We start from the raw sequence: 61,707 nt of genomic DNA on the forward strand, positions 1-61,707 counted from the left end.
CTTTTTCTGAACTATCATTTCTTCAAGAGGAAAATTGGGGTTCTAATAACTGTCTTTGTGGAATTTGCCGAGAAGAGTAAATGAAATAAGGCATACTATGTGTCCATCTTCTCTGTGGCCAAAAGTAGGCACCTGATCATTTTGGCCATGGGGAAAGATCACCTGTTCAGCTGGTTGATATTTGCTGGAAGACACCTTGATATGTTAATCTCTGTTAAAGGAAATTGGGAGCAGTGTCAATCTCGAATTTTTTGTCAATTTGGTTTATCGGGCATGTATTTACAGTGTCTTATATGCCAGGCACTGAGGACTCAGAAATGAATAAAGCAGAGCTCTGCCTTTGGTAGAAGTACCTTTAGGCATAGCAGGTTTTCACTATGACCCATGGTAAGAAACACCACAACACAGTACACACTCATACACACAGTATTTACATGAAAACTAGAACAAAATTTCTTGAAACATTATTTGCCCTTGCATACAAAGCACTATGATATTTTTATGCTATTTTATTGCATTAAAAATGCTGATGGTGACTCACTGAATTGATTTTATGCCTACTTATGGATCACAACCTTCAATTTGAAAAACCTTCACAACCTTCAATTTGAAAAATACTGACTCTGACCTTCCATATGCCTAGGGCTGGTAGGAGCCCTTGGGAAAACTTTATGGGAGTGTAGGAAGGTGACCTCTCAGAGGGGGCAGGAGTGGGCTTGGATCTTGATTATTCTAAGCCAATCTTAAATTCCATCCCCTTTGATTGTTGATTTAGAGGTAGACATGTGACCCAATCCAGCCAATGAGATGAGAAGAGACCTCTTCAGTGGAGCTCTTGGGAATGGGCAGGACCAATTTTTCTGACCCTGAGCACTGTGTTGCCTGGACTTGGGGCCTGACCATAATTAAATATGGTAATGTAATACCTAAATCTAACTGATTCCCTTTCAGATTAAACCTCCATCTTGAGAGTGAACTAGGCCCGAACCTAGTCCCAGGTTCTGCCCTTAGTTACTTCCCTAGCTACAGCAACAGCCAATCAGTTTAAAACAGGTGCCTATATCCTAAGACGTTCAGGTTGGCAGTTTGCAGTCAGGCCAGATGGGCCAAACCAATTGGGTGCTGACAAGACAGCCTGTACCTATCAGGAGGCTGCCGGGAGGCTGCCGAGGTGGAATGCCCCAAATTCCACTGTAAGCACAGTAAAAAGCCCTGCGATCACAAGTTCGGGGCTCCATATCATCACCACTGCGTCGGGGTGCATTGGAGTCCCTGCTCGAACTTGTAATAAAGACCCTTTTGTATTTGCATTGGTGTCGGCTCCTTGGGGGTTTCAGGGGACTCACGAATCGGGCATAACAGTAATATAATATGCAGGCCCCATCACAGAGGGTAACGGGAAGGAAGAGCCAGAGTTCCTGATGAATTCTGAACCACCGAATTAACCAACTTTGGAATTGCCCTAGTTCTGAACCAGTTATATAAAATAATGTATTTTTTCTTATTGTTTAAACTTCTTTTAGTTGGAGTCTCTGTTATTTATATCTCAAACAACAAACTAGTCTACCTCTCTCTTGCTTCTGGAGCATGTGCTATGAATTTTTAACTTTGACTCATCTGGGAACCACTAAAATTAAATTAAGGTCACTTACCTGTTTCTTCAGTATGGTGTTAGTCAGGGTCACACAATATAAAAAGACACCTTCTAATTATTTCAAACTGTGATATGACTGAATTGATCTTAAAATTTTAGTTAACCAATAAAACAAATAATTCAGCTCTGTGATCTTGGGCAAGTTACTTAATCTCCCTGTGCCTCAGTTTCTTNGTTATTTATATCTCAAACAACAAACTAGTCTACCTCTCTCTTGCTTCTGGAGCATGTGCTATGAATTTTTAACTTTGACTCATCTGGGAACCACTAAAATTAAATTAAGGTCACTTACCTGTTTCTTCAGTATGGTGTTAGTCAGGGTCACACCATATAAAAAGACACCTTCTAATTATTTCAAACTGTGATATGACTGAATTGATCTTAAAATTTTAGTTAACCAATAAAACAAATAATTCAGCTCTGTGATCTTGGGCAAGTTACTTAATCTCCCTGTGCCTCAGTTTCTTCATCTGTTTATAAAACAAGACCATTAGACTACAGATGATTCTCATGACTAAGATTTTGTGGCACCGTAGTGTCCGAGTGAAATTCTACGAAGAAAGGAGTTTCCCTTTAAATGGCTGTCATGACTATTAGTGGGGTCTTCATGTTTGAATAGGAAGTTTTATTTTGGAAGTTACTGGGTGGTGATAGTCATGATTCGAGATTTGATAGGATGAGGCTAGAAATCAGAGGATCTAGGTTTGGGAGCCAAAAAAACCCTCATAGGCTACATCATTCCTGTGTATAAAGCTGCCTTGGACCCTTTACTCTCTATGAGCATCTGTTTCCCCTTCCATAAAATGGAGAATCAAATGAAGGAATATAGTAAGAGCGCTTCGTCAGCCATTAGTGTGCTATGCAAAAGATTTAGCTGTTTTGGTGATGTTAAACCATACGTGTGTATTTAGCTTGTGAAGTTCTGGGCTGTGTTTGTAACACACTCTCAAACTATTTAGATCTGATTTTATGCTAGAAATAACTGTGCTTCTTGGCTGTACCCTCTGACTTTCTCTTTCCTCTATGCCCTGCTAGTGCTAACTGTGTGCAGATGAATAGTAGACACAGTCCACTGATCTTATTCCATAACTCACCTCACTTGATAATAAATAATTTCCATTGTTTCTATAACAAGGGAACTGAGCAAATAACTTATGGGGTGGAGAGGTGAGTTTGGGGTTAAGTATAGGCCTGCCTAGGGTTGACTTTCTCTTAGAAAAACCCAATCTTTCATTCAAATACAGTTTTGGCTCAGAAATCAGAACACCTGGTGATCCTCTGTAAGCAAGTCAATGAATTAGGCCTAAAAAAACAAACATGTTGATTTGGTGTCCTCTGACAACGCAGTCTGGTTTTAAAATAAAAGGGGAATAATCTAATTATTTCAAACTAAATGTGTAGAATTAGGCTCTTTCTGCTTTTTCTCCTCCAATATGAAATTCTACAGGTCTTACTCATTCTTATTGGTGATCTAATCTGAAAACCAAGAGATTAAATGATTTCCCTAGCTGGTGAGTGTCTCTTACAAAGCTCGTCATTTGAACTGAGTTCCAATGCCTGGACTCAGCTCCTAATGACCATCCCATATGTCTCTATAAATAGACCATTATTGAATGCTTTTTATCAGGCTTGAATTGGACAACAACCATGACTCTCAACTTTCCTTCCTTCCCTCTCATCTGATTTTACATTATCTTTGACAGTCAGGATATGATAAGTCTACTGTGTTCAGAGTTCTGAACACAATTTTCCAACATAAGGCAGGCTAGAAATACATATTTTAGACAAAACATGGAAATCCTACCAATTGGTGGTGAATTCCCTCTGAGTTTCTCTCTTCCCTTTCAGGAAATGTGGCTCAGGTCTCCTGTCCTTGTTAACACCAGCTTCTCCGGTCTGGCTCTAAATCATTGCCGTGGCAACGCCACTTCCCACGGTCCACAAAGCTTTGGACAGCCAGTCTCAATTTTGCCTTTGTCTCCTATTCATTGGCCAATAGGGTTCTAAAGCCTGTGACCTGGCTCATCCCAGCTTTGTTTTGTCCAAACTCTTTTGTACAAAGAGGAAAACCAGGATTTTGAAGCATGCTCTGGGCTGGGCTGGCACAGTGCACTGCAAAATAAATCACAACTTCTGTATTTTAGAACAGGTGAATATGAGCACTTTTAATGGATAGGAAAGTCTGGCCAAAACAAGACTGGGGTGGGACAGGGTCATCATTTTAGAATGGTGATTTTGGTGGGGGAGGATGCCTCTTTTCTGTTTGTAGTACGCCGGTGAGTTCCCTTCCCTTACAGGAAGCTGCTGAGATGAAGGTGTTCCTGCATCCTACTTACATCCACATGCTGACTGTACAGACCAGGAAAGCCTGTATCTTTCCAATCAGCATGCACACAAGGATGATTTGTTATCAACTCTGCAAAAGTCAGGAGAGGAGGTTGATTTAATGAAATGAATTAAAATGTAAACACAACATAAGTTTATAACCAACAGTTTCATCTTCATGGAACAAGGCTTTACAACTGGTTGCAAAGGGGGAGAAGAGCTAACCTTTACTGAAATCCCCCTATGTGCCAGGCTCATATGAAGCAGATGTTATTTTTGTTTCACCCTTACCCCTCTGGGAGCTGTGCCAAGAGGTGTTGTGGTAGGGATGCTGATGCTGGCAAGTATTAAGAAAGGAATTTCAAAAGCAGTATCTAAGCTGCAGGACACTTAATTGTCCTGAGAGTCATCCCTTGTTAGTGGTTATAACCAACAGGACACTGATGGCTGGGGGAACCAACATGACTTTCCATAAGCACCTGGAAAACACATTGTGTAATCCCATTAAAATTATGTTGACATAAACTGCATGCTTAAGTTGTAGGACATGGTTGGTTCAATCACCCATGTCATGTGATGACCCCATGAGTTTTTAAGACCTGTATCTTCATTTCTGCTGCTCTAATAGAATACTACAGACTGCTGGCTTAAACAACAAATATTTGTTTCTCATCGTTATGGAGGTTGGGAAGTCTAAGAATAAGGTGCTGACAGATCTAGTTTCTGGTGAGGGTACTCTTCTTGGTTTGCAGACAACATCTTCCTGTTGTAGCCTCACATGGCCAACAGAGAAATCATCTCTCATGTTTCTTTTTACAACGGTATACACCCATGCATGAGAGCTTCATTCTCATGACCTAATTACCTCTCAATGCCCCACCTCCTACCACCATCACACTTGGGGGTTAGAATTTCAACATATGAGTTTTGATGGGAACACAAATATTAAATCCATGACAATTTGGTTTCAATGTCTCTGAGTGTATTAGGTTATTTAAAGTACTTGAGTGTGGATACACCCATTTGACCTGACTTTCCTTTTTGTCTGGCTAGTAGCAGCTTAGGAGTTGGAGTAGGGGAAGGAATCTTCCTCTTTAGAAAAGTTCTACACCCAAGAGGCAATCAGCTATGGTGCTTACAAGCACAGAATTGGGGTCCATAATTTTGGATTCAGACTGAGGCTTTTCATCCAAATTCTCCTACTTGTTTCTTGTGTGACATTAGGCACATTGCTTAATCTCTTGATGTCTCGGACTCCTCATCTATGAAATGGGGATAACAAATATGATGCTTACCTTCTAAACGTGATGCAGCATTCAAAGCAGTGCCTGTCTCTAACAAGCTCTTGATAACTACTTGCTGTTGTTGCTATTATGGTGCCTGTAGTGGTTTTCCAGGGTGCCAAAGCAAAGCGCCACAGAATGGTTGGATTAAATAATAGAAATTTATTTTCTCACAAGCATGGAGGCTAGAAGTCTGAGATCAAGACTAGGTTTCTTCTGAGGGTCATGAGGGAAGAGTCTGTTCCAAAAGCCTTTCTCTTTGGCTTGTCGGTGACCATCTTCTCTCTGAGTTTGCATTTGGTCTACCTTCTGTGCTTGTGTCTGTGTCCACATTTCCTCTTCTTATAAGGATGTCCTCCATATTGGATTTGGACCCACTCTAATGGTCTTATTTTAACTTACCTCTTTAAAGACACTGTCTCTAAATAAGGTTATTTTCTGAGGAACTAGGGGTTTGGAATTCAACATACAATTTTTCAAGAGAGAGAATTCAGCCCATAACAGTATCTAAATAAGGTTCTTGGTAAAAGTCACTTTCAGAGTAAATTTTATTCTTACAAAGTTGTCCCCCCCCCATTTTTAGTAATCAATGTAAATTTTCTGCCTTTCTCAGGTTTTCTCCTACTTAGAGAATATATATTTTTCAACCCACATAGATATCTTGGTCAGAGTTCTATGGATACTGGACAGGATGGATTCAGTGGTACCTTCCCTCAATGAAAAATCTGTGGAACTGTAGGTCAAAGAATAACATAATACCTAAATTTAGGGCAGGATCATTGTAATACATCTAAGCCATTTTTGGTGGATTCAACTTTATTATTTTATGATTGATAATGAACCATGAGCAATCACTATGTCAATGGGTTGTTATTAGTTAGGAAATACCATGTCAGTCAAGTGCCCAAATGTTGATGGCTGACATGAAGAGGTACATCTGTGTGCGGGCTGGGACTGTCCAGGCATGGCTGGATAGCTGGTGCAATTTATCTGGGGTTTGACTCTATAGATCAGTCATTTTCACACAGGCTGGGCATGTTAGGTAAGATTCTTTGGATGGCAAGTAAAAGAATCCAATTCCAGCTGGCTTAAGCAGAAAAAGGACTCAGTTGGGAGGGTACTAGGAAAATTCACGAAGTCCCAGAAATCACTGAATTCTCAGGTTTCAGGGCTGGAGACCAAGGCAGGAGTTCTAGGCCTGTGCTTTTCCATATGCCCTTCCAGTACATTTTCCACCCTTCTTATCCTGCTTTGTGCCTCTGTGGACCACATCAATGGCCTCCTATTCCCTTGACTTTTGATTGGGTTTGGCTAATGGGGTATCCTGTCAAGAGATCAAAGGAAGAAAGGAGAGTGAGGTCAGGATGTTCCTCTCCCTAAATCCTACCTTGGGGAATGCCTTGGAATGGCCAAGTCTCTTGGCCAGCAGTCAGGTCATCTTAAAGTGCCCTTCTCAGCTGACTCTCTCCTTTTAAGTTCTATAACCTCTCTTTCCCTTCATTTCTTTGACTTTAGTTGTGGTAACAGCTTTGTTTTTTCCACCCCCAGGGAGTTGTACTACCACTTGTGGTTTCTCTACATCTTGATTAATGCTGTGCTGGGACACACTGGAACTTGAGACAGGGAAGATCATTACTATTGAGCCTTTTTTTTTATTTTATTTTAATGTTTATTTGTTTTTGAGAGAAAGAGAAGCAGTGCATGAACAGGGAGGAGCAGAGAGAGAGGGAGACAGAATCTAAAGCAGGCTTCAGCCTCTGAACTGTCAGCACAGAACCTGACATGGGGCTGGAACCCATGGACTGTGAGACCATGACCTGAGCCAAAGTCAGTTTGCTTAACCAACTGAGCCACTCAGGTACCCCATACTGAACCTGTCTTTACTTAAAGTGTTGACATTTTGTTTACCATAGGTGTTTTTGGTATTAATTTTGATTTTTTTAAACTACTGCATTAAAATATTATTTGTTTTACTTACTAAGATTTTTGGTGTCCCCTTAAATATTGCACCTGAGGCCAGTGACTCATTCACTTTACCCTAGTGCTAACCCTGCATTCCATTTTGGTAAAGTGTCTTGTTATAAAAGCCTCCTCTCTGAGCAAGCAATTTGTGTCCTGAAAGGACACTGACTGATTTAGATACCTTCTCAAAAGTATAGGGGCGCCTGGGTGGCTTAGTCGGTTGAGCGTCCGACTTTCGCTTAGGTCATGATCTCGCGGTTTGTGGGTTCGAGCCCCACGTCGGGCTCTGTGCTGACTGCCAGCTCAGAGCCTGGAGCCTATTTCAGAGTCTGTGTCTCCCTCTCTCTCTGACCCTCCCCTACTCACGCTGTCTCTCTCTCTCCTAGAAATTTAAAAAAAAAAAAAAGTATAGATTGTAAATTATTGGCTGTCCCACAGTATTTTACCAAAGACATGATTTATATGACCAGTACGGTGTAGTTTAAAAATTTTTTTACTGTTTATTTATTTATTTTGAGAGATAGAGGCAGAGTGTGAGCTGGGGAGGGGCAGAGAGAGATGGAGAATTTCAAGCAGGGCTCGAACTTATGAAACCATGAGATCGTGACCTGAGCGAAAATCAAGAGTTGGATGTTCAACCAACTGGTCCACCTGGACATCCCTATGACCAGTACAGTTTTGAAACTCAGTTGACAAGTTAAAAAAAATTGGGAGTCCTTCACATAAAAATAGAGATTTCTGGTTTCTCTTGAGAAACAAAAACAAACTAACAAAAAAATCAAATAATATGGCAACATGAGGCCCCTCTCCTACAGGGCAACAATTGGCCGGAGCTGAGTAGAAGCCTCCCCTTTACACTGGGCACGTGTCTCCTGTTGGACACCATCCCCACCACTTCTGTACTGAGTGTTAATTGCCATAATGAAAGCTGTTGCTTCTATTACATGTGTTCCACTTGCCCAACTAACCCCTGGAGGGTACTGATTTGGAGATACCTGCTCTAGCTTTGTGCTAAACTCTACTTCCACCTCCCTACCTCCTTAACTTCTGGTTCAAACATGACCTTCCCGGGAGAAAGAATCAGATTGTCTCAACCTGAGGCAAGTAGCCACCTCAGCACAAAGTAGCTATGACAGAGGATAGGATCTTGTGGTGAGCACCTGCTGGGGGGCCCACCCCTGGAGACAGAGAGTGGAAATTTCCAGAAAAGAGGAATTGCTTCTGGAAAGCACGACACTGCAGTGCTCGCTCTTGAATCAAAGTAATATTGTGAACATTTTATATTTGACGGAAACTTTAATTATTCAGAGTAAATAACCAATAATGTCCCATTCAGTGAATTCTGCAGATTAAATGCCTCCAAATACAAAAATGGCAAGAATGAGTGCAATTTGAATTTTATTCTTTATGTGAGTGGTGTCTTTGAGAAGGAATGGGGATGTGTTTATGAGCCACAGTCTGTTTCTCCAAAATCCCATGTAGGACACAGATCTGTAGTGATCTAGTTTGAGGCTGATGGTCTCACACATCTGAAATCCCAGGCAAAGGATGGCAAATGTGTGAGCCTATGATTCTGTCTCTCTCCTGGCCCGTGGCAGACATTGCTAATACGCTGCAGAATTCCTTGCTGCTAAGGACAGGATTCTTCTCCATCTAGGAATCCTGCATAGCTGTCTGAGAAGGCAGCACTAAAGAGGTAGCACAGGAAGAAAGCCATTTGCCACTCCTGCCCCCAAGCTCTCTGGGAGACTTAACCATTTAGCCTCCTTGAGCTGCTGGGGCCAGCATTTTACTGGCACGCGTGAGTGTGGATGGGGACTGCTGTTCTGAGCAGATTAGAGCAGGATGGTCTCTGCCATCTGTGGTCTTGCTACAAACCCAAGGATTCAGAGGCCTCAAACAGACACACATTGTGTCTTATTTAGTTTTTTTTTTATGTTTATTTTTGAGAGAGAGAGAGAGAGAGAGAGAGTAAGCGCAAGAGGGGGAGGGACAGAAAGAGAGGGAGACACAGAATCCGAAGCAGCCTCCAGGCTCCGAGCTGTCAACACAGAGCTCGATGTGAGGCTTGAACTTACAAACTGCAAGTTCATGACCTAAGCCAAAGTCGGTCACTCAACTGAGCCACCCAGGTGCCCCAGTCTCTTATTTAGTTTAAGGCAGATAAGTGATTCTGCCAGGTTGGGAAGATGAGGGGGTGAGCTGTCAGAGGCCTCTGGAGTTAGGCCAAAGGAGACTCTTCAGATGGTCCAGAAAGCACTACTTCCTGGGCCCTCGGTAGGGCCCAGCTGAGGAAAAGCCATCAGAGAAGCCTGCTTCTTTCACTCCCAGTGGTGGCTCTCTACCCACAGCAGTCAGGAACAAATAGTGCACAGTTGGCTGTAGACCCAAACTTGCCCTCCTAATTCATCCCTTCTGCCTCTTCCCTGTTTCCTGATACTAAGTAAACAATCAAACATCTTAAATGAAAGCCTTGGAATTAAATGGTTAGTTCCCCTCAGGACATTTGAGTGTCCTATTATCTAGAGGTCATCTCTGGACTTCACAGATCCTCTCCAGTGCCAGCTGTGCCGGCTCTCCCCCCTCAGCATTGAGAAGGGCTTTGGAACATGCGATATGAGGAGACGTGGACTGTTTCTATCAGGTTGGGTGCCTTGCTCAAGTGCCTTTGCCTCTCTGGGCCTCAGTCATCTCATTTATTTTTTTATTTTTATTTTTTTTAGTGTTTTATTTCTGAGAGAGAGAAAGAGAGACAGCGTGAGCAGGGGAGGGTCAGAGAGAGGGAGATACAGAATCTGAAACAGGCTCCAGGCTCTGAGCTGGCTGTCAGCACACAGTCTGACGCGAGGCTCGAACCCACGAACCGTGAGATCATGACCTGAGCCAAAGTCAGATGTTTAACCGAATGAGCCACTCAGGCACCCCTGAGTCATCTCATCTTTAAAATATGGGGCTCGGGATTGTTGAATAGTTCCTTTCAGCTCTCATAGCTAGCTATCAGTTAAGCTCTGAGCTATCATTCTATGCTCTGACTCTCTCAGTCACTTAATAATAAGGATGATGACGAGCAATTATTGAGACTTACTGTGTGGTTGGAGTGGCTCTAAGAGTTTTATACACATGCTCTCATTTAGTTCTCACAGAAACATGTTGAGGTAGTTAATAATTTATCTCATAAATCGGTTACTATTCAGTTCTACTGCTTATACAGACATGTCCTAAACAATATGGCTTAATTAAAAGAGAAGTTTATTTTCCTCCCGTGCACAAAATAAAACATCTGGAAGTAGGCCAGGCTACTTGATACGGTGGCTCTACGGCATCATCAAGATGTCACCTTTTTTTCCGCCAGTCTCAGCACATGGCTTCAAGGTCACGTCAAGGTCCAAGATAGCTGCAATGGCTCCATGTCTGTTTCAAGCAGCTGGAAGTAGGAAGAGAGGATAAATGGGCCACCTTTTTTTTGTTCCTAGACATCTTAACAATACTTGTGCTTACATTTCATTGGTCAGCACTTAGTTACATGTTGACACCTGGCTTCAAGGGAGGCTAGGATATACAGTCTTACTGTTTCCCGGCCAGCAGTGTAAATATTTGAGTTTTGTTATAAGGAAGAAGTTGAGAGAGGATACTGGAGTAAATTCTAACCTTCTTCACATCTTGTTTGAGCAGTGAGCAAGCAGAGCACGGGGCAATTAAAGCCCTAAGACACAAGAGTTGTTGGTGACTGAGGTGGGATTTGGAGGTAGTCCGTCTGCATCCAGAGCCTGTGGTCTCTGTGCTGTGCTATTAAGTCCTCCCTGGAATTCCCTTGCTGCTTCTTTCTCCTTGGCAGGGACTTCCTGCAGCCTTCAGCTCTAAGCTTTCATTCTCTTTCAGTGTCAGAAGAGCCCCTTATTGAGGCTTTATGTTCACACCTGCAACATGTGGGGAAGTAGGGTAAGGCTGTGAGCTCGAGGCCAGGCTGCCCTGTACCAGGGAATACTGTCACCAGGAAGGCACAGAACACCCATGGGGTCTCATCTGCCCTGCAGTTGTCCTTGGTCCCTCCCCATTTCTGCGTCCCTTAGCTCCTTCCGTGGTGTTCCCAAATATACCACAGTGTTCTCAAATGCTGTCCTCCCTTGCTAAATCCTGGAATAAATTGATATCTCTCTTCTTGGAGTATTCATATTTAAGAAAATGAAGGAGTAACTTTCTTACTATAAAAGTTGAGTTTTTTGCTTTTCCTTTTTGGAAGTGGTAGGTCCTTCCTACGCAAAGCCCTTAAAACCAGGCACGACCACTGTTGACTCTTATTCGGGCTGTCTTGTCACCAAAGCCACTTCTGGGAGCTGCCAGCCCTTCCTCTTCTCTTTTTGTCCATTTGGAGAAGTCTAAGTGCTAGACACTGAAGCTGTGTAGGGGACCAGCAGCATCAGGATGATATAGGAATTGTTAGAAATGCAGGACCTCAGACACCATCTCAGACTTCCTAAATTGGAATCAGATTTAACACAGCACATCACAGGCTGCCAAAGCTCTAACCTAGGTGAACAGAGACGCAGAGGTTTTAGTAAGTGATTATGAATTGAAGAAATTCACCTAAGTAAGAGTTTACTTATTAAATACATTGCTTGCTTTAAAAGAAACTAGACTAAGAAAAAGAAAGCAAGTAAAAATCAGGTACTGACATAAATAATTGCCATTTTTGGCATTGCCGTGGACCTCTATCTACCCAGTGCATCGTGCACATGTCAACAGTTCATCAGCTGGTTGATGTATTAGAAGGGAGAACAGACAAGAGTAGATAAAAACTTTTCATGCTTAGGTTGCTTCTTAAGATGCCCTAGAAAAATTATCCAAATCTGTGCACTTAAATCTTCAAATGGCCTTTGCAAACCAAATAAGCTTGGCGTTTGGGGTTCACATAATTGGCCAGTTTTGCTAAGAAACTGCCCAAAACACCGTTGTCTAAACAACTCTTTTAGTTTAAGAATACGATCTGGGTTTAAAAGCCAACACGTGATTCACTTCAAGATTGTTAAAAGCTCAGAGGAGAGAGAGAGCCATTGTACTTTCAATCTCTTTCTATCCTGTAGTTGTCCAGATACCTGGGAGAATAACAGAGCTATTTACTTCTAGGGGCCCAGGCTTAAATTGTGGAGAGCCTCAAAGATTGTCACATTTGGTACCGTTGAAATGCTCACCTCTGGGTTCTTCATGAACAGAGGCTCTGTAAGCTCTGTGAGGTGAGAAAAAAATAACCTACTGGCTGCCATGAGTACTGAGTTAATACAAGTAAATGCCAAGTACAGTGGCTGACAGGTAGTAAGTGCTCCGTAAGCATTTCGTTGTTACTATGTCTTCCTACAGTACCTAGACATCTGGCTCTTGCTTTTTATCTTACATGGAGACCTTGAGAGATCCAGGGTCTGTGTGCTTCGGGGCCTGGGTTAGGAGCCTTCCTAGACTCCTGGGGGCAGCTCTATGCGGAATCAGCACCCACCCAGCAGCTCTGTGGGGATTCTCTTCCTCCCACTCCATTTCACACACATGCCTCAGGGACCAAGGTGAGGGTCAATGGCAAGAACAAAATCTGAGACTGAGCCAGGTCCTGAGTTTTCTTTGCACATTGATACCACTCCTAACCCCCATTCAAAGTTCTTTTCACCTTTTTACCCCCTGCCAGGCAGGTATGGTCTTGGATGTTGCCGGAAACCAAGCCGGCTTGTGACACCTGAGATACTGGCACTGCTGTCTTGGCTGCTATTAAGAGCAGAACTGTGTTAAGTGACTACACTCAAAGCTACTCCTTCCCCAGGGTTTTGATAATTCCTCCTGCCAATTATAGCACTTTGCCGAGATTAACTAATTAATCCTCACCATACACCCAAGAGACGAAATTAAAGATAATGCTTTCACACGTGTAAAGCGCTTTCATCTAAGGATTACTAGCACTGATGCATTTGTCTCCCATGACAACACTGCAAGTTTCAGAGGTGACAAGGAAAATCGCTACCATTTCAGGAACCGGGAACAAAGAAAACTCCCTTCCAGGACACAGAGGAGGAGATGTTGGTCGCAGAAGGGGGGTACATGTTGGCAAGATTGGCACGGGAATGCTACATCTGTGTTCCTGGGGCCCGAAGGGAAACTTCCAGGTGGGGCTGTGACCCCGTCTGGCCACCTTTCTCCACACAGTTCACAATTGTCCAGGGAGCTGTGGAACATGGGGGCGTTCAAGCCTGTGTCTGGCTTCCTACTTTACCCTTGTCGCCAGGACATGGTTCCTTATCACCTGTTTGCCATGTTCTGTTTGTCAGTGAGAGGAAATGGAGCCAATAGCCAGATGCTGTGGGGAGAAAAGAACGGAAAAGGACATTGCAAACTGAGGACCTCAGAGGGGAGTGGAGGCAGGTGGGGTGGGAGAGAGAAGTCAGTCTGCCAAAGCTCTGGAAGCAGCATTTGAGGGAAAAGAGGGGAAAAGAGCAGTCTGTACTTCATGACCCAATGATAGGCTTGCTGTAATTTCTTTGTAATTCCTCTGGCAGCACAGACAGCTGCTACTGGACTGCAGCAGAGGCTGGGGACTGTGTCATCCCGTGTTACGGCATGGGGGTTCTGCTCCGGGGTTGGGGGAGGTCTCAGACCATGATGGAGACACACATGGTCATTTCAGAGATACTTCTGTTGATGCCGAGCAATTGCATTTCTTCTAAGCCTCTGACTATTGGCACAGACAACACTCCTGGAAACAACTGCCGGTTTCCCCTTCTGATGACAGCTGCATCTCTAGATCTCAGAGCCCTGGGCCTGTGGGGTCTGGTGTCCCCCCAAGGCCGCTGCAACCCCCTCCTGGCCTCTGAGCAGTAAGTGTGTCAGAAGGAGAGGCTCTTGCTTACCTCAGAATTCAAGAAGGAGAGGGGTGCTTGGTGGTTCAGTCTGTTGAGTGTCTGACTTTGGCTCAGGTCACGATCTCATGGTTCATGGGTTCAAGCCCCATGTTGGGCTCTGTGCAGACAGCTCAGAACCTGAAGCCTGCTTTGGATTCTGTGTCTACCACCCTCTCTGCCCTACCCCACTCACACTCTGTCTGTCTCTCTCTCAAAAATAAATAAACATTGGGGTGCCTGGGTGGCTCAGTCTTGGTTAAGCGTCCGACTTCGGCTCAGGTCATGATCTCACAGTTTGTGGGTTTGAGCCCCGCATCTGGCTCTGTGCTGACAGCTGGCTCAGAGCCTGGAGCCTGTTTCAAAATCTGTGTCTTTCTCTGACCCTCCCCTGTTCATGCTGTCTCTCTTTCTCAGAAATAAATTTTGAAAAAAAAAACACCATCAAAAAATTTTTAAAAAGAGAAAGTGAGTAAAACTGTACATTTACAGGGACTTAAAAGAAACTCTCATTGGGGCGCCTGGGTGGCTTAGTCGTTTGAGCGTCCGACTTTCGCTTAGGTCATGATTTCACGGTTCATGGTTTCGAGCCCCGCTTCGGGCTCTGTGCTGACTGCCAGCTCAGAGCCTGGAGCCTGTTTCAGAGTCTGTCACTCCCTCTCTCTCTGACCCTCCCCTGCTCACGCTGTCTCTCTCTCTCTCTCTCTCCTAGAAATAAATAAAAAACATTAAAAAAAAAAAAGAAACTCTCATTGGAGCTTGACCATATTTAAGCCTTATGACAAGCACGTAAGACTAGATGGTGAATGGACACCTTTTCTTTTCCCAGCCCATCATCACTTTCTCTGGGAAACTGGCTTTTCTCCAATCATTGCATTCCAGTGAGGCTGCCAATTACAGGACTGTCCCCCTTTACAGTCCCTTCCATCCACTCCCACCTCGAAGGCTGGGCATATGGCTCCGGCTAAACCTCTGGACTCTTTTTGCTGGGGACTCGAAACTTTGGGGAGATTCCCCCGGGGAGGAAAGAGGTTAAGTTGTGCAAAGAGAAAATTGCCTACGGACTCTTATTACCAAGATCCCCAGGATGGCCCAAAGCCAGACCTTTCAGTTCTTCCTTCCATCCTGTGAGTTCTTTTCATTTCCTTCCAATACAGTTGTCTTTAGTTTATGTTTGCTAGAGTCCACCAAGGAAGCCCACGTTGTAAACACCCCCCTGGCTACAAAGAGCTGGGAATCAAGCCCAGGGCTTCTCATTCCAAGTCAGCGAGTTCTCATCACACCAATTAGATGCAAAGATGCACCTCGTCGTGAAGGGGGGAGAACTGGGAAGTGGAGCGGTGCCAACTCTGAAGGTTTTCGGTAAGCCCGCAGGGCTGTGCACCTTTCCCAGCTGCCTCACATCAGGATCCATCCCCGGAAATGCTCCCCAAGTTTAATTGTGCTTATGTAGCTGGACACGCCTGCATTCACCCACAACCCACCTAGTTAGGCCAGGCCTCTTTTAAATTTTGTCCTTGGTATAGGGGGCGCCTGGGTGGCTCAGTCGGTTAAGCGTCCGACTTTGGCCCAGGTCATGATCTCACGGTTTGTGAGTTCGAGCCCTGAGTTAGGCTCTGTGCTGACAGCTCAGAGCCTGAAGCCTGCTTTGGATTCTGTGTCTCCCTCTCTCTCTTTGCCCCTCCTCTGCTCACACTCTGTCTCTCTCTCTCCGATAAAAAATAAATAAATATTAAAAAGTTGTTTAAAATAAATTTTTGTTCTTGTTTTCTTGTTGTGGGGTGTGCCTTCACTGGTAAGCTGATTTTTAAGTGTTTTTGCCTATGGGGCTATCTTCGCATTTTCTAGACCCTACTGATTTGGCAAACAACTAGAAGTAGCTGCTATAGTTCAGATGGTGAGGGTAGTGAGGTTGGTGGGTGTGGTTAGTAAAAATTCAGCAGCTGGTAAAATTTTGACAGGTAGGAGAAATCTTTTTGGTGTAGTATATGTGCTAAAACGTAGGATCCAGCTTTTTACTTCTTCATACCATACAAAACTCCAGCATTTTACCTCTGGAAACTCATAATCCCGTATTAAAGTGCAAGGCCCTCTCTCCCTCTTGAGGCTGTTCTTGTACTTTCTGCAATGGCATTAAATTAAGGATGGAGGATCTCTTTTGTGACCCGGATCTTTTCTAGAGCACACTAAGAAATACTGAACCCCTGAATGATTAACCTATTTAGAGTATTTCTAGCCCAGGACTGGATCCCAAAGGGAGTCAGAAGAGATCCTGAGACTTTTGAACTTTCTTATACATAGTAGTTGCATGACTGAGTGAATGGATGAATGGAGTGGAGAGAGAGCAATCCTGGGAGTCTAGAATGCTAGATGTGAAAGGGAACCTGGTGATCACTCAGTACAACCCTGCACTAGTTGTCTATGATGCATGATAGATCGCTCCAATTCTCAGTGGCCCAACACAGTAATCATTTTTTTCCCTCATAGTTTCTGTAGGTCAGGAGTTCAGACCCAACCAGGCTGGGTGCTCCTGGCTGGGAGTCTCTCATATAGTTGCAGTCAAATGTCACCTGGGCTGTGGTCATCCAGAGACTTGACTGGGGATGTAAGGGCTGATTCCCAGGTGGCTTGCTCACAAGGTTGGCGAATTGGTGTGGGCTCTTGGTGGAAAGGTTCAGGTCCTCCCACGTGGGTCTCTTTGCAGAGATGGATGAGTGCCTCTGGCACGGCAGATGGCTTCCCCTTGAGCAAATGATGCAAGAGAACATGGCAGAAACCACAGTGCCCTTTATGGCCTGGCATCAGAAGTCCTACGCCATCACTGCAGGGAAGAACTACATGAGGACATGAATACCGGGTGGCCAGGATCACGGGGGACTTCCTCGGATCCTGACTACCACAAACCCCTTCTCCTAAAACATGACCAAAACTTATCATGAAATATTTTCAGACACATAAAAAAAATTAAAGCAATTAAATGGATACTTACGTACTTACCACCTGGTTCAAGAAATAAAATATTATCAATTCAATTGACACACCCTGTGCATTCACCCTGAGTGCATATCTCCCTCCCTTGTCCTTCTGTCCTGAAAACACTCCTGTTCTGAAGTTCATGTTTATCCTTCCTCGCATTCTTTCATATTTCCACTACAAATTTATGTGTCCGTAAAACAACATTTGGAGTTGTTTGGTATATTTTCAAACATCATGTATGGCATCATCCCGTAGGATTCTTTTGCAGCCTGCTCTTTTGTTTTCAGAGTTGTATTTGTGAGATCCATCTATATTCGCCTGTAGAGCTCCAATTCATTGATTTTAGTCACTATGTAGCACTCCATCCTGTTAACACATCACAGTCTATTCATTCTCCAGTTGATGGGCATTCAGGTTGCTTTTTTTTTTTTGGCTATTGCACAATGCTTTTATGAGAGTTCTCGCAAACTCTCTTGTGCCCAGATGCAAAGGTTTTTCCAGGGTAAAAAAAAGCTTATCCAGGGTGTAAATCCAAAGGTAGAATGGACAGATCATATGTATGGTATGTGCATATCAAAATATTCCCTAGTGTCAAGTTCTGTAAAATAGATGCATTAATTTATATGGCTACTAACAATGATTGTGTTCCCTTTGCTCTTTATTCTATACTGTCAAATTAAAAATTTCAGGCCAAGCTGATGGATGTGAAATGATGTCCATTTATGGTTTTAATTTGTCTTTCCTGGACTGCCCATGGAGGTTTATCATTTTTTAGAAAGTATGTTAGGTTTTCTTCTTCCGAGCACTGCTTGTTTACATCTTTTGATAATTTTTTTAATTAATTTTTTTAAACATTTATTTATTTTTTGAGAGACAGAGAGAGACAGAGTGTGAGTAGGAAAGGGACAGAGAGAGAGTCACAGATTCCAAAGCAAGCTCCAGGCTCTGAGCTGTCAGCACGGAGCTCAACATGGGGCTCGAACTAATGAACCATGAGATCATGACCTGAGCTGAAGTCAGATGCTTAACTGACTGAGCCACCCTGACGCCCCTCTTTTGCTAATTTTTCTATGAAACTACTACTCTTTTTCTTATTGATTTGAAAGAGTTCCTTAGAGATTCTGGATATTACCTTTTGTTAATCATACATGTCACTAACATTTTTTTCCTACCTATTATAAGTCTTTTTTACCTTTCTGTTGTCTTTGTTGAAAAGGATTTTTTAAAGGTTATTTATTTATTTTGAGAGAGAGAGATGGAGAGAGAGAGAGATTTCTGAGCAGGCTCTACTCTCAGTGCAGAGCCTGAAAAGGGGCTTAATCCCACAACCATGAGATCATGACCTGTGCTGAAATCACAAATTGGCCGCTTAACTGACACCCCTCTTTGTTGAACAGAAATTTTTTTAATGTTTTTTTCTTTTTCTTGAGAGAGAGAGAGAGAGGGAGAGAGAGAACACAGAGGAAGGACAGAAACAGAGACACAGAGAGAATCCCAGCAGGATCCCCACTCAGAGCAAAGCCTGATGTGGGGCTCGATCCCACGACTGTGAGATCATAACCTGAGCTGAAATCAAGCATGGGACCTTTAATCAACTGAGCCACCCAGGCACCCCTGTTGAACAGAATTTTTAGGTTCATGTAATCAAATGGATCAGTCTTCTTTATGGTTCAATCTGGCGGAGACTGCCAGCTGTCCACCAACATCTGCATCTCCTTTCTTGTCTGTGGCTGGTGGTGCTGTGGAGTGCTTCTAGAAGTGATCTGTGCAGCATCTTCCTCACTTGCTTCTGAGAAAACCTTTGTTTCTAGATGTCCATTCGTCCCCCTGGAGCAGGCCAGCACGGTGACAACCAGAGAGCCCGGGAGCCTCACGATGAAGTCAGTGGAGTTGCTGCCAGGCTGGCTCCCCACCAGCCGCAGCTCTCCGGTTAGCAGCCTAGACTAACAAGGCCATGCAGATATTGTCTACACTTTCTTCCAAGAGTTTGTAAGGTTTCCTTTTCACATTTAGATATATAATCTGCTGAGCAGTGACTGTTAATGATGGTCACAAATCATACAGTCTTTTTTCGAATGGATAAACAACCGTTCTGATACCCCACATCTTTCTTTTTTTAATTCCCTATGTGAATGAATCCCAGAGAAATCGAGAGACTAGATCAAGTTCACACAGCTAATCAGTGAATTATAGGCTGTGTGAAGAGCTAGCATTTACAATATTCTTTCCGAAAGCCCCATGGAGTGGGAAGTATCATAATTATCCCAATTTCACCCACGAAAAAGTCAGTGCTACACTGCCAGGGTGAGCACCTCGTCTCCATGCCCTGGCTTCTACTGCTGTTCTCTTTTCCTCTAGTACCATGCTTTAAGAGAGAAAATTCAGCCTAATCAAATCCAACAAATATTTATCAAGCACCTCCCACACGCAAAGCTCTGTGCTGAGTACACACCAGGATGAGTAAGACAGAGGCACAGCCCCTGGTCTGAGGAACTTACAGTCTGGTCAGAGGACAAGGCAGAGTCCTATGTGTTGGTGTGTACATCCATTTAGGGTATCAGGAAAATCCCTATAATATTTGGGATTATCAGGCAGCCTGGTGGGGAGGGCTTTCCTGGAGCAAGGATGGCCTGAACAAAAGCACACAAGCTGGAAAGTACAGCCGTGTTTAGAACCCAGCTGGACAGACCTTGGGTTTGAACGGAGCAAGGTCAGGTATGAGGTTGTAGCAGATGACACTGCACCAGTCCAGGCTGGACTGTGAAAGAGCAGCAATGGAAACCAGAGGTGGGGGCGGGGAGGAAAAGTGCAGGGACACAGGGGGAACACTCGGGGGAGACTTCCTTAAAATCATTCTTGCTTTAACTATCTTTGAAAATGTTAACATGAAGTCTATATCCCTGTATTCTACCAGAGTTTCTGAACTTTGTAGAATCTCATATTAATGGCAATTTAGGAGGTTGCAAAAAAATGTATTAGCTTAGGATTTCTCTTCCAGAACCATCTTCGCCTCATGTGGAACTGTGTGTGCCTGTGCACAGACCCTGAGAGATGTGGCTGTTGGTCTCTAGCTTGACATCAACTACATTCAGCAGAATTTCTTAGCTCTCTAAATTTCTCCACCAGCTCATGCTTATGCACTTCTTAATGTGACTGGTCTTCTCCAAAAACCTTCAGGGATGGAGACCCTGTCTTATTCATGGTTATGTCCCCAAAGCCTGGCCCCATGGCTGGCACAAGGCAGGTGCTCCACACATATTTGGGGGATGAGTGAGCAGGTGTTGGAAGGGCATGAAAGAATGAAGTCCCCATGGCTGCGCACAACGGCTGTTGCAGCACAACTGTGCACAGGACAGCCAAGGCAAGGTGTCCAGACAGCTGCCTTATGCTGAATTGGCGAGAGACCAGAAAGAGTTTCTGAAACTCTGTACCAATTAAGATACAGCCTCAGCTGCTGTTGCAGAGACCCAGCTTATACAAAATAGAGGTTTATTTCTCTTGCATGTGAAAGTCCAAGCCAGTATGTGCTCAGTTCTACAGAATTGTCAGAGACCTGGGCTCCTTGTGCTCTGTCATTGCCCCCCCCGCCCCCAGTGCTGCCTTATCCACTGATCCCCCATTACATCCACATTCTAGGCAGAAGGAAGGGAGAAAGAAGGAAGGAGAGGGTATGCGCCTTCTGTTTTTTTTTTTTTTAATTTATTTATTCATTTTGAGAGAGAGAGAATGCATACAAACAGGGGAGGGGCAGAGAAAGAAGGAGAGCAAGAGTCCCAAGCAGGCTCCACACTGCCAGTGCAGAGCTGGACAGAGGGCTCGAACTCATTCGAAATGCGAGATCATGACCCAAGCTGAAGTCTAGTGCCAGACCCTTAGCTGACGGAGCCACCCAGGTGCCCCGCTTGCTCCTATTTAAGGGCACAGCTTGAAAATTGCACATTTCCCTTCTGCTCACATCTCTTTAGCCAGAACCTAGTCTTGTGACCATACCTAGCTGCAAAGGAAGTTGGAAATGTGCGGTCTATTCTGACAGCCAGTACCAAGTTAATTATTATCTTATCCTATAGAAACAACTTGCCATTTCTGTCACATAATATAGCACATATGTGAGATGCGGTGGCAGACAGATGAACCTGGTGATTCATAAATAGAAAAGATTTATTTTGAACAAATGTGTCAACATTGATGCTAAAAGCCACAACCTGCAATTACGTGAGGACAGGATGAAAATGAGCATTGTTTTCAAATGCAAAGAATAGTGGCATGTTTTCATGAGTTGGTTTTGGACATCATGAATCTTCCACCTACTTCTAAGAGAGGAAGTGGCCAAACATGCCTCTGCATCACCAGCATAAGAGCAATAGATGCGAAGGGGAGAAATAGTGCGCCACGCTTGTGTAATTGTGTGCTTGAACATGTCCTTCTGTCTTAACCACATTTTCTGTTGGAGGGGGTCGCTATTGGTAGTTGTCGCCCAAAGCTGTCCTCCCCTTCTTCCTGGGTACGTGACTAGACTGTATTTTGCACCCACCTTGGACGTAGGCACAGCAGTGTGATCAAATTCTCTCTGGGGGAATCTGAGCATTGTGTGTCATTCCCAGGGCTAGACCCGAAGACTGTGGGTGCCCCTCAAACACTCTTTGTACCAGTGGCAACCTCGCTTTGACCAAATAGACAACAATGATGCCTTAGGGGGTGGCAGACAAGGAGGTGGTCTCTGTGTCTTGTCTCCTAGGCAAGAGCTGCCTACCAGGCTGGTGTGTTCATCTTTGACCATCACATGAAAGGGAAAGAAACTCCTTTGCTCTCTCCTCCACTCTACTGTTAGGGTTTTTTGGATACAGTAACCTAGCCTTTTAGCTTAACTAATCTACACTTCCCACATGGTCTCCCCACCCCCAAATGTGGGACCATGGATTGGAAGTTATCGATCAGGGTTGCATGCTCTAATCTAGGAGCAGAGGAATGAGGTGGTTCTTCATGATCTACCTCGCAAATGTATTTCTGTCCAGCTTTTCCAATTGCATTCTTTAAAAAAAAAAGAAGAGGATCCCCCCACCCTCAAAAGAATTCACAGTAGTGATGAAAAACAAAATACTTTGGAAGAAGCATCTTAAAAGAAATGTACAGAATTTATATGTGGAAAATGGTCAATTTTTTGAGATGCATCAGAGAGGGTAAATTTAGTGACATAGCACATTATAAAAGATTTAGTTTTGAAGATGTACTTTCTCTGCCAATTAAATTGCAAGTGTTAAGTCATCCTAATGAAAATTACTATGAGATTGTTTATGGATTGTAATAACAATGATTTAAAGTTGTAATGGGGTGCCTGGGTGGCTTGGTTGGTTAAGCGACCGACTTCGGCTCATGTCACGATCACACGGTTTGTGGGTTCGAGCCCCACATCGGGTTCTGTGCTGACAGCTCAGAACCTGGAGCCTGTTTCAGATTCTGTGTCTCCCTCTCTCTCTGCCCCTCTTCCACTTGTACTCTGTCTCTTTCTGTCTCAAAAATAAATAAAACCAAAAAAACTTAAAGTTGTAAGAAGAATAAGTGGAAGACAATAACCAAGAAAATATAGAAAAATAAGAATTTGGGGGAAGGCTTCCCTACCAAATATCAACATTATTAAAATGCTGTGATATATAAGTAAATCTGACATGGTTTCAAGAATAGATTTGCAGGGCACCCAGGTGGCTCAGTGGGTTAAGGGTCCAACTTTGACTCAGGTCATGGTCTCACGATTTGTGAGTTCGAGCTCCACATTGAGCTCTGTGCTAATAGCTCAGAGCTTGGAGACTGCTTCAGATTCTGTGTCTCCCTTTCTCTCTGCTCCTCCCCAGCTCATGCTTTATCTCTCTCTCTCAAAAATAATAAACATTAAAAAAAGAATAGATTTGCAAGTTAATGGATATAAGATAGAAAATCCTGATAATTGTGTACACATGCACACACATTTATTTGAGTTTTGTACATTATAAATGTATGCCTTATAATAGTAGGAAAAGGTAACATTGCTCAATTAATGACCATAGGATGATAACTGGTTGACTAAATAGAAAAAAAGTTATATATTTATCTCCATAAATAATAGGACTGATATTGTTAGAAACATTTTTAAAATAAAGAAACTATAGATAAATATTTATCTGATCTTGGAGGGAGAAAGCAAAGGATAAAATCATGAGAGAAATAGTTGATATATTTGACTACCTAAGAATTTAAAATTTTAAGTTAAAAAAACACAAGCAAACCTGAAAGATAATTGACAACTGATAAATAAAACAACACAGCAACTAAATAAAGAGCCTTTACATGTAAAGAGCTCTTCAAATCAATAAGAAAAAAACTCCATAAAAAAATGGACAAGAGACCTGATCAGATAATTTGTAACAGCCCATTAATATATGAAAAACTCCAAGTTTTAGTGATCAAGTAAATGATAATTAAAATAACAATGTAGGATAGGTCTTCATTTATCAAATTGTCAGAAGTTTTTAAAAGTCATATCTAGTGGTGAAATGGAAATTCTTACACATGTAGAGTTATAATTTATCAGACCCTTTTTGGGCAAATTTGGCGATTTGTATCAAAAATCTTTTGCATATTTATATTCTTTGACAAAACAATTATATGTCTAGGAATTTACTATATGGACATAACCAGAGACCTCCTAAAGATTTATGTGTTAGGCATCATGCTATTAATCACAGAGAAAAAATAATTTTAAAAACCACAAAAGATACTGTTTGAATACCTTATGCTTGGCCCACATGGTGGAATTGTATACTGTCATTACATTATGTTTTTGAAGAAAACCTGATGAAGTAGGAAAATGCTCACATTCTAACAATGAGTCAAACAAAACAGGATACACAGTAGCTTACAGGCCTTCCGTAATCTGCCTCCCTCACCCACCCCCCCATTCTGACGCCTCTGCCTCACTCCACTCCAGCTACCCTGGACCCTTGCAGCCCCAGGGCTTTGCACTTTCTCTTTCCTCTGCCTGAAATGCTGCCCTCAGACACCTCACAACTGCTCCTTCCCTTTCCTCACACTCTGGTTGAGTCACCTCTTCCACCAGATCATCCCCTGGCTGTTCCATATGAAAATAGTGGCCACGCCTCCCCCCACTCACTGCCACCCCATACTTCCTGTCCCCTACCCTGCCTTATTGTTCTCTATTGCATTTATTGCTGTCTGGCACCTGGCACATTTTCACGTTTATTTATTGTCTGCTTCCCCACCAGTAATGCCAGCCGCGTGAGGACGCGGAACTTGTCTGATTTGCTCATTGGTGCATCCCCAGCGAATAGTTGGTAGGTCATCAATAAATATTTGTGAGATGAATAAATAAAATATTTAACTATAGTAACAATATTATATGACTTTTATACAAAAACCTCAGGTTTTAGGTAGCTAGGGCTCTAAAGGTTGAGGATGTGGCCCACCAAATACTAACTGGGCTTATTCTTGTGTGTCCAGCCTGCTGGCGACTTTGATTAGCTCTTTATGCTTTGCTATGTTTTTGCAACTATTTGCCGTAAACACATGTTATAATAATGTGTTGTTATTATTTTAAAATTCCGTGATTTGTAAAAATCACTTAATACCCAAGCTGGCCAAATGTTCCAGAGCATAGAACAATTCTCTTTTTTTTTTTTAGACGTTCTCACTTTTTCCACTTTACAAATCTGGTGACTCTTACACAGGGCTATATTTTATCAAGCACTGCCTCCTGGTATTTCCTTCCTCTCTGCCTTCCCCACTGCAACTAACACCTCAGTGATGTGGAATTACGTTGGGGGCACTTTTCAGTTTACAAAAGCAATGTATTACTCTCTACATCCAATGTCCATGGCCCAGTGCCAGCCTAGGAATTGCCAAGGCTCCCTTCTCCCTCTCCCCTGTACCCTCTTCCCCCTCCCCCTCCTCATCCCCCTTTTCCTTCTCCCCTTCCTCCTCCCCCTCTGCATCCTCCCAGCCCAGCCTCTTCCTTGAGTTCCTTCCTGGGCCTGCACTGCCAGGTGCCTGGAGGCCTGAGGGAGTGACCTGTCACAGGTTCTTGGGCCTTCAAGGGGAAGAAAAGGTTACTTGGGAGTAATTAGCTGAGAACCAGAGAAGCCTGGTTTGGTACGCTGGCTTGTTAATCCCCTTAGAGACCTGACTGTAGGGCGTAGCTCCCGAGTTTCACCTGCACAGGGGTGGGCAGCTAGCCCTGTGAGGAAGCCACGCCCTGGAGCCATGTTGACCCCCAGGGGCCTGAGCTGTAAGATTCTTTCCTTGGAAGGAGGGTGACCCTTATGTCCCAAACCTTTGTTTGTACTCTCATGCATCTTTCTAGTCTGGAGTCCCTAGCTGCACCAGGTGAATGAAAGATTAGCCCTCCAGCACTTTGCTGTTCACTTCTCACAGCACCTCATTTATTTAAAGATAATTATCCAAGTACAGAGAGTCGCCATCCCTTGAAAACCAGAAGCGCACCCACAACGACCAGTGCGTGCACAGGCCTGGACTTGAAGAAATGCTCCTCCCAGGGCACTGAAGGTGGCCAGCATTTTCAAGGTGAGGTGAAGGACATTGAGCATTACTTGCAGGCTCAGTGGGGAGGCTGCTGACGCCTGAGCCAATCAGGGACAGCCCTGGCTTGGTTTGAGCAAAGGGGACTATGTGCCAGGTGGTGGGAGGGTGTGCCCACTCCAGGCAGGCCATCTGCTCTGGTGGTGGTCTGCCCCAGCGGGAGGGCTTCCTCTTCCCAGCCTTTTAAATATGGGTTACATGAGTGGTAGTTGCACCTTCTTAGAAGGTGCAGCAATGTACTTGACAGTCCTTGGTATTTCTGCAACCACAGCTGCCCTGGAGAGAACCTGAAAATGCATCCGCTGTCCTAGGTCGGTCCCTGCCACCACCTAAAAATCTCAGCCCCCTACACTGGGCCCATCCTCTGCACTTTCTGAACATGGGGCATGCCTCTGTGTACTGCTCACCATATATGCGTTATCTCTTCATAGTCAGTTTCCCCTCCTGGATGCCATGTCTTAACTCATATTTGCAGGTCTAGCATTTGGCCCATAGGATGTATTCAATCAGTATTTCATGAACCTGTTTTTAGAGTCTGTCTTTGAAAGTTCATCGTAAAACTTTCCAAAAAATGGTCACTCCTTGGAAAAGTTTCCATTTAGGGCAAGACTCCTGGGGATAATTCTGGGGATTGCCTGTTTCTGAGTCTTCAAATGCTGAAGGGGGCGGGGGTCTCTAAGGCATCAGGGGTACTCAGTGTCTCAGATGGAGTTTGTTACTATTAGTTGATACGATGACTGTGACAGTGGAAATTTCTTACATGTGTCTAACATGTCACAATTTAAAGCCCTTTCAGTTTTAGAATCACTTATTATTATGTTCTGATCTCTAAGATATGATCTGAGGGGCCATATTTTAAAATCTTATAAAAGTCAGATACCCTTTGTGATTTTATCTGAAAGCTGAGTTTTAGATTTAGCACTATTTTTCATTCATTCAACACACATTTATTGCATATCGATTATGGGTCAGTGGAAGACTGTAGAAGAGACTGGCTGACACACAGATGAAAGGTCATGATTGCTGCTCAGGTTGGAGGCATTGCTACAAAGTGATAAGGCCTATAATGAAGGCTATGGGAGCTACAGACAAGAAGGCTCACCTCTGCCTGAAGAGAAGTGGGGAGAGGTGTCAGAGCAAGATGGTGGTGATGTTGAGGATGGGGGTGAGGACGGTGGTGATGCCAACGGCTTCAGCAGTATAGGGTGCTTCCCAGTTGCCAAGCATTCTTCTGCTTTACACATAGTAACTCACTTAATCCTCACAACCCCCCTATGAAGTAGGGGCTTTTATTATTTCCATTTTATAGATGAGAAGATTGAGTCATACAGAAACTAGACAAGTTGCTCAAGATTATACTAGTAAGGGGTGGACATTATCTGCTATTCCTTGGGTTTCTGGACCAAAAACAGCAACAGTAATACTGGTAAAGAACAGGGTCTTTGGCTACTACCCAAACCAGTTTCCTTGGTCCCTTTCCCGTGGTGTCGTCCACTTATTTCTTGAGCCAGTCCTTGAGCTTGGCAGTACATTGAGGGCCTTCCCGTACAGATAGTAAGCCTGGCTTGTGGCCGTGGCCCTTTGTACTCAAACAGCCCAGCGTGGCTAAGAGCAATGGTTCAGATACGGGATTTCAAGTTAGACAGCTGTGGGCTGGACGTCCGGTCCTATCCATTCTTAGCCTTTGACCTCTGAGCCAGAGTCCCCACCTAAGAAATGGGGACAACAGCTGTACCTATGCCTCTGTGGCCTCACTTGTCGGCTACTTCTTACTCCCCCACCCGCCTCAACGATGAGGCCCCTGAACCACACAGATGCTGAAAATGAGCCAACCTGAAAGCCTGTGGAGTTCCCCGGCATGATTGGACCCATTGTTCTGCAGCTGGGGAGGGCCCTCTGGCAGGGGAAGCAGGCAGAGGGCTTCAGTGCCTTCAGCAGACATCTGCCTCAGAGATTTCCTCTGCCTTGCTTTTGGGAGATGTAAGCTTTTCCTTCAGAGGCCGAGGTGAATGTAGTTGAAAGAAACTACTTCATGGAAACAACAGTGGTGACGGGCCGGAGGGCTGGAAGTGGTCTCAGCCCAGGGTTGTGTCCCTGGGGTACACCTCAGAGAAACCTTGGGGCCAACAGCACACGCTCTGTTTACTCAGGGGTTTCCTCGCTGAACCCTCTGAGGAAACAGCTTTGTAAGGAAAGGGAAAACACGGGTTAGGCAAGGTCCTCCGTGGGCCTGACGGAGTCCAAGTGGCTGCCTACAAATTGCCTTCTAATTCAAGTGCCAAGGGGGACCAGAGCACAGTGCAGTGCCCGCCCTGCGTGGGCTTAGGGCCAGCTGTGTGACTCCAGACCCTTCAGAGGTGCCGGCCTTACAGACACCACCTCCTGGGTGCACCTGGTACTTTTTAGGAAGGGCCATTAACTCTTCTAAGCCTTTCAGTTGCTTAAGTAACTTTAAGAGGAAGAAATCTGCCTGTTTGTGACAGAACTATTTATTTACTAACTTCATTCCAGTCACCCTCATTCATGGTGGCGGCATTTTTTTAAAGTATAATAATGCATCACAACTCTGCTGTGAAAGGTTATGATATTAGCAAGAGTGAGGTTTGTTTGCCTAATGAGGGTTTCACTTGGTAAAATGAATTCATGCAGCCCTTTGACAATGAAGGGCAGGCAAAGGCCTCATGGCTCTGGGGCCTTAGCAATGCTGGCAGTGGAGGTACAAGGTGGAAGGCGAGAGGGAGGGAAACCGAGGAAGCAGGAACTTAGTCACATATAGAGTTTGTAGGGTCTGCAAGGTGATTTGATTGGAAGTAAATAGATGATTTTGCCATTCTCTGGACTCCCAACTACCTGTGATCAGCTACGAGAAACATTGGATTCTTTCTGGAATTGGACTGTTTGAGGGGAGGGTAAAGAGCATGGTCTATGTTAATACGATGGCCCAAGTGTTTGCCATGTGCTGGCACCAGGCTTCCTGCCCAGGAGCAGGATCGAAGCAGCAAGAGCCTCCTGTAGGTGATGTTCAAGGGAGGAGCCATGGAGGAGGCAGGTCTCCTGGCCCTGAGGGATGACAGGACAGAAACGGGGTGGGAGTTGGGGTTGGGCCAAGCACACAGAGTGGGCTTTTCAACCCGGTTGTAGTACAGTCTTTGAGGGAAAACTCCTCCCTGCCTTCAGATCCTCCTTCCTGCTGGGGATTATTGGCCTCTGAACTGTCAGTGTGCAGGTCTGGATCCGGGACTCAAGGCTGTATTGAATGAAGAGCCTGGCCAGTCTGGGTTTGAGGGCTCAGGAAAGTCTCTGGACTCTGGGCTATTTGGGCATCCTGGTAAAGAAGTTCCAATTATACATATGTACCGGGAAATACGGGAAAGTGAACTGATGGAGACACTGGAGAAGCTCAGGAAGGTTTTGCTGAATGGAGAAATAAGCATGGTGCCCATTTGGGAGTACAGCCTAGGTGGTTTGCTGGAGGGTTAACAGCCAAGCAGAGACCAGGGGGCTGCAGGGCCTGGTGTAAGTTTCTGGTTCTGATGTTCAAATCTGCAAACCTCCTGCATCCCCCCTCCCACCCCCCAGGGACGTTCACCAGATACAGCATCACGTGATCTGGACTGTTCTACCCAAGACCAATGCCCACCCTACCCCACCTTGTTTATCTGACCTTCTGTCCCATCGGCAGATTAAACCTCCTACAAACGTATTGCTTCTCCCCAACTCCACTTAGCAACTGTTTCAAAAAATGTTCTCCTTTTTGTTTTCTTCTCCAAGAATGTTATAGCAAAGAAGAATCTCAGAACGGTTGGTGCAAATAATGAGAAAAGAAGGATTGCATGGGTAGTTACAATGTCAGGGGATTTGGAAGAAGAAATACTTCTTTTCCCTTGTCACTGCATGCAGTTGGGAAATACTTTCAGCCATTGCACGAAGTGTGAGCATTGCAAAGGATTGAATACACCTTGGTGGCAAAGTGCATCATGTATAGTACCTATATTCACAAGAAGATTTTATGTATAATCAAGAATATCATTTTGAAATCAGGGAAAGGTGTCAGATTGACCTTGAACTACTACAACTAGTATATACTATGATGCCTGTCATATACAAGGCATCTTGATGACAGACCTCCAAGAGGAAGGACCCAGAGAGGAAAGATTTTTTTTTTTAAGAGTTGAACAGCAGTCCTTAGAATTCAGTGCTTTATTTTGCTTTAGTAAGACCATTATTGCCATATTTTTTTTACAGTGTAGACTATTTAGAGTTTACGAAATGTGTTTTTAGAATGTCATTCAATGTGTGCTCTGATAACACATTATTTCATTTCTAGGTTCTTGTGATTTTAGGATCTAATCATGTTTAACTCAAATTTTCTGTGTAGAGTTTGTGTTGAGGCCTTTGCTACTTAGCATGTTTACTTTTTATTTCCACCTGGAAAGTTCTTAATAACAGAATCTTTTTTGTCTTTTTGTCAAAACAAAGTCTTACACAATGGTAAATTCTCAGCAAACCAGCTGTATTTTCTATTGCCACGTTGGAATGTGCCATGTGATCTTGCCTCTACTTTTTCAACTGCGTGGCCGCCACAATAGTTGAGGTCCTTATCATCTCTCCCTTTTACTTTATAATTGCATAACTGCTTTTCTTACCTTCACAATTATTTCCCCTCATATTCATCAATTACACAGTGGTCAAACTGAATTTTGAAAGTACAGGTCTAAGAAAGTTGACAACACACGGGCAAGAGTGTGTGCGACGGAGCTATCTTGGGGATGCTGTGGTGTGGATGGTATAGCCCCTTAGAAGGGCAACATGGTTGTATCTATCAGAGTTACAAAAACAGATATGCTTTGACTTGAAATTCTACTTCCAGGGATTTATCCTGTAGACATCCTTGTACTTGCAAGGATGTATGTGTGAAGATGCCAATCATGACATTGTTTATAAGGACAAGGTACTGGACACAAGCAAAGGGACCATTGGCAGGAGCTATTGAAACGAATGATGGTAACTGGATGATGGAAGTTGTAAGGGCCATTTGCTGGTTGCTACCCTAGAATCCATTCTGTTTTGCCCCCTCCTAATGGTTGATTGGTATTGGCTCCACTCCCTCTTCCGGGGGTGAACCCAATTGGTGGAAGCCAATGAGACCACCATGTTTCCCTGGCCTCAGGACTGTTTCATGTAAAAGGAAATTTTGTCCCATCAGAATGAATATGAGGCATGGAACAGCTGTAGCCATGAGAGGAAAGCCTGGAGCTTCTGAGGGGACCCGAGGGTGGATGCTCCTGACGATGCTAATCCAAGGATTTGTGGCTGGAGGAAGGAGCCTAATGATGCCAAACTAGGTGACTTGTTTGAGCTGGTTTGAGGTAAGTTGTCTTAACATTTGCAACGATACTGATCCTCAGTGCTAAATAATGCTGAGCAGCTGTGGAAGAAAATAAGTTTGACCTACTTTTGTTGATGTGGAATTATCTCTGTGATACTTTGTGAAATGGAGGTTAAATAACGAATATAGAATATATTCCTTTTTACATAAACAAAAGACTGAGAGAATAAGTGCCCGTGTGTGTATCTGTGTGTCATGTGTATAAGTGGTCTCAGCTAGCCGGTGCAGTGCCTTTGAACGAATTAGGAAAAGATACCTGCTCTGGTGCATCTGATGTCGTGCTGTGCCAGGGAGCAGCTTGGCCAGCGAGTATGCAATGGACTTGTCCCCTGGGTTTGGTGGCCTTGTGCAGTACACAACCTATACAACAATACACTGTGGCCCTTTATGTACATGCTTGTGTAGATCTCTGGTAGAATATACATAAAACTAGAAACAACGTTTCTCTTTCTCTTCTGGAGAAGACTCAGAGTTTGGTGGTAGAGGGCAGAAAGGAGTCTTGTCCTTCTGTACTGTGCTTGAGGGGTGTTTGCTGTGTATACAAATTACTTTTTGAAAAATTTCATTTAAATAAATAAGAAAGCAAACCCAAACACAAGTTTGATCTTAGTTACCCCCTTGCTTTAAAAAAACCAACCAACCAACCAAAAAAAATGTTTAACTGCTCCTCATGGAGAAATTCTAGATATTTAAGCACATCATGCAAAGGTTACAACTGACCACTGCCTGCTGTCTTTCATGGTCTCTGGCTGCTCCCTCCCTTCACACTGCGCTTCAGCAAGGCAGGTTTGCTGGAGATTTATCTTACAAAACATGCGTGTTGGTTTCTGTGCCTTTGCACATGCTGTTCTGTCCTTCCCCATACTCCACAAAGGGCTATTGTCATCCTCTGGGGCTTTCTTTCTTGAGAACATCAACAGGCCTTGTGCTTTTCCCTGTCTTGCTACCTACCACAGTCTATTGTAATCATTTGCTGGTCTGTGAGTGAACTCTGTGAGACCATCGGCTGGATCTAGGACAGTCAGTGCTGCTGGTGACATGATTGGAAGAGGCATCACATAACTTTTCCAATAACAAACAGATACGTTCAGATTCCAGCTATCTTTTTGCTAGACAGTGCTATCTTTTTCAGATTTCTGTTCTCTTGCAGACTGCAAATTCTCATCTATTCTTTTTTTTAAAAAAAATAGTTTATTGTCAAGTTGGTTTCCATATAACACCCNTTATTCTTTCATCTCTTTGCCTAGTAGCATTTAACCAGGTTGTAGCAGAGCAAGAGATTGGAGCCCAGAACAGATTGCATTTCCTCACTCTTAGTGGCTCAGCAGAGTCGTATTTCACTTCACCAAGGTTGCATCTGAGATTCACAGCCGGTCCGACGACCTGCTGTTTGTCTGCCCTGATACATATGCTGTCTGTCATGAAGTGTTCATCCAATTTATAAACTGAGAAAACTGAGAAGCATAGGAAAGAGAGGAGAGCGTTTGTAGAAATACAGTCAGTCGCTTGCACATCTGTCCCATCCGCCAGTCTGCCCACTCAGTAAGCTCAGTAACCTGGAGACTTATTTGTACAAGAGCTATTTCCACAGAGCCTTCGTTCCTGGTAAATAATTACCGAGCCCAGGAGAACTCTGCCATCTGCACATAAAGTCAGTGGGGCAGTGTCTTTCCAGGAAAGAGAGGTGGTGAGGCAACAGTGCGCTCCTCATTCAGAGAAGCTGGCTGGGGCTTGCTTAGGGAAGAGCTGACCTACCTCTGGGCTGGCCACTGCTGGAGCATTGCAGGTGCTTGGGAAAGACCTGGCTAATGATGCACGAAGAAAAAGAGGAGCCATCCAACCCACTTCCGGTTTCCACCTTCAAGAGCAATGGTTGGTTGAGGATTCTTGTGTTGGGGTCTGAAGAAGATGCAGTGTCCCGCATGTTGGACAACAGATTCAGGGCTCCTCTCAGGCTGTGTAGTGTCTTTGAATGAATCAGGAGAAAAGCGCCCCTTCTGGGCTGACACAGCTCCACACTTGGGCACAAGGCTTGCAAGTTGGGAGGGTGCCTCTGTCCGAAGAAAGAGTGTCCACTACTCTGGGTGGGCACGACCCCAGGTCAGACACCTCGATCTCAGCTCCCACTTTGCTTCTCAGCTGAGATCCATCATGCAGTACAGGAATTGTACAACCATACTTGTGGCCCAGAAGGCATAATATTGGGGACATTTAGAAAGCAGAGGTGAAAAAAAAATGAGTTGATAACTGATGGTTCTACCATTATTTAGGGTTGTTTTCCTTAAAGTGTGAAATGCCTCAAGTAATTGATAAGAAAGCATATTCCTGAGACCCACCTCAGAACAACTGAATTCTCTGAAGGGTGGGGCCCAGCAATCAGGATTTTTAAACAACCCTCTCGATGTTTCTAATGCCCACCAAAGCCCACGAATTCCTGGCTTAGCAGCTCTTCTGTCAGAAGTCCCTAGGATCTGCCATATTTGGGAATCTAGAGCTATCTGACTGCACAGAGGAAAAACAGACCATGCCTTCTCTGAGCTCTACAGTGTCATCTCATGTGTCCTTGAGGCCTTCCTGAAGGCTGCTTCTCTGGGCCTGGGGGCTGATGTCATTGTTTTTTCTGGCACCACTGCTTTGCTGTTTCTAAAAAGCACTTTTAAAAGTGTCAGCTTTTAGGATAAAAACTCTAGGAATCTTGAAACAAAGAGTGGGTCGGACTCATAATGCCACACTTGTCCTTCTTCAGCCTCAGGCTCATTTCCTGCCTCCTAGTCCTGTGGTAGAGAGTGTTTCATGCTGAATCCCTTTCAAGGAAGTCTTCTGGAGACACTTTGTTTCCATTTCAGCTTCCATCTTATATGAAGGTTAAATTACATTATCCTAAATTCCAAGGCGCTGATGAGCTTGCTTTGTTGAACTGGTATTTCTGTCATTTTGCGTAATGCTTGAAATATGAATGTGATTGTCCATAGCTGGCCACTCTTCTTTTATTTAGAAAGTTTCACTGGAGCAGAATTTTAGCTGAACCCACATGTACAGATACCCATTGCTCGGGGTCACAGGGCAGCGCCTGTACAACTAAGCCTCCCTCCCTTGGGTAATGAAGTCATTCGTAGACATTGTTCACCACCATGGAAGGAATGCTTGTGTCCCCTCAAAATTCATATGTTTACTCCTAACCTCCAATGTGATGGTCCTTGGAATTGGGCCCTTTGGGAGGTGATTAAGTCATGAGGGTAGAGCCCTCATGAATGGGGATTAGTGTCCTTATGAAAGAGATCCCAGAGAACTCCCTTGCCCCTTGCCCCTCACCCCCTGTGAGGACTCATCAAGAAGATGGCCATTTATGGGGGTGCCTGGGTGGCTCAATTGGTTCAGTGTCCAACTCTTGATTTCAGCCAGGTCATGGTCTCATGGTTTGTGGGCTTGAGCCCTGCATCAAGCTCTACACTGACAGTATGGAACCTGCTTGAGATTTTCTCTTTTCTTCTCTCTCTCTCTGCCCCTTCGTGTTCACTCTCTCTCTCTCAAAATAAATAAACTTAAAAAAAAAAAGAAAAAGAAGATAGCCATCTGTGAACCAGGAAACAAACCATCTGTAGACATTGAATCTGCTGGCGTCTTGATCTTGGACTTCCAGCCTTCAGAACTATGAGAAATAAATGTTGTTTAAGCCACCGGGTCTGTGGTATTGTTGTTACAGCAGCCTGAACTAAGACATTCACGTTGTTGCCCCGTACCAAGCACAGTGCAAGATACACTAGTGTGAGAGGTTGAGCACATGCCCTACCTTGAAGGTGTTTCATCAAGACCCCCCCACCATCCAGTATGGCAGCCACCGGCGACACGTGACTACTGAACACTTGAAATGTTCCAATGGAAGTGTGCTGGAAATGTAAGATACACACCAGATTTCAAAGACTTTGGGAAAAAAAAATAGGTGAAGTATCTCATGAGCAATTGTTTTATATTGATTGCACGTTTAAATCATAATATTTTGGATAGATTAGGCTAACTAAAATTCATTATTAAAATTAATTTTACCTCTTTGTTTTTACTTTTGAAAATGAGTCTGCCAGAAAATTAAAATTCACCTCTAATGCTCACATTATATTCTTATTGTACAGCGCTATTCTAGATGGTGGGAAAGACGCATAACTGATTGCAATCATAAGGCCATATGATTTCTGTTGGTATAGTGGAAAGAGAGGGTGAGCGAGGACCCATTTGAAAGAGCCTTAACTCAGCTTTGGGAGCTAGGGAGAGGCTTCTGGGAGGAGGTGATATCTAATTGAGACCCAAAAGCTGAGTAGGAGGGAGGTGCAGAGTGAGGTAGTGAGGGGTATTGGAGGTGACAGGGTGTGGTGCATTTGGGGGGCTATAAGCAGTTCAGGGAGGCTGTAACTGGCTGTAGGGGTTGGGGGGAAATTGCCTGGAAAAGGAGTTGAGAGTCAGATGAGAGAAAGGGGCCCTTTGCTTCTTTCTGTGAGGGAGACTCTGACCTCCTTTTCCTGGAAATGGAATTGGAGGTGTTAGAGATGAATGAATGTTTGGTTTCCTTTACATCTGGGGTGGGTAGCGGAGGGGGAGGAAATGTTCAGCAGAAATGGGGGTAGGAGAAGTGTTTGAATGTTTGTTCCTTTTGCTAAGTTTATTTTTTTTTAGTTTATTTATTTATTTTGAGAGAGGCGGGGCAGAGAGAGAAGGGGAGAGAGAAAATCCTAAGCAGGTTCTGTGCTGTCAGCTCAGAGCCCAACATGGGGCTTGATCTCATGAACTCGTGAGATCATGACCTGAACCAAAATCAAGAGTTGGATGCTTAATTGACTGAGCCACCAGGTGCCCCTAGAGCAATTCTTATCACTGAGAGTATATACTTGAAAGTGCTTTGTAAATGCAATGCTCCTGTATAAATGCCACTTTATTTATTATGCTTAGTTGGTCCTTGATCTTCAGGTAAGAACATTCGAATTGTAAATTCTGTTTGGGAAAATTGGAATGTTTGCTTCAGATTTTAGCCTTTTTTTTTTTTTTTTTTTTTTAGAGGAGGTGATTTTCAGTAACAACAATCCTAATAAGGATAATAGTAATAACAATCTTTTTTAAAGCAAAGGAATCTGAAGGGAGTAGCAGTTCTGACCCTGAAGGTTCTGACCCTGAAGGTTCACCATGTTACAGGAAGGGTACAGTAGCCCAGGTAGTCAGCCAAGGTTATCACACCGATTTACCTTCTCATAGGGTGCAATGCATCCAAAAGTTAAAGGACAGAGATATTTTACATAAAAGAACCAGTAGAATCTCTCTGTTCTTACACAGTGCATCTTTACTCAGATGCCCGTTGTCATCAAAATTCCAACAGAGGAATAAACTAAATGCCTGGCGTGGGATGTTCAGGAAGTTTCGCTTCTGTGTGTGGTTTGGCTTTGCTCTTAATACACAGTAAAACTGTTAGCATCTGGGAGTACATTTATCCGGAAGCGGTTAGTTTGCACATTGCCTTTGCTTTGGGTTTTCCCTAGAGACATAGGGAGAGCAGAATTTGTCCAGAGCAAATGGTTTTCCACAGATACATGTCCATGGACCTCTAGAAGGCTCAGAACTGGACTGCTTCCTCCTAAGGAAAGAGATTCTTCAGAAAAGGGGATAATTTTGGACATGTGTTCATTCATTCTTTTTATTTGTTGAGTGCCCACTGTATGCCAGGGACTGCACTGGTCACTGAGAAGAGATGAATGGAAAAGGAGCCCTTTCTTGGATTGAGCTCATCACCAGGTCAGAGAGATCGATATAAATTCAAATAAGCCAGCTGCAATGTGGTCGAATGTTACAGTGATGGTAAATATACAAGGCTCTGAACGCTGTGAAGGGAGGAGGGCACTCAGATCTGTCTGGATGAGGGCATACTCGGCAGGAGAGCCTTCTTTTGTGAGAGTTCAGGGCTTGTTTGGGGAGCCGTGAGCTGGTGAGCAAAGCACTTGAAAGAGAAAGTGTTGGGCAGGACAGGTTGGTGCGGGAACGAGCAGGAGGAACCTGCTATGGCACCCACAGGGGTGTGGACTTCTTCCAGGAGAGCTTTTAGTGGGAGAGTGACAAGGTCTAGTCTGTTGTAGAAAGAACTCCAGCAGTGGTGAAGTCTAGAGAGGAGGAGGAGGAAGCGCTCCATAGTGCGGAGTCCAAGTCCATTGGAAAACTACAACTGTCTGCAGTTCTGTAGCTTCTCTCTGAAAAGTGTCCCGCCAGCCCCTTTGGACCATGAGGCAAAGGTGGCATTGCGTTAGAGTGGAAGACTCACCTAGCTCTGTTTGTAGGGAGTGACTGGGGCACATGTCATGGGGATTTGGATAAGTGCCCCCTTGCCCGCTCCTGGACTTCCCCCTTGGCTCACACTCATGTTGAGGAAGGGCCTCAGTCACCAAGTGGGTACGTCTCAGTGAGTTTTGGCGTCTAGCCTGTCATGGCGAGGGCTGACTGGCTGGTGGTGTAGGGCCCGGCTCTTGCCTGATGCCTGTGTCTCTAGGGCTGACAGAGAGGCTGGACGCTACTGGGTGACGCTGGGCCTGCAGGACCCTTGGTGAAACGAGAAGTTTCCGTTGGCCGCCTGCCAGTGTTCCCACTGCACGCTGACGCTCCACCCTGAGGCAGGATGCCCTGCCCTGCAGAGCAGTTGGAAGTGATAAATACATTTGTTTTTGAACTAGAACCTTTCCTGGCATTGGGGGGAAATGCATCTGTGGCCAGCCTGGCCTCGCTGTCCTCCCGCTGGCTCTCCGTACAATCCAGAGCTGTAGGTAATGATTACACGGGCTTGCCGGAGCCCAAACCTCCAAGGACAGGGGCGCCGGGAGGAAGGGCCCTCGGTCGACTTAAAAACATCAAAGATACCCTAATCACACCACTCCGGGTAATCAAAGCCCAGCGCAGCTTTGCCCTTCGTTTGCCTTATTATGGCGATATGCTCTGTTTATCTCAACTCCATGCGTGGCAGGAGGTCAGGTCGCCCCAAGGTACCCTGCAGATGGAGGCTGGGCACTTATCCAGATAGTGAAGCAGTATTTATTTCACTTGTCACCTGCTTAGCAACACTGAGCAATCTGGTGCATTTTTGAAATGTTCCAGAGGCTTCCGTGGTCTCCAAACCCAAGGTGCACTGTGGATAGCAGAACTGCTTTTGTCAGGAGCATGCTGGCCAGGAGAGTCGGACCCGGTAAAATAGGGGCAAGGGCTCTTCTGGCTCCTCTGCGGGGCAGTGGGGCCGCTGCGTTGTAACTGTCCCTTGTGCAAGATACCTGTAGACAGATACCCGCTGGGCGCCTGTATGTGCCAGCTGCTGTGCTTACTATGTGAGCAAAGGTATTGAAAATCATGGTGTTTTTCCCTGGATAAAGAACAAAACCCAAAGGTTTACCCTTAGTTTTCTAAGTCATGGCTGTTCTGTTTAAGTATAACTTAAAAAAGGACTGAGGACCACAGATTTGCTGAATCAGCAAAGAGTGTTAACACTGTAGTTTAGAACACTCAGTCTGAAAGCACATCCACGAGACCAGATCCTTCCAAAGCCGTCATCCTGGGCAAGTTACTCTTCTTAAGTTTCTTTACCTGTAAAAGGGGGACATAAATATTACTTGCCTCATAAGGCCATTGTGGGGATTAAAAGAAAACCCAGGTAAATTGAGGAATAATTATTTAGTAACATTGTTATATGCTGGGAGAATACAGCCCCTGTTTACAGGGGTTCCAAGCCCAATGGGAGAAACAGAAAAGTGCTAGTAAACTCAGGAGTATTCACTGGGCAATCAAGGAAGACTTCACAGAAGAGGCAACCTTTAGCTGAGCATTGGAGGAGTTCATCAGGTAGACAAAGACAGGGAAGAATCCTCTGGACAGTGCCAGCAGCTTGTACAAAGAGAGACAGGAAAGAGCATGGTCCAATCAGAAAAACACAGAGTTATTGAAAGGTAAGAATTTTTTAAAGAATAAAATCATGACTCTCATAGAATTATAAATTGAATGTCAATCATAGGTTTTATTTAACTCATTAATTAATAAGGAAGCCAGGAAAGATGTCACAAATGGTTCAAAGGAGAATTCAAAGAATATTCATATGTACGTGGCCCAAAAAGAATTTACAAATAGGTATAAAACTGGTCAATATCCACAGGGCAAAAATCTGCATCTCCAGAGACAAAGTTTGTACTTCCGTGGGCAAGAATCATTTGCTGCACTTTCAGGAATGTACAACTTTCAGAAATGAAATATGAAATAGTCTACGGCTTATGGAAATAAAATATAGTCTACAAATTAGAGACATAAAACAGCTCAAAACTAAGGAAAGATGAAGATAACTTGATAGGATGCACTGAACAGGACCCCTGGTAATTTTTTTTTTGGCCCATTTTCAAAATGTTCACAATTTTTCCTGGCAGTGGGTTAGGTTTATTGGAGAACCAGAGGGGAGGGTGGGAAGGAGCTGGGAGAGAGGGAGATGGGCCTGAGGTGCAGCCAGGGATCAAGTATAGAGCCTTGACCATCATGCTAGGAGTCAGAAGTTCTCTGCAGCCTATGCTGTAAGGGATGGATCATGGGCGACCAAGGCTGGAGTATGGGCCCCAGGGAAGAAGTGAGGTCTTGAACCAAGGCAGGGAGAATGGAGATGAGGCATGGGAGTGAGCTGCATATGAAAGGAAGGGACATCTGGGATGACTCAAGTTGTGGGAGGAGAGAGGGATGTGTCTGGAGAGGCCTTGAGGGAGGAGCCCTTCTGAGTGTATCCCAAGGGTGCTATTTTCTCGGGAGGCCCTCACTGAGTCACTTGGAAATGTGGACCTTTGACTCTGACCTGAGCTCTCAGTTAAAGAGAAGAAAATTTCAAACAGATCGCTTTCTTGGGAGAAAATGCATGCTCTGATTTTTCTGTCCATATTTTCTAAATACTCTGATTCCCGAGATATAGTTTGGAAAAATCTTATAACAACCTCTCTCCCTAACCCATTTGGATCCCTTGGTTCTGTCATGTAAAGGGGTGTTCATTTTACTGGTTTCCTTACAGTACTGCCCTACCCTCAGCCTTTCTCCTCTCTTCTCTGTCCTGTCCTGGGGAAAGCTCGACTTTCCCATATTGCATCACCAGGCTCCCTCCGTCCTCTGCCTTCTGGTTGGTTTGGTGCCTGGAGCGTAGGAGGGGAGAGAGGCAGGGATATTTGTTTCTGCAGCCCCCTTCCTGCTTTGGTGGCAATCTGACACTGCAGAGTCCCCTCTATGACCACAGCCATTCCTGGGCTTCAGCTCCCAACCAGGCTGTCCAACACCTCCTTCTCCCTTTGCCTCTCCAGGCCTGAGAATGTGATATGGTTGCATCGTGCTGTCCAAAATTCCTCTGTAGGAGTCCTAACCCCCGGTCCCTCAGCACATAACCTTATTTGGAATAGTAAGATATAATTGTAGATATAAGTAGTTAAGCTAAGATGGGGTCATAGTGGAGCATGGCAAGCCTCTAATCCAATATGGCTGGTGTCCATATGGAAAAGGGAGATTTGGGCAGAGGCACACTGGGAGAACACCATGTGAAGATTGGATTTATGCTGCCACAAGCCAAGGAACTGCCAGAATCTAGGAGAGAAGCCTCAAACAAATTTATCACTAGAGCCTTCAAAAAGAGCCTAGCCTTACTGACACCTTTCAGGCTTCTGAACTCCAGAACATTGAGACAACAAATTGCTATTGTTGAAACCACTCAGTTTGAGGTAACTTGTTACGGCAGCCCTAGCAGATGAATACACGGTAGTAACAGCTTTCTGCTGTTGCTGGGTTCCTTGATTCCACCTATACCTCCAAATAACGGCCCTTCCATTAAACAATCTCTTCAGAACTCCCAGTTGAGAGTGCTGTCTCTCTCTGGCCAGGACTATCACTGTAGATTCACAATTGGGTACCAGGTGTGATTCCCCCTTTCCCCTTTGCCTTCCCTGTTGAGAAACGGTATGTTCCTGATCTTTATATGCTCTTCTGAGTTGATTCGTGTTAGAATCATTGTTAATGGGAAACTCAGGAGTATTATTGTAGAGGGCAGTTTGCATTTTTATATCCCGCCATGTCTGTGAATGTCAGCATGCCAGAGGAGAAGGTGGTATCAGGAAACACACACACCACTTCCTCGTTGTTTCACACAGGAGGCGACTCTTGAGTATTAGTGCCTACCATCTGGATGACTGGCTTGGCATTCTAGGCCCTCATGCTTGCATTTCCATGTTGGGATGGCATCCATGTAAGGGTCTTCACCTTAAACTCCTGGAAAAGCAATATTAGACCTAAATAGACACACTTGTTTGTGTCAAGCCTAGTGTAGCGGAAGGGCTTGTTGTGCACCGTGGAGTGCTTCATCTTGTCTGCTCCTGCAGGCTGGAAACACAAATATCTCTTTATCCCAAGCAGCCTTTTTCTCTCATCTTCTCATGAGCCTCTGAACAAAGCTTAGCCTGTGTTCTTTGGCGAGGTTTCCAGATTTCTCCTCTTACCAGCACAATGAAAAGATCTCTTCTTCACCCTAGTAGTTGTATTTATTTTCTCCAGTTAGGACAAGGCACATCACTAGTTATTATCAGGGGTGATAAAGTGACACTTAAGCAGGGTCATACAGATGGCAGAAGTCCATACTGTTAATTTCCTCAGACTTGAAATACCAGCATCCGTTCTTTTAACTGTGAGTGGCCCTTATGTGTTTAAAAGCTGGTTCGATTTATCTCTTTCTGGAACTATCTCTCCACAGAATGTTGTGCCAAACAAGTGGATTTGTGGTGGTTTGAGAATCCTCACAGCACTTCAGGAATAAAGTTTACAATAATAAATGTCTTTCATATTGTTACTTAATGTTTTCCAGCAGTTTTCAAAGTAGTTCTATTCATAAAAACCCTCTAGCCTATCAGAGTAGTTGATTCTGTCTCAGTTTATGAACCATCTTTTTCCTGGCCAGGGTAGCTCCTGGTTTATAGATAGTAAACAGTTAAATATTTTTTATCTTAATGTTTTTATTTGTGGTGGGTAATCTGGCTTTCCATTTTGGGGAGTATTATAAAACTGCTTTTTAATTTATTTTTATTTTTGAGAGAGAGACAGAGTGTGAGTGGGGGAGGGGCAGAGAGAGAGGGAGACACAGAATCCAAAGCAGGCTCCAGGCTCTGAGCTGTCAGCACAGAGCCCGATGTGGGGCTTGAACTTGCCAACCATGAGATCATGACCTGAGCCAAAGTTGGACGCTTAACAGTCTGAGCCACCCAGGCGCCCCAAAACTGCTTTCAAGAAGCATAGGTGATGTATAAATTTGACAAATGTTTTAGAAGGCGAAATGACCAAAAAGTATAGGAGAGTTTGTAAAAAATTCCTCACTCAGCAAATAGTTCCAATTTCCCAGAAAGCTTTTAGTGCAATCCAAATACAAATAGAAGAGAAAGAAAAGTCAGAGGCTTATCTCTTTGCCCAGCCTTAAGGGAACACATGGGTCCATTCTCATGGTTGTGGCTGAGCCACTCCAGCCAAGCTCAGCATCTTACAGGAATGTTTAGAGACCCATCACCCTCTGCTCAAGGCACCGTCAGGGTTTCCTCCTCAGATCCAGGAGTGTGCCTTGGGAAGGACTTGCTTGATCTATGAAGAAGGTGCCTCCTTGGGAAGCCAAGACTGTGCCCCTCTGTTGGTGACTCCTGCAATGAACAAAGCCCCACCTCAAATATGCTGGGGGCAGAGCCAGCAGTAGGCTGCAGGAGGCTCTCATAGGACCATGTAATGTTCACATGCTGTATTGGTTCCCTAGGGCTGCTCTAACAAATTACCGCAGACATGATGGCTTAAAAACAACAGATACTTATTCTCTCACAGTTCTGGAAGCCAGAGGTCCGAAATCCAGGTGTTGGCAGGGTTAGTTTCTTCTGGGAGTTCTGCTTCTTTTTTTAATGTTTACTTATTTTTGAGAGAGAGAGAGCACAAGTGGAGGAGGGGAAGAGAGAGAGGGGGACAGGGGATCCAAAGCAGGCTCCATGCTGACAGCAGAGAGTGTGATGCAGGGCTCCAACTCAGGAACCATGAGATGATGACCTGAGCTGAAGTCCTACGCTCATCTGACAGAGCCACCCAGATGCCCCTGGGAGTTCTTCTTTATTTTTATTTACTTTTAATTTTTATTTTAGAGAGAGAGAGTGCGAGTGGGAAGGAAGGCACAGAGAGAGAGAGAGAGAGAGAGAGAGAGAGAGAGAATCTTAAGCAGGCTCCATGCTCAGTGTAGAGCCTGACATGGAGCTGGAACCCATGAATCATGAGATCATGTCTTGAAGTGAAATCAAGAGTGTGATGCCCAACCAGCTGCACCACCCAGGCACCCCTCTTCTGGGAGTCCTAAGGGAGAACCCACCCCAGCCCAGTCTCATAGTTTCTGGTGTTTGCCCGCCATCGTTGGTGTTCCTCAGCTTATAGGCACATCACTCCACTCACTGCCTCTGCCTTCACATGGCCTTCTCTGTGTGTCTGTCCAAATTTCCCTTTCCTTAAAAGGACAGCAGTCATTCATTGGTTTAGGACCTACCCTAATCCAATATTAACATACCTTCACTTGATTACAACTGCAAGGATCCTATTTCTAAATAAGGTCACATTTGCAGGTACCAGGTGTTTGGACGCTTCAATTTATCTTTTTGGTGGACACAGTTCTACCCAGTGTGCATGGTAAGTAGGGGCCACAGCATTTTAGAATTGAAGAATGATGCTCAAGTGACTGGGATCCAACCCTAGCTTTCCACTCGTACTGTGTTAGGAGCTGACCATGCTCTGTCTCTGCTTGTCAGCAGGATGAAAGGATAATAGCAGTGCCCACCCCTGGAGCCTCTGGGGGGGATTAGATGAGAATATCTGTGTGAAACACTGTGCCCGGCACAGACCAAACTCCAGTAAATGTTACATAACCTTATATAGCCTCCGCATATGTCCAGTCAGCCTCTCATAAACTAGGATGTGTCATGCGGGACCCGTGCAATAAAAAATGACACTTTCCTGCTGGTCTGGGGAATATGAGTAAGCTTTGGGAATCAAGAATATGGGCTTATGTATGGTTATATTTTGATTTGAAAGAATAACCCTTTTGATGATTATACAACACTGTGGTTTCTTATATAAACTGTCAAATGATATCTTCTATTTGAACAAGGCTTCTCAGTTTTCAAAGTATAGCATTTTCATTTCATTCTCCTATAAACCCTGCGACCATGTCAGGGTAGGTGTTGATAATCTCATTTTATGGATAAGGAAACTGAGACAAGGGTAAGAGATTTACTTTAGATCAGCGAGTATAGAAGAGAAGTCTGGCTGGCCACCTGATTTATATTCTCTCCTTTTCTTTGCCAACAAGACCCCTATAAAGTTCAGATTGTGATATGTCCAGCTAAAAAAGAACATTCCCAGACTCTTTTGACAACAGGGCTGGCCAGTGATGTGTAAGCAGCAATGGACAACGGGGAGCTTCCAAGGCAACCCTTTGAAGAAGGCCAATTCATTTGGCAACAAACCCATTGCTAACCTGGGGTGTGTGCATGTCTGTGTGTGTGTGTGTGTGTGTGTGTGTGTGTGTGTGTATACTCATTTTCATCTAAACTCAGGGTTCGTTTGTTAACATTTGAAGTCTCTAATCAGGAATCCATACCCCAGGGTATGATGGGTACTTTTGGAGGGTCCTGGTCAGGAGTCCACTCTCCAAAGATGGCAAAAGACAACCACTTGTATCTTAACTAGAGGGCCTCTTAATTAGCATGAGGATTTTCCTGGATGAAATGTGGATCAGCTAGAAACATTGTAAAGGTACCTGTTCCCTTGCATAGTGTGATAGTAGAGTCAGCCCGCTAGTTTAGACCCTTTTGGACTTGTGCTAGGACAGGGGCTTTTGAGTTTTGTTCCCTGATGTGTACTAGAGGATTCAGCCACTAATGCAACTAGAAGTTGCACTAATTCTGTTATTGACATGCTGTCACTTCTTCCTTCCTTAAGTGAACTTTCCATGCAGGGTGTCAGTGGCTACTGCTCTGAGCTTATTAAACGAGTGGTATGACATTTTTGTGCCTGCTTATTTGTAAATGTTTTATGTGTGGCAGAATTCTGAATGAGATCTGTCCTCATTTTGACACACCTCACAGGGAGGTAGTTGAGGTGGGGAAATGAAAGCTCTCACCCACCTCAAACTAGTGGGGTTCACCATTATCTATCAACAAAAGAACCTGATGAATGCAAATGGCCAAATTGGGCAGCCTGTTCAAACCTGGCAGCCATGTTTGAACAGGTGATGGTCCTACCTGCTGTGGTTACTTAAACAGAGGGAGACACGGGCCCCAGCAGTGCCCGTTCGGTCCTTTCTCTTGCAACTTTGGAATTGAGACTGAAAAAATAATGTCGTCAGGCTATACTTATTGCTAAAATGGAGGTAATGTAAGCCCAGGCAAGGTGGGGAGGATTTGTGGATGGACAGGGAGGGAAGGAGGTCTGCCAAGAGAGAAGGAGGGGCCACACATGCGTGGAGACAGGGATAGGAGGTCATGTGGCCCTGAAGAATGAGGATGGGAGAGCACAAGACTGCAGGATGCTTCCTTAGTTCCCACTGGCTGACTAGTTCTGGGGAATGTCTGACTGATCTTGCCCTGAGGTTCTCTGTATCTTTATAGTAGATTACTGCTTATTTTTGCTTAAGTGAGTTTGAAGTGCTTTCTGTTACTTTAACCAAAAGAACCTTGATGCAATTCAATATCATGCTGGAATGTATATAAATACCTTCTTAAAAGGTTTGCATATCTGTAGACTCTATTAATATCCATTCCTCCCAACTCCATTAACATACATCTTGAACACGCACGCATACACACAACTCTCTGTGCACTTATATACTCTGTTCAATTACCGGATTGAAACTCCCCACATACCTAGATACCTTAGCAGCACATTTATTTCTCAGACTCCATAATACACTTGATTAGGTTTTAAGCAGACTTGAATAGATCAATGAAAAGAAAAATATTGCAAAACTTTTCTTTGAGCTGAGTCCTCCTTCTTATCAGTAAATTAAGTTCCAGGTGAGATGAGTTTACAGCAGACCTCACAGCACAGTTCTTGGGTGGATTCCTGTTCTTTACCGTACAAAGCACAAGAAAAGAAGTTCACATGTGAAGAACGGTTCCATTCATTAGTCGTTCTTTCACCGCATGGGTATGTCTTGAGCCTATCATGTGCTCTGCTCTGTTCCAGTTGCCGTGAATCCAAAGGTGAGTGAGATTCAGTCCCAGGGTGAATCATACCCAGGGCGATTTCTCAAATCTCAATTATATTTCCTGGTTTTTCAGTTTTCTCTTGCCATTCCCATACCACTGTGACAGATTCTGTGCCTCTAGGTCCTCACTTTTTCATTCTTTCTTTCTTGAAGTTTAATTTTTTTGGTCTGTCTGGAATTGGGGAATGATCACTCTCCTTTACTTAGGATTCTTTCCCCAATATGTCACCCATCAGGATGTGGTGTAACTTTGACCAGACCAGATACACTCATCCTGGGGACTTCATCCTGGCTGTTCCCTCTGCTAGGAGAGCTCTTGCCCAGGTATCATCCCATTCCATCATCCCCTTCAAGTCTTCATGCAAACATTACCTTCTCTTGACCACCTGCCTCAGTACTCCTGATCCCCCTCCCATCTCCTAAATTTTTCTTTCCCCATAGCATTTCCTATCTTCTCACATGCTGTATAATATACTTATTTTTTAATGCTTATTGATGGCTAGAATGTAAGCTCTCCAAGCGTAGGGATCTTTGTTTTGCTCATGCTCCAAAGGCCTAGAACAGTCCCTGGCATACGGTAGGCCCACTATGAACGTTTGCTAAGTGGTGATATGGGTGGTGGTATGGGGGCAAGTCCACTTGGGTGAGACACAAAGGCAAACAATTGAAATCTACTTGCAGTCAGGTGTTTGGATCTGTACTCACTCAGGTGACCCTAACAAAGGCAGTGCTAAGATTAGAAAGCACAGAGGTTAGTTGGAGCTAGTTTTATCAATTTGGATGAAGTATAGTGTCCACAGGTACACAAAGCAGTTGGCATCCATGGGCAGAAAATATACGTACCTGTGACATTCTTTTTTTTTTTTAATTTTTTTAAATGTTTTATTTATTTCTAGGAGAGAGAGAGAGAGAGACAGCGTGAGCAGGGGAGGGTCAGAGAGAGAGGGAGTCACAGACTCTGAAACAGGCTCCAGGCTCTGAGCTGGCAGTCAGCACAGAGCCTAACGCGGGGCCCAAACCCACAAACCGCGAGATCATGACCTAAGTGAAAGTTGGACGCTTAACCGACTAAACCACCCAGGTGCCCCGTACCTGTGACATTCTTTATGAGAACATGGATGGATAGAAATATTGATGGGGAGTAGTTTAGACTGCATATTATATTAGCATTTACATGTAATACTTTAATATTTAAGGCTGTGGCTTTCCTCTTGATGTAATTAGTTGTTAGGTTTATGTAAAGCTATTAAAAGAGCACCATTTAAAAAGAAAAGAGGGGGGAGGGGAGGGGGGTGATGGGCATGGAGGAGGGCATTTGTGGGGATGAGCACTGGGTGTTATATGGAAACCAACTTGACAATAAACTTTAAAAAAAAAAAAAGAAAGAAAGAAAGGAAAAGAGAAAGTTGGACTCCAATGGGGCAAACATGGAAGATCAGATTGTGATGTGTACATGAGATATTTACCGAACATTGATTGGTTCCAGGCAACATGGTAGTGTGGAAGACACTAGTTCTGATTTGGGAGGTCCAGGTCAAGTTTTGGCTTGGCTTCTTCCCTGGGGTCTTTGGGTAAGTAATTTCATCTGTTTGGGCTTGCCTAGACCATCTGTAAAAGAAGGGGATTGAACCAGATAAACATTAAGATCTCTTAGAGCTCCTAAGGGCTGTGATGGTGGTGGTGGTGGTGGATGTGTTGGGCATTGTGCTGTATTCTGTGTCCAAAAGAAGAATAAAGTCAATCCCAAGCCCTCATGCAGGTCAATATTCAGCAGGTGAAATATGCACCAAATCTTACTTAAGTTTATAAAGGGGCGAAATGATACAGGAAAACATTTCTGTTTCTTTAATGATTACTAACTTAAAAATGTATCATGAAGTATTGGACCATTTTAAGTCAAAAAATGGAGACATTGATCTTCTAAGGAAAGGAAGATCATCTAACATAAGGATAAGATAGAGGCACAAAGAGAACTGGAATACCCCTTCCTGCAATGGACTGAATGTTTGTGTCTTCCCCGCTCCCAAAGTCATATGTGGAAATCCCAACCCCTGATGTGATGGCATATGGAAGTGGGGCCTTAGTTCATGAGGGTGGGGACTTTGTGAACTGGATTGGTGCCCTTATAAAAGAGGTCCCAGAGAGCTCTCTTGCTCTCCTTTCACGTTGTGAGGCAGCAACAAGATTTGTGCCACCTGGAGGGAGCCCTCACAGAACCCCACCGTGCTGGTACCCCAGTCACAGACTTCTTGCCTCCAGAACCATCAGAAATAAATTCCTATTGTTTCTGAGCCACCTACTCCATGATACGTTATGGTACAGCCTAACTGCCTCAAAGTCACAGGACTTAGTTTTCCTTCCTTCCATATTCCTAAAGATAATCATGTAGGACTTTTCAGTTTTTTCCCCAAATCACCACATTTAACTTTTCAAACTAAAGAATTGCCCTTTTCATGGAAAATCTGGATTTCATATGGAAGAGGAAACATAATAAAGAAATAATTATGTCACAGGGCACCAGGCAAGTATTCCCTTCCCTCCACCAGGGTCAAGGCCACTGTTAACTCATCTGAAAAATGGCAGTGCTGTGTACCTACCCAACTTGGCTATTATTATGAATATCATCTTTAGCATAATAGGCAATTAAATTTAATTTTATGTTAATGATAATTTAACAATTTGCCAAAAATAATACACAGACGCCCTCCCCTATCCCTAAGTTTTACAGGAGAAATGAGGTCCAGGGAGGTGAATCAGTTAACCCAAGGATACACATCCAGTGCCTGGTAGATCCAAGGTTAGAATCTCCTATTCAATAAGCCCAGGGAACTGCACTGTGTTCTGTGGACTATAGATGAGCATATGTCTGCAGAGCAAGTGTGAAATCTAAGTAGTGGTAAAGGACTTTTGGTTAAATATGGCTGATTGAAGACTTTCTCTTCCAAAATCCCAACTAAAAATTCTAGTAGAAGAATAAAAAAGGTATAAATGCACAAAAACGGATGCCCTGGAAGGGGAACTCTATAGATTTTGAAATGGCTGCATAGTTTGGGCAGATGGAAAGCAGATAGAGAGGTAGCGGCTGGTTTAGCCCGCAGGGAGGCATTCCAAGAACCTCTACAGGAACCCCAGAGAGGCTTAGGTTCTGTGGCACCAGGTATGTGGGAAGCAGGGAGGAGTTAGGGCACTGAGTACAGAGGATTGCTGGGAAGTTTGGGTCTAGATCCCCAAGTGCCCTTCCCACCCATGCAACCAGGCAATGCCTCCCCTTCCCGTTCCTCTGCCGCCTGCTTGCATAGCCTGGAAGGTCTTTTCTAGAAGCATGGAGCAAAAAGGACTCTGAACATAGCCACCTTATATACAGCATGGGACAGGAAGGAGGTTTGATACCCAGGGAAAGTGGAAAATCAGTACTGAAGTCACCCCTGCACGGTGGTAATTCTCCTACACAGATCCTGCTTATGCTGGCAGCCAGCATCCTCTTTTCTAGCAGGACGCCAGGGTTCTGCCCTGGGGGAACCGAGCGGCTACAGAGGAAAGCCCTACAGAGCATGTCATTTGGGGTCCCACCCTGAAAAGGCTGGCTCACTGCCTGGTCTCTGTCAATGAAATTCACCAGCTGATAAGCCCTGCCCACAGGCCTCAAAGCAAACCCACAAATCAAGATTCTGTGATTTTAGTCTTCAATGTGAATGAACATCCAGAGGTTGTCTGATTCTGGGGAGGAAAGCCTTCAATATGAAACAGACCAAAATCAGTCAAGCAGGAAAAAGATATAGGAGGAAAGAGAAACAAAGCAGAGGGAACAGAGTATAACTTCTCAACACACACAAAACATATACTTAATGCTTAATACCCTTAGGGAGTTAAGAGACAGTGCTGTACCCATTAATCAGAAGCAGGATGCTTTAATTCAAGAATGATAAGAGAACAAGGCAGAGGAATTTTTTGAAGTTAAAAATAGAAGAGCTAAAAAAGGAAGATTTGATAGATGATACAGTGGGAAAAATCTCTCAGAAAGATGAGCAAAAAACCAGAGATGACCAATAGGAAAGAAATGATAAAAAAATTAAAGGTCTGAACCAATAAAGCCAACAGTCACCTAATAGGAATCCCAGAGAGAATAAAGAAAATGAAGGCGAACGACTTGGGAAACAATACCAGAAAATTTCCTTGTGGGTTTCAAAAGATCCACAGCAGGTCACATCACTTCAAGGTTTCAGCAACTGTGAATAGGGAGAGAATCCTCAGCGTGTCCCTACATGGGTAAAACTGCCTCTGTTCAAAGGAACATGAATTGGAATGGCGCAGGACTTCTCCATAGCAACACTGGATGCCAGAAGACAAAGGAAATCAGATTATAGTTGGTTTCTATCCTCAGCAGTGAACAATATGTCACAGTGTAAACATGGATTGTTGATTATACCAAAAATTATAACTCAGCTATTCTGAGAGAATAGGGGGAGGCAAAATTGGGAAAAGGATGTCACAGTCTACTGACCTAACAGGAAGCCAATAAATGGTGTCCCAAATGGATCAACCAATAGCTGTATAAGCTTATTATTTAGAAATCTGGGGGAAAATATAAAAAATAACGGACTTATCAAGGGGAGCAGGAGACTTTTTTTTTTTTATTATAGGTCTTGTGTTATTGGACTTTCTCATCTACTTGCATGTAGATGATAAGATCCATGGGAGAACCTTGAAAAAAATTCCCTCTTCCCGTTTCCTGATCTTGGTAGCTTTGCTGTCTCAGAGGAGGTGGCCTGATCTTGGCTATCTCATAACCGCTTCGATGTGAGGCGATCTAGATTCCCCTTGCTTGGGTTTCGGGTGCTTGCTTTGTGGCAGTGTTGTCACATCAGGTGGAAGAGAAAGAAGTCCCCAGTATGGCTTTGTGCCTAAGCTCACATGGGCAGATAAAATACGTGAACTTTGTTCTTTGTTTTCATGGTGATATTTATGCAAAGTTATTTTCCCTCTTGGTGTTTATCTTTTGGCCAGAGTTGTAAGGACGGGATGGACTCAGGTGGTGAGTAATGGCTGAGTCCCATTGTTCCCCCTTGTGGTGACCCCACCCTGAGCCTGAAAGCCAGCATCAGCTTCATGCCGTCCAGTGGGGTAAAACCAGCCTTGCCTTTGATGTCCTGTGAGTTGTAAGACTTTTTTTTTGCTTTGATATTAACATGAACTTGGGTTTGCATAAGCCAACATAGGACAATCATGTCACGAAGAACCAAAGCTTAGAAGTTACATGCAATGAAAATAAATCCTTGAAAAAGTTGGAGTGAGAGGAGAAATCTAGATTAGGCAACAAACTATGGAGCCCCCCAATTTAAATGTTAATGGGCAGACCTCTCTGAAGTGCTATAGCTCAGGAAAAAGAATTAAAATATATGCTGTAGGAGCCTTATCTCTTTGGTGTTTGCCTTCCCGTCTAAGGGGTCTCCCTCCTAGGAATCACAAATTCCTGGAGTGCCTTATCAAAGGGGCTGCTTTCCTGGAACTTTTATTTGAGGGAGAGGCTGTAGCCAGCAGTGAGGCCCTGAGGGAGGAGAGGATGCTGCTGCCAGGAGCAGCAGCCAAAGATGAGTGTCCCTCAGGAGCCAGTAGTGAAGCTGCAGACCTCCCTGCAAAGGCGGGTGGGGCCCTGGGCCAGGACACGGTGCTTCCTTTCCTGTGGGGCTTCCTTCTTCTCCCTTCAGGGCTTGAGGTCTGTTTTCACCTTACCAGGCCAGGGAGCCCTCACAAGACAGTATCCAGGCTCTACTGCCCACTCTGTGCTTCTTGCTCCTTTCCCAACCCCCCTCCCTTCTCCCTCTTTTTTCCCGTCCTCCTTTCCTTTTTCTTTTTTTTTTTCTTTAATATACTTTATTGTCAAGTTGGCTCACATACAGTGTATACAGTGTGCTCTTGGTTTTGGGGGTAGATTCCCATGATTCATCACTTACATACCACACCCAGTGCTCATCCCAAGTGCCCCCTCAATGCCCATCACCCATTTCCCCCTCTCCCCCACCCCCCTCCATCAACCCTCCATTTGTTCTCTGTATTTAAGAGTCTCTTATGGTTTGCTTCCCTCCCACTCTGTTTGTAACTATTTTTTCCCCTTCTCTTCCCCCATGGTCTTCTATTAAGTTTCTCAAGTTCCACATATGAGTTCCACATGTAACCCTGTGCATCAGCACTCCTGTATCCTTTGGATAAATCCCTCGTAGTACTATTGCTGGGTTATAGAGTAGTTCTATTTTTAATTTTTTGAGGAACCTCCACACTGTTTTCCAGAGCAGCTGCAGCAGTTTGCATTCCCACCAACAGTGCAAGAGGGTTCCTATTTCTCCACATCCTCGCCAGCGTCTGTTGTTTCCTGAGTTGTTAATTTTAGCCACTCTGGTGTGAGGTGCTATCTCAGTGTGGTTTTGATTTGTAGTTCCCTGATGATGAGTGATGTTGAGCATTTTTTCCTTTTCTTATACAATCTGATACATTTTTCAGCTAAGTGCTGAGTTCTTGGGGCAAAATTGATATGTGGGTGTCCCTGTGAGTTTGCTGGGACTGGGGGAGATGAAGAATTGTGTTTCCCAAATTTGTCTTATTTACAATCTTCCTGGTGACTTAAAAGAGAAAAGCACCAGCTGAGATCTTTCTGCCCTCCGATGAGGTCCTTGCTGAGCTTAAGCAAGTGCACACCAGTCTAGGTCAGCCTCTTTTGAGTGTGTGTGGGAGCAGAGGTCGTGGTGAAAGCCACATTTCTCTGATGAAGAATGCTCATTAACATTTGAAAAGCAAACCTGGGCCTCTGCTCTGCTTCTCCTTGTCTGTTTTGAGAAGCTTGTCCAGGCCCTGATTTTCTCTTCCAGAAGATTCCTCTCATGGCTCTATGTCTACACCTGTTGATGAAATCAGTCACCCTCATCTCTTGTATAACTGTCTAGAAAAGTCTAGAAGATGCTGGTGTTTTTGTAGTATTTACCACAAACAAAAGCAAATGCTTTCAGCAGCTGCCCTTCCAGAGGAATTTTGGAGTTAAGTTTCAATATGTCCATCCTAAATTGCTGACCACCCACCCTCTCTGGGGCTTTTAAGGCTCCTCAGTAGTAGCCCCAGCTTCTGATGTCAAGGAGGGCCTGTTCCGGCCTCTCCCCTATTGTAAGTTTGCTTCCTTAAGAAAAAAAATGGAAGGATGTACCACTCTGTTACCTGAGAGGAAAAGAAACATTCATTCTGCAGCTTGGGTAAAATGGTGTGGTATTTACAAGAAGTCATACACTGTTTTATGTTGCATTCCTATAGTATTGCCCACAGAATGCAAAAATTTCATTGTTCTCTATGCAAAAAAACCCAAGAACAGTTTTCATAAACATAACTGGCATCAGGATAACCTGGGGAATGGATAAAATGCATAGGTTACCAGGTGCCTATATGGAACCACATTCTGAGAAATCCTGATCCTCAAACTTGTGGCTTTAAGTGTCACAAAATTGGACATGATCTTAAAGCTCATAAGTTCCTGGGGCGCCTGGGTGGCTTAGTCGGTTAAGCGTCCGACTTTCGCTTAGGTCATGATCTCGCGGTTCATGGGTTCGAGCCCCGCGTCGGGCTCTGGGCTGACTGCCAGCTCAGAGCCTGGAGCCTGTTTCAGTCTGTGACTCCCTCTCTCTCTGACCCTCCCCTGCTCACGCTGTCTCTCTCTCTGTCTCTCTCTCTTAGAAATAAATAAAACATTAAAAAAAAAAAAGCTCATAAGTTCCAGCCCCTCATTTGATAGAGGGAAGACTGGTTTCAAGACCTGAAGAGACCCTCCCAGGCTCCTACAACTTACAGAGCTCATGTGGCTCCCCAGAGCAGAAGCAGGCCATGATCTTGGTTCTCGGCTCCCTGAGGACCCTGCCCTGTCTAGCTGCCTCAACGATCCTGTGACCTCATTTATTTTTCTCTGCCAGCCTCCCCAGATCCTGCTTCCTCCCTTGTCTCTGCTCTCAGTCACACCAGAATCCTGGACTTTGGTCCTTCTTCCCCTCTAATTTTATTCTACCCCTGGCCCCGCCCTCCTTACTGTCTTTCTTTCCATTCTACTACTGTAGTGATGGAGAGGACCTCTTTCCTCCAAGTGATGAACTCCTACTCCGCCTTCAAGACCCAACCCAACTTTTATTTTCTGCAAATATTTCTGAGACCCCCATCAAACTCAGGTAATTTCTCCTACCTCTTAAAGTTTTATATGATCCTGGCAGTTATATAGACAGCACTCCTTCCATTGTGTTTAATCTTTGTTGCTTGCCTACCTCCTCCACTAAAGTGCGAGCTCTTTGAGGCAGGCGCCCTAACTCTGCCTCCCCTGTACTTTGCTGTTCTGGTTCACTATTGTTATGGGAGAAAAATACCCCTGAACATAGTGGCCTAAAACAAAAATTATTTGATTTGCTCTTGCGATGTGGTCAGGGACAGCTTGTCTCTGTTGCGTGCATTGTCAGCTAGGGTGGCTCCGGCCAACATTTCTAACACAGCTCACTCACGTGGCTGGCAGTTGGTACAAACTGTCAGTTCCTCTATGTAGCTTCCTCACAGGGCAGCCTGGGCTTCCTCATACAATAGTGTCTGGGTTCCCCAAATACAACCTGAGAGAATCAGGTGGAAGAAGCTGTATTGCCTTTTATGACCTGGCCTTGGAGCTTGGAACTCAAATACTGTCCACTGTGGTCAGAAGTTGGGAAGGGAACACTGATCCCACCTCTCTATGGGAGGAGTGCCAGAATCAGACCAGGAAAAGAGCTTGTGGGGTGGGAAATGTTAGAAAATGCACCTGTCACACTAGCACAGGGCCTGGGACTCAATGAGATAAAAGATTAGTAGATAAATGAAGAATTCTATGAACAAATAAATGACTAAATAAAGCCAACATCCCAAATCTTTGCATTACCAAAAAGAGCAGTGGCTCCTGAGGGGTTCTAATAGGTATTAGGTCTCTTAGACTCTTTGGGGTAAATATAATTTTCTTAATGCCGAGTTTTATGTAATGGGGAAAGAAAATGGATTCACAGAATTTCAAGATACATTTCTCTCTGAATTTTAAATTCTCATGCTGAGACATGGGGTGTCTAGGATGTAGGAATGGAAGGGAGATTAATTTTTAATTCTATACCCTTCTGTACACTTTAGAGTTTGAACCACGTGCAAATCATGTACAAGTACATATTATTTTAAGTGTGAAGTCCAAAAATGAAATTTAAAATTAAATTTATTATATCAGGCATCATCATCTACTTACTCTCAAGTGATTCAGAAAAAATATAATATGTATATAAATATGGAGGAGAGAGAATGATAGAGTATATGGGCAAAATGTTGATAACAGATACATCTGGGTAAAGGGTATATGAATGTTGTCAATGTTGCTATCCTTTGTGCTCACAACTTTCCTAAGTTTTTAAAAATCACAATGGGATGAACATGGACCCAAATTGCTAGGCTACCAGCATAACAGCTTATTTTTAGGGGAGGAAGAGTCTTCTCAGCTACTTTTGTGGTTGCTTGTCTAATGCAAATTTAGGTTTTCATACACAGACCCTCCTTCAATCATTTTCTGGAATAAATCCTTTAGTGAGTTTAACACTAAGAAAAATTAAAGAGAAAATCTGAATGTGTTGGCTCATTAACTCTCCTCAAAATCCTTTTAAGCAGATTTTACTATCCCTCTTCTATTACTGAGGAAACTGAGGCTCATGCAGTGATTGTGTCCATTCTGATGCCCTTGTTTTCAAGTAAGAAAACTTCACCTTGACTGGCTCATACAGCAGGGTCATTTACTTTCTCACATGCAAAGAGGCTGGGAGCAAGAAGAAAGGGCTTATCGTATGCCAAGGATTCTCCCATCTCTGACAATACAAAGATGAGAAAGTCTGGTTCCTGCTTTTGGGAATTTATAAGAGTCACCACACTAGAAAGATAGAAGCATGAGCTGTGGATTTGCTCAGTGTTTGCCATCAGCCGATAACTCTATGCTGACAGGCACATGTGATTATTATTAATGAACATACGGTTTACAGAGAGCTATTAAATAAGTCATTGCTTTTTAAGAGAAATATTTGTTTCAAAACAATGATGTATTTTTCTCATCAAGATTAATATTATTTCTGTGTATCTACATATGATTTCATTGGCATATATTTTGTGTAATCTGACATCATTTTGCTTCTTGGCCTTATTTACAAATATGGCAATTTTCTGGCCTGAAGTATCACTTTTATGTTAGGTCAAAACCAGTTTCAGTAGTTTTAACATTTTCATTATTAAAAATACAAAAAATAAGAATTTCATCAATTTTCCTGTAGATAATGCTTTCCTTTGCATGAAAACTCTAACTGGTCCTATGAATAATAGATGTATTTAGAACGAGCACCACAACACATTGTTGGCATTCTTCAGAAGTTCACATCTGATATCTCATTTAAATCCTTGACTTTTTTTCTCGCGGCCTTCTATGAGCCTTTCCTTATTAGATTCTGGCTTTCATCTCTCCCTACTCCAATTTTCTTAAACTTGTGTTGTGGAAAGCACATTGGATGAGCAACCAGGAGACTTCAATACCAGTTTCAGTTTAGCTACAAATTGCTCTGTACTTGGGCCTTGGTTTTATAAAACCAGGTGTTCGACTTGGGTCAGGTGCAAAGTAGGTTGTATCTGAAGATCTGACGCTGATTGGTAGGGCTGCCTGGATCACTGTGATTGATTGGCAATGTCTGCTGTGGGCTAGGAGAATGGTAGCACTCTTATCATGTGTTCCTTTCACAGGCTGGATAATGTGTGTGTTTTATTTGTTTTCTTAAAAAAAAAAAAACAGCCTTATTGAGGTATGATTGACTTATAATAAATTGCCCATATTTAAAGTAAACTAACAATTTGTTAGTTTTCTCATATGTATTGTGTTAATCAGGGTTCTCCACAGAAATAGAACCAGTAATGTATAACATATAAATGCTGAACAAGGCATGCATCCCTAGGATAAACCCTATTTGGTCCTAATGTATTGCCCTTCTCATACATTGCCAAATGCAATTTGCTAAAATTTTGTTAAGAACACTTGCATTTCTGGGGTGGCTTAGTCTGTTAAGTGTCTGACTTCGGCTCAGGTCACGATCTCATGGTTTGTGGGTTCCAGCTCCGTGTCGGGCTCTGTGCTGACAGCTAGCTCAGAGCCTGGAGCCTGCTTCAGATTCTGTATCTCCCTCTCTCTCTGACCCTCCCCTGCTCATGCTCTCTCTCTCAGAAACAAATAAAACATTAAAAAAATAAATTTTAAGAATACTTGCATTTCTGTATGAAGAATATAGGTCTATAGTTTTCATTTCTTGTAATATCTTTGTCAAGAGCTTGGTGTCAGACTAAATGCTGGCTTCATAGAATATTGAAAAGTATTTCATTTTCTTTAATTTTCTGGGAGAGTTTCTGTAGAATTGATATTATTTCTTCTCTAAACATTTGGTAAAATTACCAAGGGAAGGTATTTGTGTCAAGAGCTATCTTTTTGGGAAGGGTTTAAACCACAAATCTAATTTCTTCTTTTTAAAGTTTATTTACTTATTGTGAGAGAGAGAAAAAGAGAGAACACACTTATATAGGCTTCACAGAGAGTTGGGGCAGGAATGCGTGTGTCGTAGCAGGAGAGGGACAGAGAGAAAAGGAGAGAGAAAATTCCAAGCAGGCTCCACACTGTCAGCGCAGAGCCTGACTCAGAGCTCAAACTCCTGTGAGATCATGACCTGAGCCAAAATCACGAGTTGGAGGCTTAACTGACTGAGACCCCAGGCACGCCACAAACCTAATTTCTTTAATAGGGCTTTTCAGATGATCTATTCCTTCTTAGGTAAGCTTAGTTAGGTAGGACAAAGGCAGTGTTTAGTCTAGGGTTAATTTCCCCCACTACTGAATTGGGATCATTCTGAGCAGTCTACCCTATTCCCTGGTCTTGGGCAGTTTCCCCTCAGGCAGACACTGAACAATAATCAGCTGAATCCTTAAGAAGGACCCTCTGCTGAATTCCAGAGTCCTCTCTCTATACAGCTCTCCACCCCCACCCCCTCCATCTCCTGCTCACCCCCTGGGGCTTCCAGCCACATTGACCTCTCCAGTTTTCTCTACTCAAGGAGACAGCCAGACTCCATGTGGGATCCCCCTCCTTATGCAATGGCCTGAAAATTCTCTTAGTGCAGTAAGCTTGCACAATCTTAGGGCTCACTTGATCTGTTTTTCATCTTTCAGGGGTCATTGCCCTTCACTGCCTGATGTCCAGTGTCCTGAGAACTACTGTTTCAGATATTTTGTCTGGTTTTTCAGTTGTTTTGGGTAGAAGAATAAATCCAGTTTTTATTCCTCCAGCTTGGGCTACAGTGGAAGTCTCCAGTCTCGACAGATAATTTTTACAGGTTTAGTTAATGTCATGAATCCAGATCTCCAGCATCATCTTCTTGGAGTGATTTGGAACAGAGTTTGGTTGCTTAAATTCATGTTATGTTTGATAGTTTCTTCATGGTAGTATCTTATAAACAGGTCTTGGCATTCTGCTTGGGCAGAATACATACATACATTTTTGAAGGAATACCAGAACATTCCCTACCTCACTGATGCCTTAACTTTCACCATTTGCCAGTCATTTCTTTGGGTAATTCAATCCTCTTCTAAATTTCTTTTCCATAATAAAGATACTTCTAGGGGAAATAATATGTTAAGTCCTTAACACCTTAATGTTAATTAATTAATTATTTTCTTCTTTGAATTTGTTATTTTTTCTTTTTATAATTATAAGAACCTTAGTGTCAATAAGTAAGGCATAAATGATGGGGAAAAGGATGCAGATATGGGATGACCTGTAAGTCAGCTTTATTTGCAGACTGAATGCCAATAAAATTAAAATGTTCTTAATATCCAAAGAGACAACTTCAAGTAGAAAGAGTGGCTTGGTTCTCTGACCCAAGGATCAAGGCATTTAGTTAATTCCTAGAACCCTGCTGTTACTTAGCGCTCTGCCTTGGACAAATAGAGTACTCTTCTGGCGACAGAAAGGTTACTTATGAAATAGGGTAGATAACTGCCTTCCTACATGACAGAGGACACTCAGAAAGAGGTAGAGGTGCTTTGCCTCCTTCAGAGGCAAGATGCAGACACTGAATATGTGTAGGTGCATCATCAACTTTGCTCTGGTTGGTACAAGGCTGTGGACCTAAAATCAGTTTTTACCCCTCTGTCAATGGAGATGAAGAGTCATCTCGGGCACAGGAATAAGATCTCACTTAGTTATCTTGGTATTTTGGCCAGCATTTGGTTTTTGGAGGGAGTGGTGACTTCTGCATTCCTGTGGACTTCTTTCTAAAAATAAAGTTGAAATTGTTCTCAAAATCTTCACATTATCTTGTTTTCTAAATGAGTAAAATGGAGATCAATGGCTACAGAGACCTTGCTACGCAAAAAGAAATCTGTAGAATTTGTGCCCCCCAAATGGTCACTAAACTGTGAAATGGGTCTCATGGGATGGGAAGGGGGGGCTAAAAATTCTGTATAGAGATGGGGTGGGAAGGTGGTCCATGGGCCCCTGGTTTTCAGGTATCCTCCTTGGGCAATTATCCTACATACTACTGGGACTTGATAAGGTGAAGTCAGGGAGAAAGAAATGGATTCCTGCCTCCAAAAATTAATACTCTTAATCAATAAGTTGACATTTTCAAAGTTCATTGTATACATATATTTTTTTACAGACGTCCCAGAAGAAAAGATCTGGAGCTCCTAGGGAACAAAACTATACCTTACTGCCAGATATAATTGAATTAGACCCCCAGTGGGTCTTACAACTTTCATGTACCTCACATTCACCTGGAGGGGTGGGGAGGGCTTATTAACAAATCTGATTTCCAGGCTCTATTCTAAGAGATTCTAATTCAGAAAGCCTGGGATGGAGCCTTCCATCTTTGTTTTTAACAAGCACCCCATATTTCTTTTTCTTTTTTTATGTTTAAAAATGTTTATTTATCTTTGAGAGAGGGAGAGAGAAAGAGAGAGAGAGAGAGAGAGAGGAAAGAGCAGGGTAGGGGAAGAGAGAGAGGGAGACACAGAATCCAAAGCAGGCTTCAGGCTCTGAGCTGTCAGCACATGACCTGAGCTGAAGTCAGAAGCTTAATCAACTGAACCACCCAGGCACCCCAAGCACCCCATATTTCTTGTGTAGACCTCAGTTCAGAAACATTGACCTCGATGTTTTAAGCTACTCATGATTTTACTGGATGGTTCAAGTGTTTCCCAGAAAAGAAGGCTTTTCAGGACATGAGAGAACTCCAATTATTGAGGCACAAAAGAATAATTAAAGAGAGCCAACTGGCAGGGAATGCAGGAGGCCGATTCTTGAAGAGTCCTGGTGCCATGGCTACTGGAGACTGCAGCCTCCTCTTCTCTGGGTCCCAGCCTCAGGCCTCGGTTGCCCCAGGCCCTAGTGACAGAGTGTCAAGGTAGTGCAAGCTCCGCAGAGAGTCGGGGCAGGAATACTGTGTCCTGGCAGTCGGATTTGGAATTTGACCGTGCTTATCAACCAAATGAAGGCAAGACCTACGAATGATTGCACTCGCAGCCAAGCTGGTACAGCTGTTGCACAAAGAGAGGTAGCAGCAGGGCCAGCCAGAGTGTCATGGGAGAACGCTGCCTGCAGATAACCAGCCGGGGTGGGGCCTGAACTTGGCAGCCTCTCTGCTGGACATTTGTGAGGGGCTGGACATTTGTGAGGGTTCTTGGCAAAACCTCACATGCCAGGGTGGGAAGCCAGGCCAGCCTAGGCTGTCCTATTAGATTGGGAAACAAAGAATAATCTAAGGTTGGAGGGCCTTTGGACTAGGATCCTCTTTTGTAAACCACACCAAGCCTTGGTTTCATCTAGAAATTTGAGGAGGTTATATCGGAAGGGGGTTCCTAGAGGTTCCTGCAAGCCTCCCTGTTTGATGAGTGAATGGAGTGACCTACAAAGCCCTTAGAAACTGGAAGCTGTTTCCCACGAGCCTATCTGTAAGACACTAGATGTGATCCATCTTTGCTGTGGTATTTAGTAGGTCCACAAACTGCCTACAATGTTGGTGTTGGGTAACAATGAGGGGAGAACTGGGAAAATGCAGTAGAACACGGGGTCACGTGTGTGTGTGTGTGTGTGAGTTGTCTGTGAGGCTGTGTGAGTGTGTCTGTGTTTCTAACCTAATTTTACTCATGGGGGAGCTGCCAAGAGGAACAGGAAAGCATTATTTTGCCATGAGTACAGCTTGGGTCATACAAAGAAATTTCTTCTAATGCAGTTGATGAATTCTGTTTCCAGGAACTCGGGCCCTTGTAACTGCTGCTCCATTGTGCCC

General features: G+C 43.9%; 1 long non-coding RNA gene across 2 annotated transcripts; it reads right to left on the reverse strand.

Annotated features, from left to right (window-relative positions):
* Positions 1 to 38,451: 38,451 nt before the first annotated feature.
* Positions 38,452 to 50,616, reverse strand: LOC144220831 (uncharacterized). 2 transcript variants are annotated; one of them, XR_013331871.1, is made up of 4 exons: positions 50,492 to 50,616; positions 47,797 to 47,938; positions 47,174 to 47,222; positions 45,992 to 46,190 (listed from the first exon to the last, which is right to left on the reverse strand). It is a non-coding gene; the product is annotated as an uncharacterized LOC144220831 (long non-coding RNA). The 2 variants fall into 2 exon arrangements; XR_013331869.1 differs by lacking the exons at positions 45,992 to 46,190; positions 47,174 to 47,222 and adding an exon at positions 38,452 to 38,640.
* Positions 50,617 to 61,707: the final 11,091 nt, after the last annotated feature.

This window comes from Crocuta crocuta, unplaced genomic scaffold, assembly GCF_008692635.1.
Source record: "Crocuta crocuta isolate KB4526 unplaced genomic scaffold, BGI_CrCroc_1.0 scaffold219, whole genome shotgun sequence".
NCBI lineage: Eukaryota > Metazoa > Chordata > Mammalia > Carnivora > Hyaenidae > Crocuta > Crocuta crocuta.